Here is a 72,089-nt window from a genome sequence, read left to right on the forward strand (position 1 = left end):
TGATGCTTAGGGACTGTTTTGTGTATCATAAAATAAGGGGGTCTGGCTGGACATGTGCAGAGAAGTCATGGGAACTGGTTAGAGGACCACTTAATTGAATGTTACATGAGATTACTTCCTGTCATTCCTTTAATATTGTTTTCTAGACGTGATGAAGCCCGAGGAATTTCGGAGGACCTTATAAGAAGGTTGTATAGTATATTAATTTTTTTTAGAGGAGAATGGACGGGAAGAACACTCTTGATGGGATGAATTATAGATATACTGTCAATTACTGTTTCGGTCTTATGAAGTAGCCCAAACTTGTTGATCAACTACTAATGCTAGTTTTATTATTTACTCCATTGTAGATAAATAATCTGAAAGGAAGACGATTAACTCATTGTAATATCCAATGTTGTGCAGCAGGTATGCAAGGCTATTCGATTTCTTATTTCTTTGGCATGAATCCAAGATTTGTATTACAAAGTAAGCTTTCTAAGTGCCCTTGGTTGTGATTGATCCATTGTTGCAGTTCCTACTCCCTAGAGAATTAAAGTGAGTACTCTAATGTGAGTTTATTACTAAATGTATGTGCTTACTCTACCAAGTATTAGCATGCAAGGTTTAAACTTATTTCATCATCAAAGTACGCTTGACACGTATTTCCCTTATATAAGTCAAAATGATCCTAGATTACACATGATAAATATGTTTATATGTTGGATATACAATCTGCCCATATCTTGCCAACTTGCTTCAATTGTCTATTCCATCATACATGTCATTTTTTCACATGTTCATATGTTTCCTTTATTGGTTATTACTCCCATTGTGTTAAACTATAATGTTACCTCACAAGATCCCTACTTGCTCTATTGCACATTTTATATGTAATTACTTGGAATATGTATTCGTCCTTAAGTTGAATCTGTCCACATTCTCCCTTGAATCTACGTTCATGTATACCTTGTATTTGATATTAGTTAGTGAGTTGTGCTTCAATTTGAGATGTCAAAATGCTCACTGAGTCATATAAGCTCCTAAGTATTACGTTGGTGTCAGAGTTGCTTCCCACGTCATTGTCATTATCGTAAGTCCATATTCGTATGTCTTCTACTACTGGTCCATAGTTCCAAATCTCAACAACGATTATGACCACCAAAATAACAATCTCAAAAGAGTTATGATCATCAAAAGAACAATATCTAAAGAGTTATGAACATCAAAACAACAACCTCAAAGATTAAATAATTTAAGTGAAGCAATCTATATAATTGTGAGTGGCAGCCCAGGGGCAAATGCCTAGCATGGGTCGATCCCAATTGGTATAGAAGGGTGGCAGCTCAGGGGCGAAAGCCTAGCATGGGCCGATCCCAATTGGTATAGAAGGGTGGCAGCTTAGGGGCGGAAGCCTAGCATGGGTCGATCCCAATTTGTGGAATTATGAGAACAACATCCCAGGGGTTAAAATGCCTAGCATGGATCATCTTCTTCTACCACTGATCAGCTGGTCATTTGTATCATATGCCTTATCAAGATTTTAACGTACAGTAAAGTAAAGAAAAGAATGTAACATACACGATTCCACAAGTATAAGCAAAGGTGGTCTCTAATCCTTATCTATTGGTATTTGGTTTCACTTGAGCTTTCATTTTACATATGGTTGTATTATGCCGTACATATTCAGTACATTCTTTCGTACTGACGTCCCTTATGGGGATATTGCATTTCATGTTGCAGGTACAAGTACTCAACTAATAGATCTCCCAATAGAAACACATGAAACTCAACGGTTGCTGGTGAGCTCTAGGTTGATTCGGGGTTTTGCCGAGTCTTTACTATGCGTATTTTCCTAGTTGTACAATCATGGATTCCAATAGAGGCTTTGTAGACATTGTAAAACTATCATATGTATTCATAGTTTCACTTGTCACATGTATCGGTTCAGCTAGTCGACATGTATTGTATACGAAACTTCTCATTAGTAAATCTATTTGCAAAGTAGTTTACTTCATCATAAGTCACTTGTAAAGCATGTGTTCATATGGTACTTGTCCGCCTCACCTAGAGTTGGGGTGTGACAGGTTCTTATAAGTATAAATTTTTTTGTTCACAATCTAGGATGGAAATTGGACATGTCATCGGTACGATTGTAGCACAAGATTATAAGTAATTTATCTTGATTATTGGAACGGTATAGTTCCAACTTCTTGTGCTAGTGCATTTTGTATGTATTGAACGAGACCAAGTAGAGATAGTTGTTTTAGACTGACTAACAAAAACATATTCTCTAAACTATTAAATATACTTATATTCTCAATCCTGATATAACTATTATGATCTGTATATATTAATTATCGTTTTGATTTATTAAAATGTGAGATTCTAAGATGGGTCAATATGCCTGGTAGATTGGATGATAATAATATATATTGAAGAAATAATAAGTTAGTTGATGGAATCCATGTCTCGTTATAGAGATTGATTGATATGCCTTTTTGAGAAACTTATAAGTTTTCATGATCGTGTCAAACCTTGCAAGTGGATTTATGAATCCGACACATGAAATAAGTTAAGTAGTGCTCTAAAGGAAGTTAATCATTGAATTAAATTCGACAGTAATTTAGTTTATTGATTAGTATATGTGATCTTAAATGGGGAATTACATAAGTGTTTAATGGGGAATTATGAAATATAAATAGAGGAGTGCAATTACGAATTTCTAGTGGAATGATTTGTAATTTATTATGGTAAGAATAATTCAAATTAATTATTTGGAATTATTTCCATAATAGGAAGATTTTGTGGTCTCTACAGTGCTCATATTTAACTAGAACTCAGAATCTTATTTCTAAGGAAAAGAAAGAAGAAAGTGTTAATTTTTGGTTCAATAAAACCAACGTGTGGTTTTTCTTGTTTTAAAGGAAAATCGGGTTTTCTTCTCCTTTTTGGACTGGAAAGAAATCTCTATAAGTTGGATTCTCCTAACCTAGAAAGTGATTAGTTTCTTATTCAATACTTGCCCACCCAAGTATTGAGAGAGTTCAGATGTGAACTTGGGATCACTGTAGAAAATCATAGTTGTTGTCTATCTTATGGATTTGCTTGAATAAGATCTGTCTAAGTTGGAGATTCGCTTGAATGTATCGTATTTATCAAATTATATTTCAGCAAATTTATGTGTTCTAGCATAAAAAGTATTTGTTATATTATTCATGTAAGCAATAAAATTCTGATATGCTTTCACTGCACATATAATTTTCCAACCGTTGGCATCAAGACCCAAGCTTTCGTCTAAATAGATAACTCATATGATATGTATAAGGTTAAATTATACATATGCTTCGTTGAAAAATCATGTGAAAAGTTGGTTTTTGTTGACGTGGATGTTTGGCGGCTATGAATAATATGTATTTTGTGATTTATGAAATATAAGGTTAACAAAATAGGTTTTGCTTATAAGCACGTCAAAAAGTTTTTTTTTTTTTTAGGTTCACATGTAAGTGGCAGCAAAGACATTGTCTTGAAGGTGCTAATTATATATATTTTTTATGATTGGTCATACATGCATCATTTTATTTTTAAAAAGTGATTCATGAATCATACTAAATATTTTAGCAATTAAGGAGCAATATTTGTTGATTGGCCGGTGACTGTTTGTTTTATTGCATGTGTCGGCGGCTACAATGGTACCGTAGGGCATAACCTGTTTTCGTAGTAATATCTTTTGGCAAAGTGAATGTTTAATTTAATTTAATTTTTTTTGCCAAATAATTGATACTACAATTAAATGCATGTTTTGATGGTTGGTTTAATTATCAGTGGATTGTTTGAAAAAAATAATTTAGTCAAACTTGTTTCACGTGATTAAAGGGTGGTGACAACCACTATTAATTACTTAGGAAATATTGGTTTCTTCTGTTTTGCCAAATAATTATGTGAGCTGAACATTATAATTCATGAATGGTTACCATTAAGTGGTTTGTTTATTTGGAATTATTAGAAATTCTTAGTATTATATATATTTGAGATTATAATATGTGAATTGAGAATTATGATAAATAAATAGGATCTACGAAAATGATCTATTTATTTGAGTCGTTAGAATATCCTCAATGTAACATGTATGAATTGTTCTTCATAAATGTATACTAGTAAAGGTTTGTTTACTCGGAAGGAGATTTACCTTTAGATACTAGTAATACTTAATTCATGAGAAGAGATATTAAAGATTTTCACCGGTTTAAAGAGAGAAATATAATGTCTTGAATTCTCAAGTGTATTAATTGAGAGAACAATATGTTGTAAAGAGGTTAGTGTGTCTTAGCCGAAAGACAGGACACAAGTATATTTTGTGCTCATGAGATAATTATTAAAAAGAGAATAAAAATGTGAATCAAGTTATTTGAATCTTAAACTATGCTTGAAACGATTATTTTTTAAAATTTGGTCATAACTAAGGTGGTCATGAATTTTATGATATCTGATTGACTTGAAATTTGATGGTTCCAACGAAAATCGTTTAGATGGATTTAGGTAGTTTGTCGGATTAAAATTTGATTTGAATATGATAATATTATTCTTTATGTTAATTATGTTTATGTTAAATTTGGAACATGATTACACATGGTTATTTAACATGAATTGATATGTGATAAGAAGATATGTCATATTGTTTTAATTCCTAAAGATACTTAAATTACTTAAATTTGAATTTGGTCATAGCTTTGGAAATAAAGATTCTTTATATGCTCCAATTGACCTGAAATTTGGTAAGTTCATTGATAATGGCCTAGTAAGAAGTACTCATTGTTATGTGGTTATGATTCTTTGAGATCGTTAAAATGATTTTAAAGTAGTTCTTTGGAATTAAAATGTGATTTAGTATGAATGACATCCTTTATATCGATTTTATTTATGTTATATGTGGTACATGATTACATGTGATGAGTTAACATGAATTGCTATATGATAAAGATGTAGATCTGATTATTTTTTCTTAAATCATTTGAATCTGAATTTGATCATAGCTTTGGAGATAAATATTATTTTTGAACTCTGATTGATCTGAAATTCGGTAGGTTCATCAGAAACAATCAAATTAAAAATACTCATTGTTATGAAGTGATTTGACAATTTGAGGTCGTTTAGATAATGTTTTTAGATATTTCATCTTGAAAATTAATTTTAATGAAAATTACTCGACTATAATATACTGGTGATAAAGATTGTTCTCTATGGCATTCATGACTAAATTTTAGTGAAGTATTAAGTTCATGTGTTGGCTTAGACCTTCCTCCATATATGGATGAAATTAATACAAGTCATTAAAGTTTAATCTCTAGTTTTGATTATCTGTATTGACTCTCTTAAACTGAGTAATATTTGATTGGATCAATGGATCTAGGGATAATGATATTCACTTGACTCAAATTAACATATACTCTCCATCTGAGTTAGCTTTTGTTCTAAATTTGTTGAAGTGAATATCCGACACCACATGCATATGTATGTTGCATGAGTAGTCATTTTTTTCAATATAAGTATAAAGTTTTTTGTTCACAATCTAGGATGGAAATTGGACATGTCATCGGTACAATTGTAGCACAAGATTATAAGTAATTTATCTTGATTATTGGAACGGTATAGTTCCAACTTCTTGTGCTAGTGCATTTTGTATGTATTGAACGGACCGAATAGAGAGAGTTGTTTTAGACTGACTGACAAAAACATATTCTCTAAACTATTAAATAAACTTATATTCTCAATTCTGATATAACTATTATGATCTGTATATATTAATTATCGTTTTGATTTATTAAAAGGTGAGATTCTGAGATGGGTCAATATGTCTGATAGATTGGATGATAATAATATATATTGGTGAAATAATAAGTTAGTTGATGGAATCCATATTTCGTTATAGAGATTGATTGATATGCCTTTTTGAGAAACTTATAAGTTTTCATGATCGTGTCAAACCTTGCAAGTGGATTTATGAATCCGACACATGAAATAAGTTAAGTAGTGCTCTAAAGGAAGTTAATCATTGAATTAAATTCGTCAGTAATTTAATTTATTGATTAGTATCTGTAATCTTAATATGGGGAATTACACAAGTGTTTAATGGGGAATTATGAAATATAACTAGAGGAGTGCAATTACGAATTTCTAGTGGAATGATTTGTAATTTATTATGGTAAGAATAATTCAAATCAATTATTTGGAATTATTTCCATAATAGAAAGATTATGTGATCTCTACAGTGTCCATATTTAACTAGAACTCAGAATCCTATTTCTAAGAAAAAGGAAGAAGAAAGCGTTAGTTTTTGGTTCAATAAAACCAACGTGTGGTTTTTCTTGTTTTAAAGGAAAATCGGGTTTTCTTCTCCTTTTTGGACTGGGAAGAAATCTCTATAAGTTGGATTCTCCTAACCTAGAAAGTGATTAGTTTTCTATTCGATACTTGTCCATCCAAGTATTGAGAGAGTTCGGATGTGAACTTGGGATCACTGTAGAAGATCATAGTTGTTGTTTATCTTATGGATTTGCTTGAATAAGATCTGTCTAACTTGGAGATTCGCTTGAAGGTATCTGCTCACGCTTCAAGAGGTATTTATCGAATTAAATTTCAGCAGGTTTATGTGTTCTAGCATAATTATGTGTTCTAGCATAAACGGTGTTGGTTATCTATTATTCATGTAAACAGTAAAATTCTAGTATGCTTCCATTGTATATATGGTTTTCCAATATTTATAACCATATATAACTGCCACTTTTGCCGAAAGGTTTTTATTCCTTTATTTTTTTTTCCTGTTAAATGAAGCACTTTCTCCTCGTTTGGGCTTTAATGGGCAAAAATTGCAACAAGATAAACCAAATCATTGTGTATCCCATAGTTTATGATTGCCCTCCTGAAGTGTTTGGTTCTAGTTCAAGGAGGTAACACACTATTACCGTTTAATTCATGTCACGAACTAAACATTGTTTGGTCACGAGTTCTAAACATTATTAGATCACGAATTTTGTGAAGCACCGAATCTAGATTAAGATTTCCGTTACACTTTACATATATCAAAAATATTGTCATTCTGCTATTCCCATTAACAAGAAATTAATCACTACTATTAAATTCTACTATAATCCAACAATGTACACTTTGCTGAGTGTAAATAAGCTGTCTTGATTAAAATTCAGAACCTATTGTATTGTATTAAATGTGGTAACCAATGTTATGTACAATAAAAATTTGACTATAGCCTAAGTACCTAGTCACTAAAATAATAAACCAGAGACCCCTAAAAGACATCCTCAAAAATCTGGAAAATCTGCTTTTGGCTCTGGTTGTTGAAATCACCTAACAGTAACCCAGTCATCATCAGAACACCATTCAGATTCTGTACTAAATTCACTCACTAGCCCCATGAGCCTCTCCGCAGGCGAAGTAGACCAACACCCACAGCTCGAATTCAGATTTTCCGGCGAGGGTAGAAAAGTAATTGAACATGTTACCGATGATTGAGCACATTCATCAGATACCCAATCTGGGAAATCAAATGGACATTTAGGAGATATTGATGGAACACCATTCTTGATTTCTTCATTTAATAATGTAACAGTATCATGATCAGCCACAAAAGGATGTTTTAGAAGCATCTCAGCAGTCCATCTCTTTCTTGGATCTTGAACAAAGCATTTGCTTAGAAAATCCTCTCCTTCTTCTGATAGTTCTTCAGGGATTTGAGGCAACTGATTTTTAACCCCAATTGCCATTAACAATTCTGTAACATTGGAGAATCTATAAGCTGGAACTCCGGCAACCATTTCAGCTACCACACACCCAAGTGCCCATATATCCGCCGGAGTACCCTGTTCGCCGCCGGTGACCATCTCCGGCGACATATACAATGGGGTACCTCTCAATTCACATCGCAATTCATCATCTTTCTTGATTCCAATTCTCTTTGCCAATCCAAAATCAGCAATTTTCACTTTACCATCTTCACCAAGAAGAATATTTTGAAGCTTAATATCACAATGAGCATACCCAACTTCATGTACATACTGAAGCCCTTTGAGTATACCTTTTGCGTATCCACTAACTTCAAATTCCGACAACTTATAATTCTCCGATTTCTTGAGCTTTTCCGCTAACGAACCTCCAGTAGCATACTCCAGCAACAAATTATACAAACTGTCACCATTTTCAAACGAATAACTCTCACCAAAACATCGTATGATTTCTGAACACCCATTGAGTTCGTCCAAGATTTTTTTCTCGTTCACGAGCGAAACAGAGTGAGAAACCCCAGATGATTTCATTACCATTAATGGAAGAAATTGAGTACTCTGTTTTCTGGGTATTGCAAGATTAACTTTTCCAAAGCTTCCATGACCAACAGCTTCACCACGAACCCAATCCATGAAGAATCTTTACAAAATTTCGTCAATTTTAGGGATTTTTTTTAGGTAAAGAATGAGAGAGAAAACAGAGTCTGTAAGTCACAACGAACTCTGTTTTACACACGCTAAATATATATATAGGTTTTTTTCTTTGGACAGTTTTCCTTTTTGTGTGAAGTGGTTATATGATTTTATTTTTTTTACCATAATATTAATATGGGAGAAATAAAGTATGATAAAAAAGAAAAAGAAAAAAAAATAGCACGTGTTTTTGGAAATATATTTCTTCCTAATTTGGTTGAAACAGAGACAGCGTACCGAAAAGTTAATTTAAAAAACGTGGTTTGTTAAGGTGGGAAAGCATTAAATAAAACGAAAAACATGAAATATTAAAGATCCTTCAAGGATCACGCGGACAACTTCATTAACGACATTACGATACCATGAATTATAGTACCTAAACAACATGTTTAGTGTTGTCTAATCTTAAAATAATTTTTAAAAACACGGTATTTGATTTTTTTACTTTTACTTGAAGAAAGGGCAAATACACTTACCATAATTGATATATTTCCTTTTCTGGAAGAAAAAAGAGATATTTAGCTAATTCTTTTCTTGAAGGAAAAAGTTTTAATTTTTTAAAAATTGAGATTTGGTATTACAATGTACTTTTTAAAAAGTAAATGTTACTTACTAAAATAATAAATGTACTTTAAATATGATTTTAGCTTATATATATATACTAATGATATAAGTTATAATTTAATGTGTTATAGCTTGTAGGTTGTATGCCATATTTTTTCAAGTGTAATTAGTTTACTTATGACTTGTATTAATATAATATTATCTTTTAAATATTCCCATACTGTAAAGTTTATTTAAAATTTTCAAATATATAAAATTAAACTATTAATAAACGGGGTATGCGTTTCATGTGGCTAATAGGGTTAAGCCAAATGTCGTAGCATTTGTTGCTCTTCCAATTTGGTATTTTGAAACTTTCTTCCTCTTTACTTTTTACTCCACATCAACTTCACTTGTAAAATTTGGGTTGGATTAATGCACCTCATTTATTTTTATTAAAATAAGGACATCTAATTCTGAATGTTAAAGATGTATATAAAATTTTAGATGTCTGAATCTGAATTCATGTCTGAATATATAGAAGATCTGAATACTACATGATTAGGTTGAATATATTGACAAATACTTAATTTTTAATCAAAAATATTTAATAGAAATATTTTATCACATGTTCATATACTCAATCTGAATATGTCATAGTTCAAATATCTGAATAAAATTTACTTATAAATTTAAGGAATATATCGATAGATTTGGCTAAACAATTAGTATAAGTTTGTGTTTTCAACATGATCGAGATACATAAATTTTGTCTTTATTTAAAAATTAATCGTAAATTTAAAATCTAAAAAAAATACTAAATTAATACCATAGAAATAGAATATTTTTACAAATCATATGACAGTTGGGATTGATGATAACTAATAGGTGTGGTTGTAGGTCTCGATTTTGGATTTGAATTGTGTGGGTGATGATGGTAATTATAGCTAACAGTAATGATTAACAATGGCAGTTGATGGTAACAATTAATAATTGTGATGAGCGATAATGATAGTCAATGGTTACGGTAAATGATAAAGGTGGTTGACGAGATATCGTGGTGGCTGATGACGATAATTGTTGTTAGCGATCGTTGGTTGTGATGATGATAATGATTGTAAATTTTGGCTAATGGTGGTGTCGGCTAGCTGTGTTAATTAACTAGTGGTTCTATATGATTGATGGTGATTGTGAACACCTAATTTTTGACCAAAACATAAAAATTTTACGCCCAATTTTAATACTTAAATATTATTATTTCAGTAGGGTTATATTTAAAATAAATTGAAAATTACAACAAATTATAAGCTCACTTTATGTTTAAAGTTTAATAAAGAAAGCTTTTGAATTTAACGTATTTTGTTTTAATCTTTCAAATTTTATCTAGTCTAAAAAATAATAATAGTCGTATATATCATGGAAAAGTAGAAGAAAAAATAATAATAATAATAATAAAGAATAAAAAGAAGAGTCCTAAAAAGTTCAAATTACCTTACCTTTATCCTAATTACCCCCAACTTCCTTAACTTATTTACTAAAAATCCTCCTCCCATTTAGTTTTTTTTATTTTATTTTTATTTTTATTTTTTTCTTTCTTTTCTTCCCCTCTTGCACGATCTTTTCTCTTTTTATTTTTTTTATTTTTTTATTTTTACACGTTTTTTTTTTCTTTTCTTTCTTTTTCTGTTCGTTCTTTCTTTATTTTATTTTATTCTTTTTTCTTCCTTTATCTCAATCCTAAAAATTCTCAACTAAATTTTAAATTAAATCATAATCCCACTCCATCACGTTCCTTTTAATTAGCACCAGACTCACACCCCAAACTATTATAAAAACATACGCTCAGTAAAGAAAAAAGGATACACATACACAGAGAAAAAAAATCATAGAGAGAAAAAGATAACAAAAAGTGAGTTTTATTTTGAAAATTAAGTCAGCGTTCAAGGTTTCACTCAAGGTTTCGGATTCGTGGCTCTTTAAAGTTAATATTAGCTATTAACTTTGGAAATCAGTAGATAGTAGCAGTTGTTTTTGTGGTATCGATTTTCGCAGCGAGGTAACTCTAAATTCTCGCATAATGTAGTTGGAATGCTCGTACGAAATTTGATTCCAATAATATGAAGTTTTCTGAGTCGCATGTTATTATTATCTACCATTGTTTGTGATGAATTTATGAATGCTTAGAAAAACGTAACCGTTTAAGTTTCTTGCTTTAGAATAATATAAAAATAAAAATAAAAGATGTATCATACATTTTTTTTTAATTATTGTTTTATGCTCTTTAGATGTAATTAATATTGAAATTGGTTTCATGATATTTAATTTTGAATAGCTAATGTTTCTTGGACCTTAGTTTTCACTTAAGAATTTTTTTTTTGTTGAAATTATTTGTAGACTTGTTAGATTAGGATATAAATTAGTGCTTTAGAAAACCTATGAGGAATGTGTTTTAGTCTTTTTTTTTTTTTTTAATATATTATTTTTGATAAAAAAAATAGTTTGCCTTTAGAATAAGTGTTAAGATGATTATCGCTTTAATTCGAATTATTAAGATATATAATTAAGAGGATATATGAATATTTGTTTAGAGATTTATGGTTAAAAAAAATAAATAATGAATAATTAAGAAAACTAATTTTTTTTAAAAAATGAGAAAGCATAAAAAATAAAATAATATATATATATATATAAACAGAACATACGTAAACTGAAAAGAATAATAATAAAAAATAGAGCGTAACAGAAACAAAAAAAAGTTAAACCAAAAAGTAAGAAGAATAAAAAGAATAATAATAAAGAAAAAAATGAAACAGAAAACGTAAGATGATTAAAACAATAAAATAAAATAAACAACAAAAAAAAAAAAAAAGAAGAAGAAGACGAGAAACAGAATGTCCAAAAAGAATAAAAAATATTAAAAATAAATAAATAAAGGATAAAGTAAAAAAAAAAAAAACGTAAAAAATAATAATAATACAAAGAGACAAAACAAAAAAAAAAATAAAAAATAATTAATAAAACCAAAACGTCAAAAAAGGGATAAAAAGTAAGGAAAAAAAATTAAAAATTAAGAAGGAAAAATCTTTCTAAAAATAGTCCTAATCTATTTAGAATTTCTTGCTAAAACTAATTCCAAATCACATAAAAATTTTATTTCTATTTCTAATCTAACTAAGAAAATACAATCCTAAAATACTCAAACTCAAAAAAATTTCAATCCCACACAAATTCTAATTCCTAGCAATTAGATACCCATATATTTTCTATCCACAATAAAAAATAAATAAATACAAATACATGAAAAAGAAAAGGAGAAGAAAAGAAATTACAAGACAAATCAAGATTTGTAAATATCCATCTATTAACTTTACTTTATTATGTTTGAATAAATTTATGTGATATACATTCTTTTTAATTAACGAAAATATATTAATAGGTTTAAAATAAACCAAATAATGAGGTAAATAACTTTTATTATTAAGTTAATAATACAATATCTGAAAATTAATTTAAGTCATATATAGTCAATGAAGCGACCGTGCTAGAACCACGGGACTCGAGGGGTGCCTAATACCTTCCCCTTGGTCAACAGAATTCCTTACCCGATCTTTGTTCTCGCAGACCAATAAAAATAAAGAGTCAAATTTCCTTTTGATTAGGGGTTTAAATAATAAGGTGACTTGGAACACCAAAACTCAATTCCAAGTGGCGACTCTGAAGAATAAAATAATCCCTTTTCAAAAATGTCACTTTAATTGGAGAAACTCTTTTTCTTTCAAAACATACTTAAATTAAATATTGAGAAAAAAAGGGGTGTGACAGTGATAATTGTAAATGATGGCTAATAATGATGTTGATTGACTGTAGTGATGGTTATAAATGGTAGATAGCAGAAATTAATAATGATGGACTCAACTATATTTATAGGTGAAAGTAATATGGAATAGTAATGAGATGTCATCTTTATATAAATTCTAGAATCTTAATAATATTACTACTTCATTATAAATCATATTTTTTTAAAGCAATCCAGAGTCGATTCCTATTTATAATGGTTATCTATATAACCTATAGTTATTTTTATATACTTTTCCCAGCTTAATTAATGCTGGTCATTATACAACGTAACCACTGGCTGCGTTTACCATAAAATTGTTTTAGATATCTCAATATATTTTTTTTGAAAAGAAAAATAACAAAAAAACCTCATCAAGAAGAGATTCCATGGTTTTAAAATACTAAAACGTGCCAACAAATTCCTAAAACTTATCGTTTTAAAAATGAGAAACATGGTGCACGATATTGCAAAATTATTTAAATAACTCGATTTATTAGTCCATAATCTATAGTTGTATTCAAAAATCGATACTTGTCCAGAGAGGGATGTTAGATGTATTATTGGATTTGATTCACACCTACAGCTTATTATATAAGATTAGCTTCATTAATAATTTGGGTAAATGTATACTACTTACTGTCAGAATTATATATAATAAAATATGCTAGCCTTTTATCTTTAAGAAATAGTCAAAAAATTCCACTGGAATATGTTTAACGTGCAATAGTTTTACTATGAATAATGACAGATATAATCCTTTTTTTTTTATTATTGTTATGATAGTGCTAGTTGTAATATTGTATTCTCAGATCTCTAGCAATATTATTGAAGGGTTGAAGCTATATATTAAAAAAACAAAAAGAAAAGGATCAGAAAAATTAATTAAAGGGCTTCTAGGCTGGATGAGCTAAGTTTAACCAAATTATGAAGAAAGGATAACTTAAATATTACTTGACTTGAATCTATTGTAATCTGAAAAAAAAATAAAGAATCCTAATTCCCATGACTCATAATGTAATAGAAAAAATTGTCAATATTATTCCTTTCTTCATAAGCTGATTTATAGAGATAGCGATCCTAATTTTAAAATAAAGAAGAGAATATGTAATTGTTTATTTTAAAGAAAGAAACAATCATAATTTAATTATCACTAGGGAATAAATTACAATTTTATTATTCCCCTTTACTTGTTCAGTTTACATTTTGCATTCTCCTTAATAATGTGTTTATTTTTAATAGACTGATAAAGCAATAGGGAGTACTATTTAAGTATGATATAGAAAAGAATTTGCATTTTAATTATGACTAATTTGTATGGCAAGATCATGGAGAAGGAAAACAATAAAAGGAAGAAAGATTGAATTGTGTGAGAGAAAAGTAATATGTTGTGATATATATGTTGAATGAAAATAAAAGCAAGGAACCCCACACAACTGGAGAAGAGAGGACACAGCTATATTTGAATCATAATTCATATGGATTTACTTATCACTATCTACCAACAATTAAGGACCCCATACTATTTTTTTAGCTCCGATCCTCACATGCAAATTAATCCACCCTTTCCCTCCCTTAGGAGCCACTAATTTTTTCTTTTCTTTCCAAATGTAACTGTAATTTTTCTGTTTCAATTTATGTGGTAAAAGGTGAAAATTTTTAGAAGGGGTAAAAAAAAATACAAGGAGGATTGTAACTTAAAATTTTAAATCGATTAAATTCAATTTAGCTTCAAATATTAGTTAATTACTCTTCTTGTTAATAATAATATTTTCTTAAAGCGCTTACAAAAAATTATGTAGAGAAATAAATGAAAACAAAAAAATAGTAAGTTAATTTATTAAAGGTATATATGATATGACCAGAAAAATAGGAAAGGGTACTCTGTGAGATTCCTCGCTTTGCGGCGCAACTGCAGAAGCAGCGATACTGTTTGTTTGATGCTTTCACCAAAACTCCTTTCTTCTGTTAACGTGTTCTACTATTTACTAATATTTTATTTTAATCTGTGTTATTCATGACCTCTTATATAAGATCATGTCTTTGATAGGCTGTAATCAGTGGCAAATTTATGTGTAAAAATTGGGTCATTCGAACCCATGGTCCTTCGACTAAACTCGATATATTACTTGTATAATTATTAAAGAACATATTAAATAAACACTTGTTGAACCCGTTCTTAAAGTTGCTGAATGGTTCACTGGTTTGACAGTCAGATTTTAACACCAAGGTCTTGAGTTCAATCCCAGCCAGCCACAATTCACTTCTATTTTTTTTAGTAACTAATAACACTCGTTTTTTCAAAAAAAAAAATGAAATTCTAAAGCAATGGTGCACCCGTTTTCTTGAAATCCTGGATTCGCCTCTGGCTGTAATTGTTACTTGACTAACTCCTTTTCTCTTCTATTTATTCGGTCTATCTCTACCTCTTATTGAAATCATCTATAGCAAACCTCTGTCACTACGTTATCCGTGCATCTCATTTTCTCATGCATAATCGATCCATCTAAACCTCGTTTCTTGCATTTTGTCCTCTATCAAAGCTGCTCTTACCTTATCTCGAATATCTCCATTTCTAATTATATCTCTTCTAGTGTATCTTGAGTTGTTGGTCAAAATCATCCTTAAACTATACTTCAAATTTAGATTACATCTTTAAAATATCATTCGTACTAGAAAATATTTTTCAAGTACTTAAAACCTAATAATTTTCATCCTTCTACTTGTATTGTATTTGTCAAAAAACTAACATGGCCCCACAAGAATCAAATCACCCCCTTCTTATTTATTACTCTGAAATACGCCAAAATATTATCTGAACTTTTTCGGCAATTGAATTTAGCATTATGCAAAATCTTTTAATTTGATAGTTTTTGTTCTTTATTTTTAATGTGATTTAATATTAAAAAATCATGATGGAAATTATGATAAAAATTGACAATATCTAAGAATGTAGTTTCTTAGTTTTTTTGACAATATCAATTAATTTGGAGGATGTTTTTTTCGACACAAAACGAAAATGACCTTGTATTTTATCGTTTTGTTCTCAAATACAGGGAATAGATTTAGTCCATCCCATGTGTGATTAAAGACCTTTGTCCAACTTACAAATACTCAAGGGCGGACCTAGTTTAGAAATTAAAAGTTCAAGCTAATTTGATAATTTTTGTCCAAACTATGTTCCTAGCTATATGTATATGCATTAAATATCAGTACATGTTATATGCATGTATCTATAAAAAATTGAGTAACAAATTCATTTAGTTGTGTATATCAACTTGAGTTCATTATAAGTTAACACAAATCTATCAACTTTAAACAATCACGAGTTAATCGATCTTTAGAGTTACGTACTCCTTTCAATTTAAATTTCACAAAATCGTTTTTCAATTTTAATGAAATATTATTATCCAAACGTAGTGGACTTAGATTTTTCCATTTCCATGCAAATTAATTAAATACTAGATGGGCATGAAATAAGAGTAGGGCCACCAATAGTCATGGACAAGGATCATGCAAGTAAGATACATGCTACTAGCTAGTTCCTGACCCAAAAATTTGGTAGTATAAATATTACACTATATATTATATGGTCAATGCAATGCACCTGGGGCAATTACATGTGCACATGTTCTTAATTCCCAAAATTTGCATGAGGGCAACAAATAGAACTTGTTTGTAGGTATGGGATTGCTCATCAACTTGCATTAAGAACTTTGCAATTTGCATTTCTGAAGATTTTCTCATGATCCATCGCTTTCTCTTTTTTTTTTTTCTTTTTTTCAGTTCTAATTTGGTCGATGGAGAACCTTTTGTTCCATCACAATAAATACATACACATATATATACAAATAATAGTTAAAATTATTTTATCAAAATAATCTACATATATACACATGCATGGAATAGTTAAATAGACTATTAGTCTATTACAACTAAAATCATCTTGTAAATTACACTATAGCCTTGCTAAGACTAGCTAAAATACCATATTCTATTTAGTCAATTATAGTAGACTAGAAACCCAGCAAACTTCAAATAAAGAGGTCATACTCTGCCAACTACGCTACTTGGTTAAAGCTTTATTCCAGTTTGTTTTATTACCTTTCAAGTCTAGTGACTAGTGGAATCACTATGATAGTTTTCCCAGCCGGGATTACAAAATACTATTCTATTCGGTTACAAACTTGTGCCTCATTCTCTCCAATCGATGTGCTAGATCTTCTATCGATTCGATTGACCCTAAAGTTAAGAAGACTACCTACATTCGACTGAAAGTGTCTTCGCTTATAAACTCTTCTTTGCGTCCCATACATTTTTATATAAAAGAAATTGGGCGTAGGGGAAATGGGGAGGGTATTACAATGCGGGGAATCAAAGTACCCTCACCAACAAGGTGGAAGTTCATATAGCCAACCAACTGAGCTACTAAGATTCCCCATTGCGTCCCATACTTGTGTTGTGTCATTACAAGAAAAAAGAGATATTCAATTGTTTTCTCTGTCTGTAGGCAAACTGGACAACTCTTGTCTTCAATCATGCCCCACCTAACCAATATGTCCCTTGTATACAATTTTCCTTGTGCTACTAATGTCTCCAAGAAGATCCATCTAGAGGTGTGCCTGTCTGCTTACCTCAACGTTGAAGTGTGTCAATTTTAAGATGAACGTGCCCATATAATCCCAACTTTTTATGCCCCTTTTTAGTTTATGACTTCTTTCTCCTCATCCCACGCATTATATAAATTAGAGATAAGACCTGAAAATACATCTAAATCGTAGTAAATTGTCAATTACATATATAATCTATGTGGAGGTTCTACCAGTCTATAAATTTATTTCATTTTATATTATTTACTCCCTTCACTAATTATCTGAAAAGAAAACAAGTTAAAACGCAAACGCGCCTATATTTTACAAAAAGGGAGGCATTTTAATGTCTTATTTTATTTGATTCTTTTATGCTCAAACTGATCGGATTTCATCGTCTCTCAAGTCTCAATCTTCTACCGTGGTACGTTGAAATTTCAGTTTATTATATATATATATACATACACTTTAATGGAGCATGAATTATTTTTTTTATCATATTGTTGGTGTAAATACACCAACACATTGTTTATAGCTGAAGATGTTCTATACATTTAATATACACGAGAGATGTGAAATATTACTCAAATTTTTAACGCATTTATTTCAATTATTGTTCTTGTTGAGTCAAGGGACCTGATCCGTTAATGTACAGCGGACGCATACATTTTAACAATTTCCTAATACAAATACAAAATTACTGAATTCGTCCGAACACTTAACTAATACCCTCCCTTTTAGTGGAATTTTTACGTGATAAACATCTGAAGAAGTCCCTGCATGACATGGTTAAAAATGAAAAATCAAATAACCACCCATGCATTGGGAAAAAAATTACTTCCGAGTCTGATAAAATTTGGGTTGGTGCTGGTCAAAACTAAAATAGTAGAGGCAACATGTGAATCCTTTGTATTCGATTCAATGTAGACAAAGTAAAGATACATGCCTCCTTCCAAGTGAAATTTCACATGTCCAACTGTTTAAATAGGGACATGTAGCTAGGTAGGTCATACATAAGAAGATATTATATATATATATATATATATATATATATATATATATAACGATGGTGTAAAAATATGTATACAATTAAAATTATATTTGAGATAAATTAACTATAGGTATATAATAGGGAAAATTGTATGAAATAGCAAATTATTAATTCAAATTAAATGCTATAGTCATAGTTTATTTTATTTGTAAATCGCAGCAAACATTCCATTTTTTTGTCATCTGGTTCAGTATACAATTGGTCATTTTCGGTATACAATTACCCATTCGATATACAAATGTATAAAATGCGTTTATGTTTGTATAAAGCGAGAGAAAAGTGTATATACAAATACAAATACATATATTTTTGTCATATACACTTTATAGTTATACAAATACAGATCTTATTATACAAATTACAATGAATAAATGAATTTATACAAAACTGAACAATTTGTATAAAATTGGATGTATCTAGCGAATTATACAAATTAAAAGTTCCATAGCAAACATAAAATTTGCTATAGAGCGCAATTATGCACACTATAACTATAACATACAACTATGATTTTTATGTTTGCTATATGTGAAAGTTGCTCTTTTTTATATATAATAAATATTGATTTACAACTTGATAAATATTATAACTGATCAGTTATTACAATTTAATTAAACTGCAATGTTAGTGTAAAAATCTTACTAATATTTTTCTGCACTAAAAATGCTAAAAGTAAAAACATATAATTCCTACGGGTAAATTGGAAGAAATAATAGTGCCTACTAAATTGTTAGGGCACTGTGACACACTTTAAAAATGATATTTAAAGACATTAATAAAAGAGTAATTTATGAATATTATTCTTTTGATTCTTTTCAAACCCTCCTTATAAAAGTAGAGATAGTTATTATCTGAAATATTTAAGTAGTTAAAAATCTCATTAAAAAGAAGGATAATTCTAATAAAAAACACAATACTTAACACATTTCTTGAACTTTGAAAATCACATATTTAGACTATAAAAAGAGTATCAATGATTTCTTTATATTGAACTAGACATGAAGTATATATTATCAGTTTATCACCCCGTTTAATATTCTACGGGTGAAACTTCGTTATTTGTCCTACTCCTAGACGGATGGAATTTAAAGGTACATGAGGACAAGTATATTTGAATGAGTTATAAAGAGTGAAAAAATGTTACTCCCTCCGTCCCTTTTTAGTTGTCCACTTTAGAAATGGCACACAGATTAAGGCAACAATGATTAGCACAGTAAAGTTACAATTTTACCCTTATGACAACTTTTCACTTCAAAATTATAACCACTTATTTGAATTAAAGTGAAATAAATTGGAGGGAAACAACATACACTTTTACAATTTTCAAGAAGTGTAAATAAGGGTATAATAGGAAAAAATTTGTTGTCCTTTCTTGATTTGTCAAAATGGACAACTAAATAGGGACAACTAAAAAAGGAAATATGGACAAGTAAATAGGGACGGAGGGAGTATTTATGAATAATAATTGTGCACATAAAAGTGGTGTAGGAAAAGAAAGTGCGTGGAAAGCCCTGAATTTGGAAATTAGTTACATCAACAGACCTAACTCTCAATTAAGGACCCATCATGAACTTTCCAAATAGCTAGCTAGCGTACTGTGCATGCTCATATAATCAAATTAGGACAAAAATTATTCAAAACAAAATATCCACCAAACATTACTCCAGTTGAAGCTTTTAGTAGGTCTATCTTGAACACGTTTTTACTGAAAGAATTGACAAATCGTTTCTATCATTTATTTATCTCACATTATATTAGTATAAGATAATATATCCATGAGTGGGTATAGTATTTTGGTTGGTTTGCCCTTTGTCTCATATCTCTACAGTATTTTACAATTATAGATTTGTATTTGGTCTAGAGCATATATTTGATTCCACGCACCTAAATCTGATGAGATTGTATTTTGACTAAAGTTTATTGTATTGGAGTGCTCCATAATGAGACTTCATGGTCCAACTTGGTATTGGGCTGTTTAAAGAAAGGAGGAACTTTCACAAATAATCATTATAATAAACTTAATTATGCTCTATAACTATAGTTTGCATATTTACGAACTGTAGCTAAAGTTTAAGCTGTCTCGTTTGTATAATTCGCAGGTACATTTATATAATTCAGTTATTTTTGTATAAACTCGAAATAGCAAATTTATACAAATACAAACATCAGAAGTATAAACAGTTATACAAATTATATTATACAAATTTCGAATACAAATTATATTATACAAATTTCGAATTATACAAACATGCGAATTATACAAACCAAAAGGCTGAGCCGCATAATTATAGCTAAAAGTAGGTCGCAAATTGTAATTAAGACAAACTATAGTTATGTTAAGTAATTAACTAATATATATTTGCTTATACGCGTAATTTGGGGAATGTTCTGCTTAGGCATTCAAGCGACCTTGGGTTCTTTGTTTAGGGCCCTAATGTATATGGGCCGACGATGCCTTTTCTAGCTTGATCAGTCTAACCAAATGCAAAAGAAAAAAACAACACGCCCAGTGGGACTCGAACCCACAATCGCTTGATTAGAAGTCAAGCGCCTTATCCATTAGGCCATGGGCGCTATTAATATTTATCCTCTATTCATTAAATTATAATTGATGTTTGGGAGGCTATGCAATCCTATTCTGTTATATGCTTGCAACCAAATGTTTCATATAGACCGTAAATAACATTACAATGTAAAGCTTTTCTATAATTTCTTCATAATACTGCGGTTTAAGTTTATCCAATTATTCTGGTTTATTATATTGCTAATACTATAATTTGTTATTAGTCGTGCTATACATAATAAACTCCTCAGCGGGCACCAGTTGCTACTGCCTCTTCGGCATTATTTGAAACATAGTCCAGACACATTTCTTTTTTCGAGAGTCATATCGTTTAATTTTGACAGAGAATTTGCATATCTAATCTTCAGTTTTCCTAAAATGAAATTTATATATTTGTAAATTACGTAAAAAATATTATAAGTCACAATAATTGACAATCCAAAATAGTTAAAAGATATATGAAAAATCTACAGTACTAGTTTAAATCTTGAAATCTGAAATGTGTCACATAAATTGGGACAAAGAGAGTACCTTTTTTTTTAGTTTCTAATCCTCTCCCTCGCATAATTAGCTATTGTCTCTTTAAATGTTTTTATGTTGTTCTTTAGCTTACTTATTGCTTGAATAGAGCTAGACCCCAGGAGTTGGTGTGCTATGTAGGTATTAGCTATTTCAAATTCTACTCCAGCATAAGATAATACATAAAAAAAAATTTATATGAATAACTTACTTCCTAATTAGCTATCGAACTTTGTATAACTTATGTAGAAATAAATATATGAATAAGTTGTTTCTTTACTATCTACCAAACTACCCTTATAAATATTCAGATGTGCATCTCAATTTATCAATATAGTTGCTAAATTGGTACAATACCTCAACTGTGACCTTTTTTGGGTATGTACTCATAGAATTTGGTTCCTCACTGCTACCTCTTCTATAACCATATACAAAAACAGTTTTACAAAAGAGTTTTCACAGAGATGGTGTTACTGTTTTGAATATTTAGCAACACCATGGACAAAACTGAATTTAATCAGTCTTCTATGACATCCTTTGATCACCAAGAATGAAATATACTCCAAACTATGACGAGAATCATATACTGATCCGACCTCGTTGCATTTTCAAGAAAGGTATCGCCAACTATTCGACACCACAGTAAAAACAACTGCTGAATGAAGTGATCTTGAAGTACTTCTGAAAAGGGAAGAGTGTTTTTGAAGTTGTTGGATGACCTTCTGAGAGTGAACCTCTCAGCTTTTGAGCCTTCAACTGAGAAAGTTTAAGCTTGTTCAGAATCTTATCCATAGATGCTGACCTCTTCTTTGATAGTTTCACCTGATATCCAAAAAAGACAAGTTTGAATCAGTTTTGTACTATTTCAAAACAAGTACTCCCTTTGTTTCAATGATATGTTTGTCTGATTTTGATTTGACACGGATGTTAGAAAGCAAAAAAAACACTTTTGAATCTTGAGGTGATATGCAGAATGTACCAAAATGTACTTGCAATCTTGTGTCCTAAACATGTCACGTGGAAAGTTGAAATTAAAGAGTTGCTAAAAAAGAAAGAAACATTCTTTTTGAAACGGACTAAAAAGGAAAGTAAGACAAACAAATTAAAACGGAGGAGTAGAAAGTAATCTGTGGAAAATTTATGCGACCTCGAGCTTCTGGATTGCTGCTTCAGCTTTAGCTTTCTGCAAGTTCTCCCAAGCATTAATCCTGGCTTCCTCTCTTTGCAGCCTACAATAAAATGGAAGGAAATATCAGTGCTTTACTTCTGGAGGCAGATCCATGATTTAAATTTTACTTGTTTCAATGTTTGGATTCTTTGAAATATGGATCTATGCGGGAATCCAGAGAGTTCCCATTTCTACTGGTGAAGTCAAGGTTAAATAGGCCAACTCTCTAAGTTGTTCAATCGATTAACTTGCAGAACAGAAAAGGTAAACATTAAGGATGTGCTGGTTGTCTTTACTGAAGGACAGCATAGGTACTTTTTACACTATTATAAGTATCAAAAGCATGAAATGAAGACGTACTTTGGCAAGCTCCTTTCTGCATCTGCAACATCCCAGCATACATTTGAGTCACTTGCATTTTGCAAGTCTTTCCTTGTTTTCCTTACCCCTTTTCTCTGTAATTCTCCGGATATGGGAGGTCCTCTGTCTACCTGTACATCTCTAATCTCAACTTTAGCTGAATGCTTATCATTCGGCTCCTCTATAGATCGGATTGAAGGGGACCTTCCTTTGGGAGAGGAATGTGTACTGTCGTCAGGGCTCATCTGTGTTGCCATATCTCTACATGAAACTACAGGGGAAATAGAATCTGGTTCCTTGGTGCCATCAGCCTTATCATCTGTTCATTGTGTGCAAGAGATTAATGCAATAATATACTTTGCCATGAAAACATTTTTCTTCTTATACTTTAGTCTAGCTAGGTGATTGCACAACACATTTTGAAAAGAATAATGAAAGCTTACTCGTCAAAAGAAGAATGCTTAAAATGTCTAATTCAAGAAATCAGGAGGGTTGTGTGTGCGATGTTAAGATTAAGAAGAATGATTAACTACTGTAAGGTCATATTTCGATAAAAGGTTGACAACTACTATAGACATATTATTGTGCCTAAATGGCAAATTGTGTCTAAATGTCTTGGGAGATAAGAGTTCGACATGGCCTGTAGGTTGACTGCTCACATAAGTGGTTTAGCAATATTAATCCTTCTGTGATTTCATACAATTTTTAACACACGTCTTACAAATTCTCATGCATATACTTTTCTTTCAAATGAGACGTTATCTCTTGCTAGCGCACTGACATGAGTTCCTTCTTTGAGCAACCTGGTGCATATCAGTTACATTTTATATCAAAGCAAGGGAGGTTTCAAGATCCACAGGTCACTGATTAGTTAGTCCAGAGATGACTAATTCCTCCGGTCAAGATTTGATCTAATGACCAGATGCAAGGTTCACTAACAACCTTCAAATGATTAGTATTTAAATAAGGTAGATACCATAGGACTGTTGAGGTTTCTATGCTAATAATACTAAAAGAAGACATTGATTATTGATAGTGCAATTGAAGATCAAAGAGTGTAAATGGTAAAATTATGAGAAAACAACCAATGATTAACATATAATTGACGATGAATCCAATTGCATAGGTTTAGTATGCAATAACTAGTCTGTCAAACCGGAAGAAACCAAAACAGAATTTCTTCAAAGAGGAAGAAGATTATACCTTGGGAGCTTGGTAATGAAGATTCAGCGAAAAAATCTGACAGACCAGGAGCAGTGCTTGCTCGAACCATGTTATTCTCAGCATACAAAACACTAGAGGTTGAGCCGGAACCAACACCATAATGAATGGATAATCCTTCCGGCACCAGTACACCTGTTGTAAATGGCGAATTTGCTACAAAATTACTTCTATTTCCACCTTCATGGACTAGTACAGAGGGTGAATAGTTTGGCATGAACATAAGTCCAGGATTCTCAAGTGGTCCACTTTTAGACTTAGGCTGTTTTTGCAATTGCACATTTGAAGAAGCCTTGGGAGTGGCATAACCTGATACTGGACTTGTAATCCACCTTTCCGCATCGTCCCATTTAGAAGGCAATGCCCTTCCACTATTAAACGGCATCAATGCAGTAGCAGTAATGTGTCTCCTACTACTATTAGTTGGCAAGGGAACTCGCTCGGAACTCCATCCTTTCTGAAATCCTTCAAAATGATCATCTCCATATTCTGGTGTCGACGGGCTAGTATATGTACCTGAATTCCTCAATGAAGTATTGTGTTTCCTCATGATGTTTAATTATGGCCACATTAGAGCTCTCCTGCCAAATGGATGAGATACTTTCAAATATGAGAAACTAAACATCACCTAAAACTATTTTGAAAAAGTCTTACAACGTTCTAGACTCCCATAAAATATTCAGATAATAAACTACTAAACCTAACTAGTTTGAAAAAATTCAAATGTTGTAGCTTCCCAACATTAAGGCATAGCCATAGAGTAATTCATAGTGTTACACCTATATACCCAAAATTTAATACTACTACTATATTTTTTAACCTACTATTAGACCATAGGCATAGATAGCCCCTTTTTAATAATTGCAAAAACTAAAGCAATGATATGAAAATGAAGATACTAATTAAGCCAAACTCATGTAATCTTGAAGTTGTGGTCATTTTTTCTGTAGTCCATGTTCAGGACCACTCAAAGGGTAATGAAGACCAATAATTGCAAATAGTACCGGATCAAAATTTATCATTGCATTCCCCTGAAATACACAAAACTTTATTCAAATTCATCCCCACTTAAACCCAACCCCCTCATCCGAACAACATACCCAGTGTAATTTTTCAAATCGAAGTTTGTTTCTAATATACCCTCGGCTCAAAAGCACAAGTGCAAGGAATATATTGGTGAACCAATCAAATTAAAATCGAGAGGAAAAATTAATGGGGCCAAAGCAGTAAAAGGACAAAAAGCGTAATACTTTTAGCAAAAGCGAAACTCACCCTTGGGACTTTGGTCAATGGAGAGAGTTGATCTATTGTTTATGCCAACTTCTAGTCTCTGAATTGGAAAAAAGCAAATTAGGAAATGAAGTTGTAACTAATGAATACAAAACTAATTGTTGAATTTCCCAGAAAGGGAAAGAAGAAGAAGAAAATAAATAAAAGAAAGATTCTCCAGGTGTGAAAGAAATCAAGAAATGTAAATGTAAGGGGCAGGCGGGTTCAATGATGATAGCCGACGTTTTGACTAGAAAAAGTCACTGTATTTCTCCTTGACAGTGAAGAAGAGTAACTGTTCAGACATTTTTGTGAGTCAGTTTAGAAACGTAAGAAAGTTACTGCTAAGCTTTTAATTGGATTTTGTTTTTGACCTGTCAGATTACTGCTCCTTTTGTCCTAAGGTCTCATTTCACACTTACTACCACAACAACATAGCCGTGAATCGTAATATCTCGGATCTAGAAAGTACAGTATACGCAAATCATATTATTATTTTGTAAAGATATTTTGATAAATTTTTTATTCAAGTACATTAAATTTATTTTACACTTATTGAGGAAAATAAAAAATATAATCTATTAAATATTTTTTGATAATTAAAAAAATTATATTAATTCAAATGACATTTATTTTGAGACGGAGGGAATAGAAAAACAAAGAGGCAAGAAAGGGGTGAAGTTTGTCCGAAACGAATGGGCAAACCCATGTGATTTATGCGACCTCAAACTACGGCGTACACTTCTTTTTTGGACCATTGCTCCTAATTCCATGTATTTTTCCCCCTCCTTAGCTACCCCTTGCCCCTTCTCTTTTTTTTTAATTGGTAATATAGATTGTATCATAAATACTTATTTTACATTTATATTTTGTATTAACTAAATAATTTAATTTTTAAGAACTAAAAAATAGTATAATATATGCTTATCCTAAATTGGTCATTCAGAATAACAATTAAATTTGTATTAGGAAATGACTCATGAATTTATTATATATAAATATTATTTCTTTCATTTCAAAATGAGTGAATTATTGAAATATTGCACACTTTTTAAGAAAAGAATATTAAGACATTACTCTTTTTTTAGATGTAATTACTATTTTTATCTTTTTTTAATTATTGTCAAATTATTCTTTAGAATGAATAAACATTAATTATAACAACTACTCTCAATACTTCAAAGCAAGTCTTGAATTCATAACATAGAAAATTCAAATGAAGGGAACGTAGTACAAAATTCTAAAAATAATCTTGAAGATTGAACAATTAAGTTAATTTAAACTATGAAAAATGTCTTAAAAATTTATATAATTTGAAATGGAGAAAGTATATTCTTGTTGTTGTATAGCCTACTAAAGAGAATGATAAAATTTATATATAAGGACGATAATTTAAAGTACAAAGGAAAAAAGTAATTCGTATTGAGTATTTTATGGCATAATTGTCGGATAACGTTGTCGAAAAAGTAAGAATTTGCGAGTTTGAGAGTATGAGTTATTACAACTATGAGAATAATACATCCATTATGATGAAAATTATGTTTTACAAGTGAGGGGAAGATGTAAATTTATAGTATAAACCTTAAATAACATTTTCCGTCTTCATAGTCCTTCATAATCTCCACATGATATGTTTAAGATTATAATATGAAAAGACAATTTGATACATTCTACATATATTTAAAATAAGATCACAAGACTAATAAAACTATTTAGTTAAATTTCGTATCAAATCAAAATCAGTCAAACAAATTAAAATGGAGGGAATTTCGAATAGGGTTATTCACAATTATTCTCTATGTACAACAATAGTTGTCCACTATTGACTTGGCTGCACACCTTAAGCAATAAGGGTAATAGACATTACCCTTTGAATATATCAAATTAATGTTAGGGTTTTGCCCTGATTTTCTTACCTTATATGAAGTTTATATTTTCCTTAAAGAAAAGTCAAAGTATTACCATAAATGTTTGAACTTTTTCTGAAGGAAAATATAATTTTCTTATATTTGGTTTATTCTTTCCTTAGAGGAATAGTTTGGAAATCTATAAATTGAAGATCTCTATTCTCATAGCATAACACAATAGTATCCACAATGTAGACATTTAAAGAGTTTTGTTTATGGGGAGATTTTCTCTCTACAATTTTTATGCTTTTTATTAGTTTTTAATTATGTAGGCCAATTGGTCATATCATATAATAATATTATGTCTTTTTAGTATAGTTTTATGTGTCGTCTAATTTATCCTCATATGATTTGCAATTGTAAGCTTTCGCATGACGCCCTAATCACCCTTTCGAACCCAACAATTAATGCTTTGAGAAATGTATTGCATATTGAATAGTATTTAATTAATAGCAAGGATAAAATAGTCATAAAATATCTCTTATTTTCTAAATTGGACAAGTAATGTTGAACAACTATTTTTAATATAGTGGACAAATAAAGATGGATGAATGACATATCTTTTAAATAGCCAATTCGTGAAGTAAACATCTTTTAATTTATAGATCAATACATATACGGTCAAACCTTTTTATAGTAAACATGTAGCTTTCTTTATGTTAACACTGATTCATGCATTAATCTCTTGATCAATGTAAGCTTCAAGGATGAAAATAGTATGAGGGTAAAAAAGCAAATATTGGTAGTGTTTCTTCGTAAAGTTATAAGCATAACTTATGGTGATGTGCATCATTTGAATATATTTTTTACTTATTTTTAATTTTTTTACATCACATTAATAATGATTATTATAAATATTTTAATATTTTATTTTACATTCGATATATTTCTTATAAAATATTGTGTAATGACTGTTCTAGAAGGGTAATTTTATAAAGAGTCTAATATTATAATGAATGTCATTGTTGTTAGCTGCAATTAATTAACGACAATGACTTAATTGACGCTAAAAACATATTTTTAACAACATTTAGCACTCTTTATAAATGTTGATAAAACCAAAACGATACTGAATTCAATGACAATTAACTAATGCCGGTAAAAGTCTTATCATTCTTTGTTAATTTGTATATTTATTGCCGCTAAAAGATATTTTTATTGTAGCGGTAGAATGTTGTTATAAAAAAAACTAAAATATAATATGAAAAATCAGATCACTATAGTGAAATGTCGTTATAACAAATGTACATTAAACCAAAAAATTGATTGTAAATAAAATCGTGAATGAAATAGCAAACATTTAATTTGTCCAGAAGAAAAAAGAAAATGAAAAAAAAAGGTTCCTTAATAGCCCACTAAATAGTAATACTCTCTCTGTCCCTAATTACTTGTTCACTTCGCTTTTTTTAGTTGTCCTAATTATTGTCCATTTTGATAAATCAAGAAATGACAATTTTTTAACCTATTATACCCTCAATTAATTACTTTGAAAAAGATAGTACTTCTTGAAAATCTAAGTTTTTAATTTATCCACTTCATAATTAATAGACATAAAATGGACAATTGACTATGTCAATAATTGTTTTCTTAACAGACGTGTCAATTAAAAAATGGACAAGTAATTAGGGATAGTGAGTACCTGAACATTTTTTTTTATCTTTTTAAGTTTTTCAAAATAGGCACTTTCATTCTTTGTCAAAATTTATTAAATATTTGATGGAATCTAGACATTCTTAATTTTTTTATAAATATAAATGATAAAAGAAAAAAAAATGCTTTGGACAATATTTCATAAACTATTTAAACCCTACCTTCAAACATTAATAACCAATTTTTTCCCCAGAAATATAATTTTGATATTAGATTAAAGTTGGAGATAATGTTTCGCTCCTGATTTGGTGGCCTCAAAAAAGGATTAGACTTATTAGTTATCATGTATATTTAGGTTAACAGCTGGAATAGCTCAGTTGGTTAGAGCGTGTGGCTGTTAACCACAAGGTCGGAGGTTCAAGCCCTCCTTCTAGCGTGCTATTTTTACCCTTTTTGTTTCGACCAATTTCTTTAAAAAAAAAAAAACTATTTTATCTTTAATATTTATTTTAATTTTAATTCTCAAAGCACTCTTTCCAAAAACAAAATAAAAAATTATATCCATCGTTCCTCCTTTATTTCAAAATAATATTTTTGGATAAATTTTTTTTAAAAGATATTGTTAGTCATTTTAACAAAAGAACATTTATCAACACTTTTGATTAAATACATTTTCTACTTATTTTTTCGTTTTAGCTTTTTATCTAAACACATAACTGTTTATTTATAAAATCAATTTTAGCACTTAAAAATGATTTCCAACACTTAAAACGTAGCAACCATATATAAGATTGTAGGTTCCATAACATACATGTGGCTAAAATGAAAGTGAGACTTGATACACACGACATCCAAAAGGAAGAAAGTTTCAAGTAACTTGGATCTATGAGAGATTGAAGGGGATGTCACCTATCTCAATGGTGTAACCACATGTGGTGGTCAGGGTGTCCAATTGGACACCCTTTGTCGGGAAAAAATATTGTATATACAAGTAAAATGATACACGAAACGATTAAGTAACATATTTTAGACACCCTTAACATAACAAGCTATTATAGCCCAGTGGTTTCACCTCCTTAGAATGAGGAAGTGCCTGTGTGTTTGAATCTCACTAGTTCTACTTTTTGAAAATAGTTTTTGTTATGCTATTTCTGGACACTCTTTGTGAAATTTCTGGCTCCGCAACTGACCTATCTTATTGGTGCAATTAGGTTGATGAAATAGAAGCTCGCATCCGGAGTCTTATGTGATAGAAAGGTGCCACCATAAATTAAAGGAAAGTTCTATAGAGTGATGGTTAGCCCAGTTCTTTGTAATTATATGAGGCGGAGTGTTGGCTAATCAAAAACTCTCACTTTCAAAAGATGAAAGTTGCAGAAATGAGGATGTCGCGGTGAATGTGTGAGCATATTAGCTAGGAAAGACAATAGTTGGAATCTGAGAATATCTGAGATAATGTGGGAGTAACTTTAGTGGAGCACAAGATATGGAAATCGAGGTTAAGATACTTCAGATATGTAAAGAGGACAGGCATGGATACCGCAATACATGGATGGTTTTAGGAGAGGTAGAAGTAAATCGAAAAAGTATTTAAGAAAATTGATTAGACAGGACATGACATAGCTCCAACTTTACGGGGGGACATGTCCTTATATCAATTACGCCTTAATTCAGAAATGCATCTTTTGCCTGTGAAATACTTTATGGCCGGCTGATAAAAAGGATAATTTGGAAATTGGAAGTTTAGTTGATATTGGCATCAAGGAAAGGAGTGGTGTTATCTTTTTATTCTTTAAATGCCCAGTAGTAAAATTGAAGTTTGCTAGTAGTAGAATTTATGCCCAAGCTATATAGTACACTAGTACTATATATTCACTTTTAGTAGTTGTCTTATATTTTTCAGATTACTAATCTCACTTTTTATGAACAGTTACGTGTTGTTTCTTAATGAAAAGAGGATTTTGGTCATATTGTATGGTGAATTGGGAATAAATTAAAGAACATCAAAAGCTTTCTGGCCCATAGATATATCTGAGTGCGCTCTTGTATTGCACAAAGAAAGTTAATGTATCTAATTTTTAGAGCTATATATATTCACAGTTAGTCTTACAAATTTTAACATCAACATTAATTCACCATATAACATGTCGAATAGTACTACTTCAAGTTTTCTCTATTTTCGTTACGAAAGTTTTAGAAAGTCGATGTCGAAATCTAAGCGATCACTTCACCTCTCAAAGTTAAAGCAAACGCCAAGCACAACGTCTTTGGTTCATTTCAGTCCAAAATTGGAGGAAATGAAAAGAGTGTTTGACAAATTTGACACAAACAAAGATGGAAAAATCTCTAAAGAGGAACATAAATCAGCGATGAAGATGATGAGCAGCGGTGGGGGAAATACAAAATCTTATGAAGTTGATGATGCATTTCAGGCTGCAGATACTAATGGGGACGGATTCATTAACTTTGAGGAGTTCATGAGAGTGCAGAGTCTCGAAGGTGGTGTGAATTCGACTGATATTAAAAGCGCTTTCAAGGCGTTTGATTTGGATGGCAATGGGAAAATTAGTGCAGAGGAATTGTTGCAAGTTCAGCGAATGTTGGGAGAAAAATGTAGCTTAGCGAGTTGCAAGAAAATGGTTAGAAGTGTTGATGCTAATGGGGATGGACTTATAGACATGGATGAATTTGTGACCATGATGACGCGTACCATGAAGCTTGTATGAAAGTTGTCCAAGTACACGAAAACAATGTCATACAATAGCTGCAGATATATATAGTCTCGATCCGTTTTCTTACTGCAATAAAGTATCCTATTTTCTATATTTGAGTTTGTTATGCTGATTAAATTTTTTAAAAAAAAACTTCCAAGAAATATATAGTGTTACAATTGTAGCACTAGATATAATAACTTATGTAATATTTCGATTTTGTTCTGACACAGAACTGTGATAACTCATTTTCCAGTATATTAGGCTTGTGAGCAACCAAAAACACAGTGATTCTGGTTGAAGGTGTACCAAATTAAAGTATATGAATTACTAGGACTCATAGTCCGTGTACTTGTAGGACTTAATTTGTGTTGTACTAGGTTACCTATTCCCCTTACCAATATTCCCTTTGTATTCATTATATATATATATGAAACAGATATGCAACCATGCATGGTTTATTGAGCCTCTGTACATGAATGTGATGCCAGCGAGAAGAGCCATGATCTAACCTTTAGGGTTGAAGTTCATTTCTTCACATGACCAATCTGTGTATTCTCAATTTACCCAATGACGGACCCCCATGTATTATGCTGCTACACTCGAAATGTCCACGCTTGGCGTTCATTGGATGCTAGAGTCCCACGTTAGTCGAGGAAATGAATTGATCAATAATCTTTCCGCTTCATTCAATTAAAGCTGGCCAATTTAATTTGTTAATAGACTCATCTTGAAAGGATGGATAAGCAGGACTTGATTCTAAGATGCTGCACTAATTGTGGTAAAATGGGATTCTATTCAAGAATCTTTGTGTCATTTTCATTTTTATTTTACTTCTTACTATTAGAAATGGAATAAAATTGCTAGAATCAGCATCATTTCAAATCCACAAATGAAAAAAACAATTCATATATATTATTAGTGTGAATTAATGAATCAATTCGTTTTGAACAAAAGTCCAAAAGTAAAAGATGCCCATCAAATTTTATAATGCTAGAAAGATTCTCTAGCACTTGTAAAGTTAGTGCAAATTTAACAGCCTAACATACACATTCTCTACAAGTTCAATTTTCTCTTTGTTAACTAACTAAACAAATGGCTATAATGAGTTGTTTCGAGCTTCCAGTGCAGCAGCCCGATAGGGATATGTCAGTACAAGAATTCAAGGTGTGGATTAAGCAATTCGACATGAATCATGACAAGCGTATTAGCCCTGAAGAATTAACAGAAGCACTTGAGAGTCTACACATGTGGTTCAGCTCATGGAAGGCTCGTCGAGTCATGAAGGATGCTGATGCTGATCATACAGGATTCATTGATAACAAGAAAGAAGTAGAGAAACTGGTCAAGTATGCCCAACAACGCTTGCACATGAAAATCCATCAAAGTTAAAGTACGTACGGGTGGCTCCCTTGCTGATTTGAACCCACAATCTGAGGGCCCTGAGGGGACTTTGGTTGTCATGTTGTTGCCTTTTTCTTTATGTATGGAAATCCACTTGTTAATCAATCAAACCTCTTTTGAGTCTTTGCCGTGTAGACTTATCAAAGGTAAAGTTTTTCCTAACCAAGAACTCCTTTATTTTCGTTATTTACATCAATAAAGTGTGGCTAATAATAATTCATTAACTGATAATTATTGCAATTACCAATTAACCATGAGAGCTTGGACGGTTGATATTGTCGCATAATAGTAAGTGTAATAGTATAATGATTTTACTATTAGGGCTCGTTTGGTGTGAGGTATAGTAACAAATAGTCCCGGGATTAAATTATAGTACCGCTTATTTTGTTGTTTGGTTGGCAAGTTCGGGATAACTTATCCCGGGATTAATAATTAGTACCGGGATAAGTTATCCCTCTCCTTGGGTGGTATAGTAATCCCGGGATAACTTATCCCGGGATAAAATAGGTAAATGACAAAAATGTCTCTTTCAACCCTTTTGTTATATCACTTTTTACATTAATGAAGGGCATTTTTGTAAACAAATAAATTGTTCTTAAAATTTATTATTTTGAATACAACAAACCAAACACTCAATAAAAAATAATCCCAACACAACTTATCCCATCATAACTAATCCCAACATAACTTATCCCAACATAACTTATCCCATCATAACTCATTTTCAAACCAAACGACCCCTTACAGTATTACTTTAGTAAAAGTCATAGTAAGTGTATAATAGATGTCACGCTTAAAAATAGTACTAATATAAGTAGATGAATTTAAACTTTAAAATCACCACTACACACACCCAAACTCACTTATAAATTAAGGACGAATCATATGGGTTTATATACAAATCCTAGTAATTTGTTAGTACTCATGATAAAACAAGTTGCTCATCAATTTGAATTCCATCAAAATTTATGATCAAAATAACCAAGTGTCGTATAGAAATCCTTACGATTTTTATAGCAAAACAAGTTTTGGCCACCAATTTGAAATCCATTCTTAAGGATTTCGCTACTTAATGTTGGTCGCTAATGTATTTTTCACAAACTTTTCTTAATGATTACAAAACTTAAATAGTGACATCGAAAGTGCCTATTTCTGTAAATCTTCCAAAGTGGGCCTAGATATTGGGGTTGCACATCTCCACTAAATGAAACGAAATGATCAGCCCGAGTGATTTTTGCTTCATCCGTTCATATTTGACTTGACATATACTTTTAAAAAAGGGAAAATTGTACATAATGGCAAATTATTAATTCAAATTAAATGGTATAACCACACTTTGATTTAATTGTGTCCTGTAGCAAACTGTTTGTCAGTCGCCTCTCTCCCTCAAACTCTCGCTCGCCACTCTCCCTCTGTCGCTCGCCTCTCTCGCTTTATACAAACAGAAATGTATAAATTGTGTTTCTGTTTGTATAAAGCGAGAGAAAATTGTATGTACACATGCAAATACATATATCTTCGTCCTATACACTTATAATTATACAATACAAATATTTCCCTATCCAGTTCTCTTTTGCCTTTCTCGCTTTATACAAACACAAATTATACAAAATACAATGTATAATTTATGTTTTTATAAAGCGAGAGAGAGAACAATATTTGATATTCAAATGTTTTATTTCGATTCAATTGTATACAAATTCAAATTTTATACAGATATACAAACACATAAAATTAAATTGAGATACTCTCAACGATTTATACAAACGAGAGGCTGACGACAATTTATACAAATGGTCTGTCAGCGAAATTATACAAATTTGAAGAGGAGCTAGCGACTTATACAATTGCTTCTTTTGTATATATGTATAGCGAAATAGCCTAGTCATAGCATGTTTGCTATGAAGCGCAATTATGCAAACTTTGCTATAACATACAAATATGAATTTTGTGTTTGCTATATGTGCAAGTTGTTAATTGTATTTTATGATATTATTTAGGGAAAATTATATATAATAGCAAAATATTAATTCAAATTAAATACTATAAATATACTTTGATTTAATTGTACCCTATAGCAAACTATTGCTATTTTTGCCACTCTCCCTGGTGGAATCTCGCTCGCCACTCTCGTTTGGTGGCAGTCTCGCTCGCCTCTCTCTCTTTTATACAAACACAAATGTATAAAATGTGTTTGTGTTTGTATAAAGCGAGAGAAAATTGTATATATACATATATTTTCGTTCCCCTCTCTCCCCTCTCCCAGATCTCGCTCGCCACCCTCGCCTCTCTCACTTATACATTCAGAAATGAAATGTATAAATTGTGCTTCTGTTTGTATAAAGCGAGAGAAAATTGTATATACACATGCAAATACATATATCTTCGTCCTATACACTTATAATTATACAATATAATTATTTCTCTGCCCAGTTTTCTTTTGGCTTTCTCTCTTTCTCGTTTTATACATGCACAGATTATACAATTGATCTTTTGTATACAACTGCTTTCTTTTGTATATGTATAGCGAATTATACAACTGCTTTCTTTGTATATGTATAGCGAATTATACAACGATTTTTTTTGTAAATGTATAGCGAATTATACATATATATGTTTGCTATGGAGCACAATTATGCAAACTTTGCTATAGCATAAAAATATGAATTTTGTGTTTGCTATATGTGAAAGTTGCTCTATTATTTATAGTTATTATAAGTGCCCGAGTAAATTCTGCTTCATCCGTCCAACCACTATTATATATTCTTACTATTGATTTTGTAGAGCCCTCATTCACATACATCATTTACAAGGTTTTCTCCATTTACAAAAATAAAATATCTTATAAATTCTATCGAAAGAACAAAATTTAAGGGTTGGCCGCAGGCAAATTTGGGTTAATATTGTATTGGCCCTTCAATATGAAAGGCCAGATCGTTAAGCTCTCCAACCCGATGAGATTGGGTTGGGCTATGTCGGTCTATTTTGACGCTCCTAGTAAACATTAAGTGGAAGTAAAATTTTGAAAAAACTATCTAATTACATAAAATATTGCTATCATATTTACTAATTCTACATATAGTTTGAAATAATAACATATATTATCTTACTAATTAATAATTTCATATCAGATTTCAAGTCAGACACACATAGATACATGTATTTTTGCTACCTGATACACTAAAATAAGGAAAGAGGCAAGCTAGAGAAAGAGAAAGGCGAGTGAGATCCTCATATGCATGTGAATCCCCTCAGATACATGCTAATCACATTAGATACATGTATCTAGTAACTAAATATATGTATCTGGGATATCACATACAGGGAGAGAGGCGAGCGAGAGAGGAGAGTGACAAGCGAGATGGGAGAGAGGTGAGTGAGGGAGTCATATACATATGAATTCACTATATTATAGTGTATTTAAAACAAATTACACTTAATTTTGACCCATGTATCTGAGATACATTTGTCTAAACGTATTTGGACGCGTCAAATACATAGTATCCGAAATCCAAAATCTAGTAAGATTTATAATATGTAAACAACACGAATCTAAATAATTAGCTCCTAAACTAGTGAGATTTCTCTAAGTTACCCAAAAAAAATTCCACTAAGCAAATATAGAAGCTAGGATCAACAATTCAACCAAAAAAAAAAGTTCCCCAATTAACTCTTTTTCCTTTCGTAAAAGGGTCCATATATGCCTTTAAAATCGAGCAAATATATCTTTATTAATTATTTAGTTCTTATATGTTCTTAGGTTCAATAATTGATCCAAATATATTCTTAATTTAACAAGAACCCTCAATTAATCTAATTATCTCATTAAAAATGGTCAAATATTCCCTTACTAAAGTATGCTAAATTGAGCAATATTTCTTTAGCTCCTATCTACCTCGCACACAAACCAAAATTTTTCCATCGAAACTTTATTGCAATAGAGAATGGAATAAATGGTGAATAGCTCGAGGAACTCTGAAGTTGCATGAGTTGTAAATCCATCGTGTACTTTTGTAGCTTTTTAGTGATCTTATATAAATATATGGAAGCGTAGTCGTATTAGCTTTAGGTGTTAGTCAATCCACTTTACTTTTGACTCATCATGTCTAAGTTCAAAAAGCTACATAGTATCTCTGCAAAAGCTGTTACTTAATCTTATTAGTATTATAAACACCCTGTGGATTTCGAAGAATATGTTTGTCTACGTTTTTGGGCGCACTTTTTACTTGTTAGAAGGTTGGGGGTTCGAAAAAAGGCGGAGGTAAAATTTGAACTATATGAATTTGAGATTCGAGTTTTTTAAAGTTGTTATGTTTTAATTAAAGAGAAGAGTATTAGAAACACTCCTAAATTCGGCGTAAATTATTAGTTTCATTTTTGAATTATTGATAGTCTTAAAATATCTATGAACTTGACTAATTGAATTTAAATACAACCTAATCTTTCAACTTGAGTAAAATACACCTCAAAATTCTCCAAAGTTTAGGAGTGTTTTCAACACTTCTCTCGCCTTTTATTAAGAGCCTCATGTTCCTACAAAGAGCTTGAGATCCCACTTATCGAGGGTGTATCTAAGTTTAGTTAGTCAAGTAAAATTGTGTTTTGAAGTTGTCAATAGTTCAGAGACGAAATTAATAATTTATGTCAAGTTCAACAATGTTTTCAATAATTGTCTGATGAGTCCGAGATTTAGACTCATTTAGGGATTTGTTTATATAGATTTAGTGTCCTCAAATGCTTATTTTGTGCCGATAGGTGATGTTAGATCCTTGATTTCAGGAATATGGATTGAGGAACAAAGCAAGGACACTAATAGGCAAAAAGGAACAAAACAAGCTGAAGAAATGAAGATGGGCGAGCCAGAGGATTGCCAAGAGCACTCAGCGTGTCGCCGAGTGGCTCATCTGACCACCTAAAGTTCCAGTGTGCCAAGCCTTGAAGGAAAGAACCAAGTTGGCGACGAAAAGGAGCAGTCGGTGAATCATCGAGTGGTTCTACGAAGCCAAGATAAATAGCCCATAGTTACATACCTTGAGGATGCTGAATGTCAAGGCGAAAGGGCGATGGAAGAGACCAAAGGGCGGCTCGCCGAGTGGATCGGCGAGCCCAACTTACTTCGCCAAAAGGGCTTTTGTAGCTTATTTTTGGCGACTATAAATACGTTTTTGAACATTTAGTTTAGAAATCTTTTTTGACATTTGAGATCATTTTTATTAAGTTCTATCATCTGGAGACAGTTTTCTCTAGAGTTTTCTTTAGCTTTGAAGGATTGAAGAAATTCACTCTTGAAAAATTGAAAGTGGGTCTTTGAGATTCATCAAATTGGAGCATTGTAAAGACGAAATCACTCTTACCAATTGATGGATAATCAATTTGGTAATTGTTTTACCTTTTTATAATGTCTAGCTAAAACCCCAATTCTTGGGGTGTGATCATGTGATTATGGGCTGATTTAACTTATGGATATTGCTAATTATTAGTTTAAATGCTATTTAAAAGTGAGTTTAATCATTAATTGTGGTTTAATTTAAGAATTGTAGTTGCAAATGCAGTTCTATGTTTGTGTTCTTGGCTTGCTCGAGAGAGAGGTTTTAGAACGAAGATTTTTGATTGATGGTTTGTGGGTATTGGGTTGATCTGGGTTTAGCTCGAGAGAGTAAATCATAAACCCAATTCCACACATTTATCTCGAAAGAGTGAATGGATTAAGGTGTGGGTTGCTCTTAATTTGCATGCTTGTTGATGTTCGAGAGAAATCACTTGATTCGGGGTAATTGTTCAAGAGAAAATTACCTCCCTTATAGTCCAGTCTACTCACTAATATCTAACTATTTATTAATAGTTGCAATTACCCATATGTCTATATTTGCCTATAATCGATCACATCCCAAGAATCTGTCTCATTATTGTTAATTCCTATTGTTTCTTGACTGCTTTTAGTTGTTAACTAAAACCAAAAACCCCCCATCTGACATTCGTGTCACCCCTTTACTTGATTATGTTTTTAATCAATAATTTCTATTCCTAATGTGCTTGACCACATTCATACTTCCTAATTGAATTTGAAACACATATCGCTCCCTGTGAGATTCGACCCCAACTCATTTAGTTGGGTTTTATATTGATTTACGATCGTTGAACACCTAGAATTGGATGAGGTGTGCTTGAAATGTCAAATCAGTCTCTTAATAATTTGTATATAATCGATGGAACTTTAATATAAATACTCCACCCGTTTCAATTTGTTTGACATATTTTAAATTTTTTTTTAGTCAATTTTAAAAAATGAATTTTTCCTTTTTTTAGGGATTCTTTAATTTCAAATTTTCAGATGACATGTTTAAAGCTATATCATTAAATGACATTTCAAAATTTCTTTTACTTTCTTAAACTATGTATCAAGCTAAAATAGGTCAATCAAACTAAAAGAAAGAAAGTAAAATATTTGGACCAAAACTACCAGCTTTGATCAAATTCGTAATTGAAGAAAGTAAAATATTTGGACCAAAACTACTAACTTTGATCAAATTCGTAATTGAAGCGTTAACTGTGCATGCCCTAGGTTCGAATCTACTTTGTTAAAAGAAAAAGGTTGCATGGAAGAATCAAAATTCAAACCTATGACACATCTTAGAAAAATAAGGATCAACTAAAACCAACACATAAAAGAACTTTCCATGACCAAAAATAATTAAATGTACAACCTTTCTAACATATACAATGCACCGATTCCTCCTATTGTAACTTTTGGGAGTGCACTGCATCTTATTCTTACTCTATCTACTGAACCTCCTATTACCTATCGTCATATTCAAGTCCCGTGGATCATCAATTCTGGAATTCAAATTTTTAATATATATTGTCATAATGATTTGTCTATGAGTTCACTTCTTTAAATATTTTTTTAAAAAAAGTTATATTTTTATGTCAATTCAAACAATATCACGTTAAGTAGGACAAAGTGAATACTACTCAACACCGTTTATATTAAAAAAGAATCTTTGTTATGCCGCCTCTGTTATATAGGGGAGCTAGTTTAATAGGTCAAATGAGTTGCACTTAGAGATTGTAGATAACGTGGTCCCTCTTGAGTATTATCATTATTATCCACCAACATGGGTTTTGGTGCACTAGTAGGAGCACTTTACCCTTAACTATAGTTATTGGATTCGAACTTGAATATGAAGAAAATTTTGTTGGAAGCGTCATATCCGAATGAGCCCTGCAATGTGCGATTCAGATTAAATTTGAGCTCTAATGTGAACGCCGAACACAAAGTGGAAAAAGAAAATCATTATTAGCCAGCTCATTCAGTGTTAATACATACAAATCCAAGTCAAATACAAGTTCAGTAGTACTTACTGCACCTTCTCTGCTTCGACGTGGCTGCATTCACTGCACTTTGAATGTAACCCCCTCTCTCTTTTATTTCTCTTAGCTTAAAGCATTTAAAACATTACAAACTAATGGCCCATCCCCTTTAATATAATGACTCACTATTGTTTTGGTTTCTTCATTGCCAACCAAATGCAAACTGACAATTTACCCCTGCTTCTACCTTTCTTCCATTTTTCAATCTTTGGTTTTCCTGACCCCACATTTTAACTTTTTATATAATCCATTACAAATTGATTTTGGTTACCATGTGAATTTTCTGTAGTCATTGCATTCTGTTCATGTCTATCATCATATACCCGCATAATGTTGCGTTCTGATTAGTTTACACGTATCTTGATTAATTTAATGAGAGATCTATCATTTACCACAAAAGCAATTGATTTTACGTAACTCTGTCCATAAAAGCTATAACAAATACAAAGGAATCACCTAGTAATATTTTGGTTAAAACCTAGAAACTAATCACTTCCTAATACTTCATTCTTCTAGCTGACTAAATAGCTTAACTTAACCTTCTAACTGCTTTTAAAATGTACAACTCAACTAATTCTAACACTCTCCTCACGTTGGGAATGGAAAAAAGTTTTTCATTAGGAACTATTAATACCATGTTGCTGGTTAAAAACTGTCATTTCTATTGGAGAGAGGATTCAAAACACCTCTGAACTTGATGCAGATTATTAGTTTTATCTCTGAATTATTTACAGTCTTAATTAAAAACACCCCTCTACTTGACTAACTAATCTTAGATATACCCCTGATACACCTTGATCTGTCACATCATGACATAACAAGTGGTCTCAAACTCTTGTAGGAACATGAGGTTTTTATTATTAAAAAAAACGAGAGAAGTGTTGAAAACACTCCTAAACTCGGTGAGAATTTAGATGTGTATTTCACTCATGTTACAAGATTGGGGTGTATTTAAGTTCAATTAATCAAGTAAAGAAGTGTTTTTAAGGCGGTCAATAGTTCAAAAATAAAACTAATAATTTACGCTTAATTTTTAAATTCATGTATTTTGTCGAGATCTAACTAGACAATAATTTGACTGAGCAAATTCCAAGAAAATGTGACTGATTTTCTACATATTATGCAATTATTTCCTTGTCCCATGAAGCTCTAGTATATACTACACACTGGATGGGCGTTTTAAAAAATAAAAAATAAAAAATGGGAGCACCATAGGCCAAAAAGAAGGAATTTAGGTGTGGAATGCACGAAACACAAAATATAACGATATTGTCCATCTGATAATAAAACTCGAAGAGGGGTATCAAAAGGACAAGAAAATGAAAGCGTCCAACAAATGGGACTATGATTAATTTAATATATTATGAATTGACAAATAGGCTTCCAGATTCTATCAAAGATTTATTCGTCAGACTATTATATGTCACGCCAAAATAGAATAGTAAAAAAGGTTATTATATGAAACCCAAACATATAGTCAAAAGACGTAGCCTTGAATATTATTTGAACCAAAAATGAAAAAGACCCTCTCCCCGCTCCCCCTGACAATATAAATACAAACATATACAGTTGTTTCGACCAGAGGTACGTAGAGAGGAGGGGTCCCTTTACGAATTTATTGGACGAATAAGGAGTAGCTAACACTTAAGGGGTCGTTCGTTTTGATAAAGTGTATTAGAAAAAATAATACGTATCTTATTTTATACATTGGATTCATCTGAATAAAGTATCAAATTATAATTTAATTATTTTACTAGTACAATGATTTTAGTATTAAGAACCTTTAGAGAAAAAAACAATTAAATTTTGAATAGGTCTGATATAGTAAAAAAAAAGTGTTTACAATATGAGTGTATTTTAATATGTTATCAATAAGTTACTTCATTTTTTCAAGTTATTGCCCCGTCATGGGTTGTTTCATGGAATTTTCGGGTTAAAGCTAAACCATATTTTTATTTATAAGAGGGCAAGCTTAGCTTATTTTATAATATTCGTATGCTAATGAGGGAAAAGAAACTTATCTCTGATTTTTGGATCAATCAAATAAGATAAAGAATGATAGAGGTTGGTCAGGATGAGATAAATAAGGATATTTTATGAGATTATTTTATTTCATCCTCTATATGAGATAGTAATCTCATTATTTTAGTATAACTAATGAAATAAAATAATCTTGAGATTAGCTGATTTCTCAAATTAAATATGGATAAAATTAATATCAAATTTTTTTTTGGAATTATTATCTTAATCTCACATATGATCCTGAAATCATTATCTTAATCTCAAGTACATATTGGATGGCGAATAGTGTTAGCTCGGAACTACCTACTAGATGAAATAAAGTAGTGGTACTAAGTTGAATGGAATAAGGTGAAATATTCAGAAATGAATTTGAGATTAAATTTATACTCTATTTGATTGAAGATATAAGTTTAACCTTAGGATATCTCACATTGCCTATGTACTAATCGAGTATTTTGAAAAACTAAGTCGAGATTTAAATGTTGAATTACAAGAAAAATATATGAAAAGTACATGGTATAGATGATGATATCAGAATTGTAGAGGGAAATAAATTAACGATGGAAAGTAATTAATCATAATTTATGAACTTATACAACCTCAACTAACTGAAAGAAAAATGCATAAAATTTGAACCTTTTAACTTTTGGGTCGAAGGCAATGATTTTAGTGGTCGTGCCTTTAAGCCTCCCATCAGTCGAAATCTCAAGTTTGCCGCTTCTAACTTATGATTGTTTTTTACCTCTCCGTAGAAGTATTCACTTTGTTGATTTCTTAATAATTTAAATTCATAATTTTAAAGTTGATTTTACCTCTTCATAAAAGCGCTCACTTTATTGATTTCTTAGTAATTTGAGTTCATAATCTTAAAATTGAAAATAAAATGCTTACCAAACAACTTTCTCTTATCCTCTAGTACCTTTTATAATCTCTAAAACATAATTTTTAATTATTTTATCTATTCTATTCTGAAAAAATACTTTTCATTTTATATTTTCATTATAAATAACATAATAGCCATTTTATCATAAAGTGTTCATTAAGACTTTTTTACCAAACAAATAGGGAGCCCTTTATTCTCAACATGAATCCGAATTTAATCAGACTTTAATGCGAGTATTGAATATCAAATACCAGATGAAAAATAAAAAAACGAGTTCAAAACCTAAGTTGACATGATATTAGAGCAAGTCCAATTGATTTTATCTCCGAACCGATTGAATATCACCGTCCAAGACCCACATAAAAGGGGCAGAGAAATTGCTCCAATGAAAAAGTCCCACATCAGTGTGGATCGAGATCTTTGGACTTGTTATAAACCTTCGTGTGAGCTAGTTTTGGGTGTGAGATATTTACTAGGATAAAAAAAAAAAACTAATTTAACATTTAGTTGGAAATGCAGTCAGCAGAAGTACCTTATGTAGGTGTAGAAGAGCACTCACTCTCGATGTCATGGTTTAGACATTATGTACAACCAAAACTCAGCGGACCACAAAGGTTTTGGGACTCCTATGAGTCCTCGAATCTCCTTCTCTAATGATTTTGTCGATTCATCTCAAATAATGAGGAACTATAGGGATGCCCCTGTTTCCTCTGACTTTGAATTCAATGTCACTAATTATTCCATGATCACTGCTGACCAACTTTTTTCCAAAGGTAGATTGTTGCCCTTCAAAGAAACTTCATCTCAAAAAACTACTCTAAGAGATGAACTTCTTCATGAAGATAAAGATGATGATGTGTTTTCCTCTAGGCCCCCTAAAAGTTCTACTAGGTGGAAAGGACTTTTAGGCCTTAAGAAATCTCACAAAAAAGTTGATAACAACAATCAAGGCTCCTTAGGAAAGAGGTCAAACGTAGCTCATCAAGATATGGTTCATCGAACCAACAATTCACAGGTACCTACTATTCATTCCAAATTAGGAGAAATACTACTCACTTTTTTCTTTCTTTTTTTTTGTTAATATACATCATCCTATGTTTGATGTTCATTTCATTCCAAATTATTTTCCTATGGTACTCATTGTTTATTTGCAGGAACCATATAATGGGGCTGGTGGAGGATCTAGTAGTAGAGATGTGGAGTTTCGTTTTAATTAACGTTAGTATCGAGTGGCAGTATTAGATACTTGCTTCTAATTTTAGTTATTAATGTGTTTAGTGTACAAGTAATTGAGAAGTTTTTTGCTGTATTTTGTCATGAGAGATTGTTTATGTTTTTTCAATAGAGATAGTATTCCGTTCAACATCTGAGAGCTTCAGCATTGTATAGGGCCCTGGCCCCCATTATATATATATTGTCCTTCCCTTCGACGCCACAATTTTTGATGCTTTCTCTTACTCAAAGTTGTCTTCACACAACTCTATACATTTTTATTTGTTCAACTTGAACTTTGCACCTCATTTAGAAAAGAGAGAAGTATAGAAAATACTTTTAAACTTAGTGTAAATTATTAGTCATAAAAATGGTTTCGTTTTCAAATTATTGACAAACTTAAAAAAATCTTTTATTTGAGTAACTGATCAACTTAAATACACTTACGATCATGTAAAATGAGTGAAATGCATCCTTAACTTTTCGCAAAGTTTAGGGATATTTTTAACATTTTTCTCAGTTTTTTATTAAGAATTTCATACTCCTACAAGAATAATATCTGGTCAGAGGAGGGTTGTTCTTGTAAAGAGGTCAAATTGTCCATTTAAGTAGTAGTATAATTTCAAATTTAAGCGTGGAGACATTAACTGATAAAGTTTGTGAAAAGCTTAGGTGAAGAATGAATTGAATATCTTAGTTACTATTCATTTATTTATGAGTAGATAGAGATAAGAGAGTAGTTAGTGCATTGGGGAACCAAAAACATAAACTCCGTTGGTAGATTGAATTGTACACTGACAGACACACATTTATTAATTGGGAGAAGCAAATTCATAACGACCACGAAAGCGAACCAAATTTATTGCACTACTTTTAATGCAAAAAAGGAACTAGCTACGAAACTGATACTTTGGATCAAAGCATCTCTTCATCTCAAATTCTCCAACATTCCTCTCCCCCATCCCTCTCAACAAACAAGGGTTAAGTTTGTTTGGATCAAAATAATTAGGTATCATGTGGAAACTAATAAAGTAAATCTCAAAAGAGTATAAGTAAGAAGTCACATGAGAAATATATTAAAAGACACAAATATTTAATGTGGTTTGGTCAATCGATCTATGTCCACAAGAGGAGATGAATAATTTATTTACTATATATAAAAGAGAGTACACATTATCGAGAGAAATAATCTCACACAATTCACTCGAAATAAAAAGAGGTTTACACAATTGTTAGTCTCACAAATTCTTTACTTGCACAAAACTCTCAAAGTCTATAGGACTACATTGTGAATGCTACCAAGTTAGAAGGAATAAATCTCTATTTATAAAGTCATAAACATTTTCTTACAAGATACTCCCTCCGTCCCATTTTATATGTCACATTTTTACTTTGCACTTGCATTAAGAAATGATGTAACTTTACTCTTCTACCCTTATTTAATGTTTTCTTAAGTCAACTTTATTAATAAAGGATTCGGCTCCCCTCCATTACCCCTTCCCTCCATTTCATCAAGTGCATGTCTAGATGAGAGACATGTGTCTTATTTAAAGTTTAAATGTTAAGATTATATTATATTAACTAATATCACAACCATAGTTAAATCAACTAATTTTAGAAAACTACTCTCCAAATTTGGTAAGAACTACACTATATTCCATACAAAATTTGATATTTATTAATATCATCAATTTCATCTTATATTTTTATATTTAAAATTAAAATTGTAGAACATGAAACATTTATATTTAATGTGATAAATAATAATCTTCAAAAATATTTGCATTAAACACTTTTAAAAAAAAAAAGATAAAAGAATATTTTTTTAAAAAACATATATTTTTCCCCTTCAAACACAATAGTCACATTTTCTCCTTAGAATAATTTTGGTATTTCACGTTTATTTCTAAAAATCTTTCTGTCTATTTTTTTTAAAAAAAATTTCATGTTCTTTTATTTTATGATTTTTTTTCAATATTGATAATTCTTCACTTTTTTTTTTCTCAACATAGTATAATATTTCAAGAACAAAGCTTACTAGTTTAGAAAATTGTTTAGTTGATTCTCACCTTAAATATCATTCAATTTAATATTTAAATGTAAAATATAAGATGAAATCAATGATATTAATAAATATCAAATTTTGAATGGAATATATAGTAATTCTTATCAAATTTGAGAGTAGTTTTCTAAAATTAGTTGACTTAACTATGGTTATGACTTATGATATTTGCTAATATAATATAATTTTAACCTTTAAACTTTGAATAAGACGCATGTCTCTCATCTAGACATGCACTTGACAAAATGGAAGGAATGGGTAATGGAGGGGAGCCAGATCCATTAATAAATGACAAGATTAATTAACTATTCTAGCAAGGGTATAGTAGGCAAAATATGGTAATTTATGCATAAATTTTATAAAATGACAAATATTGTGGTCCAGCTGTTTATAGAAAGGGATGACATATAAAATGAGATGAACCGAGTAAAAGATTAGCCAAATATGGAAACTTTGTGATTTCCATTTAAGAAAAGAATAATCTAATTATGATAAGAAATTAGGGCAAATACCCAACAAAGCTAGCGTTTGAACATAAATTTTGAAATTTTTTTCTCTAAGTATTTATTTGATCAGGAACAAATTTGATATGATTTCGAAAAATGGATTTTCAATGAGTCAATTTTACAGAGAAATTTCTCTTTCACTCACAAATTTTTATTTTTATTTTTAAAAAAAACTAAAGTTATAAAATGAGTGCCCAAATACAATTTCCAAAATTCACAATTTTAATATTCAACTTTAAAATCTATAGTCAAACTGGACCTAATAAATGTTCATAATTTTAATGGTTTCTTGTACTCACTAGATTTCCACAACTATATTGCCTCGTGTTCAAAACTACATAACTAAAGTATTAGTAGTTGTAAAATTTAAATTTCTATAACATAATAAATAGAGTTCATTTAATAAATATTTATTTTAAATAAATATGTGAAGTCGTAAAATTAAAATGAAAAGAGGGAGTTAAGTGTTTACCAATCTGAACTATTTTGGACAAAAGTGAAATTAATGGTATTTAATATTAGAGTAACACCTATATCCATGGCGTGGAGCGGCTGGTCAAACCCCTCCCACTGCTTTTGTCTTTGTACATTGACTCCTTTTATTAGGTGGTTAACTGCATATCCTCTTGCAATAAACAAATTTACTTTAATTTCATCACACTAGTATTTTATGTTTCTCCATTGCCATTGTCTATTCTTTTCATTTTCATCACGGACCATATATATTTTAGTCATCTTGTTTGAACATCTCAAAATCCAACCTGATTCATCTGTCCCTCTATTTTGTTAAGTATATCTTTTAATTGTGGTATTCGGGACAACACATGTATCGGATAACTCTATCCATCCAGATTTAGAAAGATGGAACGAAATCAACTCTAAGCCACACTCTTGGATGCTAATTCATTAGATTGTACGGACGGAGGGAGAGTGTTGCTACAAGTTTGATTGTATTCAATTGTTTTGGTTAACTTAATATTTGTCTTCAATTTTTATTTTATTTTTTGTATATTTACAAATTATCAATTTGGAACTCAATAACTTAAAATGATAAGAATTCAGAACCTATAAGCTTCAAATCGTGACTCCACATTTTTTTTTTTAATTCTAAAATAAAAAATTGGGCTTCGCAAGCCAAACAAACACATGTGTGTGGAATTGATTTTAAAGCAACTAAATTTGTAATTTTTGACTATATCTTAAAGGAGTTTCCTAAAATTGGCTATACGTGTGCACATACCATGTGTACAAGAGAATTGGATTTCCCAATACAAAAGGTGATAAGTTGTGCTCAAGTTTGAGCCCATTAAGGCAAAATACGCCTAGCCCAATTTCATCTTCATGGACAATGGTGAAATGTTTTCCTTACAAAAACAACATATTCAGAAGTAGCCTCAATGCTATTTGACAAATACCATATATCACATAAGTAGACGTTTGGATTCGTGTTAAATCGTGTGAGATTTATCGTGAAAAATATGTGTGTCTGCTTATTAAACTTTAGAGCAGTAGTTTAAGTGTCGAATCGTGCATCCAGACACTAAGTAGACGTTTGGCCATTCGATACCATATCACAATATGGTATCGTGAGATGAAATCAACGTTTGGACATGTGATTTTACACTGATTCCATCTCATGATTCCATATCATGAGATGTGATTCCATATTCTCCAAAAACATGTTCCATATCATGATTTGAGGTATTTTTAATACAAAAATTGACCCACAAGTTTATATTTTGTTAAAACAATCCCACATTTATATCTACTAACTATTTATTTCATATGTAAATAAAATTTATAATCATATCATTATTTTTTAAAATTTATTATTCTCACCGACATAAAATTTATTATTCTCACCAACATATAGTCACTTTAACTCATACCAACCGATTGTTAAAGTGATGAAATTTTTATGGTCTATGAGCATGAAAATATAGTTGCGGATGATATTGACCAACAAATGGCTCAAAGTAACAATGTTGGTTCGTCTTCTCGGTCACATGATCGAGAAATGCAATTTCAACATAAAAAAATTATTTGTATTATGTGGGAGGATTATATTAAAGACTAGTACACTATAATTTATGTTCAATTTTTTTTTTAATTAAATTAAAGTTAGATGAAACAATTACTTAAGTGGAGAACAAATAACTTTGTAATAATTTTTATAATTTTTTATTTATTTGATAAGATTGAATAAACAATTGAGACTATTTTAATAGTTTTACAACTTATGAGATTTTTATGTTTATAAGAAAATATACAACACAAAAATTTCATATAACATGTCCAAATAAAACTTTAATTTCACCTCATGATATCATATCATGATTCCGTATCATGATACCATATCGAATGGTCAAAGGGACCCTAACTATTTGCTTTTTAATTGGTATCACGACTGAGTCAGCTTCTTCAAAAACTCCATGAAAATTTTCCTCTCTATATATTAGGAATTCAGTAGCTGTTCGAGGTCTGTTTTGCAAATATAGATGAAAGTATGGAGCTTCTACAAGAATTTTTCGTCTGTGCCAGCATTCACCGGAACACCATTCTTGACATTCGAAATAAACAATTTGCTTCAACTCTGCAGCAATTCCAAATCAGTAGACCAAGGCAAACAAACCCATCAACAAATCATCGTACATGGTCAAAGCCACAATCCATTCATCATCACCAAATTGATACAAGTATATACAGAACGCGACGATATTAAATCTGCCCAGAACCTGTTTGTCAAATTGTCTCAAAGAAATGTGTATGCCTGGACCGCCATGATATCGTATTTTTCACGTAACCGCCTAATTAAAGAATGTGTAAATACTTATAAGGAGATGAAACTGGACAACATTTTACCCGATGGGTATGTGTTTCCTCTAGTACTGAGGGTTTGTGCTAAGTTTTTGAGCTCGGGTATTGGGTTACAAGTGCACAGAGATATAATTGTGTGTGGTGTAGAATGGAATCTCCAAGTTTGTCATTCTTTAATTGATATGTACTCTAAATGTTGTGATATTCATAGTGCTAAACGGGTATTTGATTTGATGCAAGAAAAAGATTTGCTTTCATGGAATTTGATTATTTCGGGATATGTATGTAATGAGTTACTTGATTTGGCTGTTGAGATGTTGAGGCATATGAGTAAGGAAGGTTGTCTGCCAGATACAGTCACTTTGAACACGGTAATGGATGCTTATTGTCGGATGGGTCAATGTGATGAGGCAAGGAAAATATTTGCGCTAATCAAAGAACCAAGTATAATATCGTGGACGACTTTGATATCAGGCTATTCAAGAATTGGAAATCATGGTATTGCATTGAATATTTTTAGGGAAATGATATATAGAAGAGAAGTTTGGCCTGACCTAGATTGTCTCTCTAGTGTACTTGCGTCGTGCCAGCTTATTGGGGATTTAAGGAGTGCCCAGGAGATTCATGCACACGGGATTAAACTAGAATCACCTTTTGCTTTTCACAGATCTTCTGGACCTGCATTACTGACTTTGTATGCTAAATGTGGGAGGATTCAAGATGCAAGACATGTTTTTGAGTTGATGGATAGAACGGACGTTGTTTCTTGGAATTCCATGATTCATGGTTTTGCTGAACTAGGGATTAAAGACTTGGCGGTGGAGTATTTCAAGGAAATGCTGATTATAGGAATCAAGATTAACGACACCACACTTTCAATTGTTTTGCCTGTTTGTGACGTCAAATATGGGAAACAAATTCATGCTTATATATTACGAAGTAGTTTTTGGGATGTCACGCCCATTTGGAATGCACTTATTCACATGTATTCAAAATGTGGGTGCATTGGAAACGCTTTATGTATATTTTCTCATGTGGCTCATAAAGATATAGTGTCATGGAATACAATAATTGGTGGGTTGGGAATGCATGGTTTGGGCCAAGATGCCCTGCATCTCCTGGAAAAAATGAGCCATTCTGGCGTTCAACCAAACGCTTTGACATTCACTTCAGTGCTTTCAGCATGCAGTCATTCAGGACTTGTTGATGAGGGGTTAGATATTTTCCACAGAATGGTGGAGGAATTTGGACTGAACCCCAGAATGGAACACTTTACTTGTGTTGTTGATTTACTAACACGAGCTGGTCGGCTTGAAGATGCCACAGATTTTATAGGAAAAATGTCTGTTCAGCCGAACAAACATATATGGGGTTCTGTACTTGCTGCTGCCTTAGCACACCAAAAAGTGAGCATTGGAGTTCTTGCTTCGGAGAATTTAGTTGAATTGGAGCCTGAAAATACAGGACACTATGTAACACTTTCAAATTTGTATACTAAAGCTGGAAGAATAAGTGATGCCCTTGCCGTGCGAAAACTAATGGAAACCAAGGGGTTGGTAAAGGGTTCTGGTTGTAGCTGGGTAGTGGATGGAAATTGAGAAGAGAAAAAGAGATCTAAATCTTTTACCTTAATCATCACCAGATTCAAAATTTCTAATTTTAGGTTTTAGCATTTTGAGTTAAATTTAAGATTTTGATATCATACTAGTTGAAATTGCTTCAGGTCCTTGATATTTTAAAGGTTCAGGTAAGTTATATATGCTAAAATTTTGCCTATCCTTGGAAAGTGTTTACTATATTTACCATGAACACTTGACTAAGCTTAGCTTGCTGCCTTCTGCATTGTGCATAAATAGTTGCACTATGTCATCTTCTTCTTTACGGAAAAAACGTGAGATTGAACAAAATATCTTCGGTTAATAGTTTGTGGTATATATATATATATAGTTTAAACCCAAGAAAACGTTATATTTTTAGGGAAACTAGTTCTACAATAGATTCTAACTTCCAATCATAAAACACTCACACATCTTCAAAAAAAAAGTGCAATTATGTGGGGCGGGGGTTGAAGTCTTCACAGGAATTCGCCCCATAATCGCTCCGTCCCATTTGCCAGAGTGCAGGATTTTTACTAACAAGGTTTGAAAATAAAAATTAATGTAGTGATTGAAATTTGAACTTGGAACCATAGAATCTATGAATTTTGAACCCACTGAACTAACTTTTAATATTGTGTTCAATAGATTCAAAATCAATAAATAAAATAAATTCCCTTATATATAAAAAGTACTATAATTTTTTGTTGAGAGGGTTCAAGTACCTTGTGCTCCTAGATCCACCCTCGTTTGCATGGAAGTGACATGAAAGTAGAGCTAAGAGTGCACAATCAAGCTAAGATGACATTATTTTACTGAAAATATATTTGTTGTATTCTGAAACCGTGCTGAAAAGTTTTGCAGATGGATTAAGTTTGATCGGCATGTTATATGTAACTATGATTTATGTACTAATCTCTCCATTTCAGTTTAAATATTGTATTTTTCTATTTAGCCTGTTTTAAAAATATAGTATTTCTTCTTATAATAGGTAATTGATCTCTAATTCCAACATTAAACATAACTTGTTAAAAACCACAAAATTCATGTTGGATTGTATTGCCATTTCATCTAAGAAACTTGAAATAATTAGTAAAAAACCAAACTTTTATTAACATAATTATGTCTTCCATGTACAAGCTCGTCACACCTCGGGACAAACTGAAAACTACTCCTTTGAACATTTTTTGTTGTCTAATAAGGTCCTGAACATAAACAATTTACATTAATACATGCATAACTTACATTTATATGTACATACACAAAATATAATGCGTCTTCAAGGCCGGACATCCAATAAAGTTGGAATAATACAGAACATTAGCATGATTCCTGCACAAAGATAATATTTACAATAATAAAATAATAGCTAGTGACCGATCCCCGGACTATGACCATCTACATGTCCAGGAGATGGTGAGGCAGGTGGATACTCATTGTTTTGAACGGTGAATTCTGTCAGCTTTCTACTCTCTCTTTTTGATTTCATAATTGTATGAACATTAGGTTTCATCAAATAATTTTTGTCCTCGAATTTGATGTTTCTCCCCTCAATAGACACAATAATGTTAGAGAAGATCATTGCAAGAACAGAGATAGCAAGGAAAGTCTTTGTTTGAGACATATTGAATGATGAATTAAATGAGAGAAATAGGAGTAATGAAATTGATGGGATGCTCTTAACCTCTTTTTTTATAGAGTATTTATAGAAGAAAAAGAAAAAGAAAAAAAAAGGCAAAACAAGAGTTATTGGATCCTCACTAGTTGGAGATTCTCACATGTATAAGAAAAAAGCTGCACTGACTTTTCCATTTATTTACAAAACGTGAATGCAAAAAGTGGTAAAAGCCAGGGTGGAGCTGGCCCTCGTTTACGGGTTGAACCGAATTCACAACTTTCAATTTAAATTTTATGTATATATATTATTCCCTTTTTCGTTTCAATTTTATGGCATAGTTGAAATTTTGAGAGTCAAATTATTATTTTTTGCTAATTTTTTTTAGGGGAAATTACAGGGATAAGCAAACAATAATTTATTTAATATATATAGAGACGTCGTCCGTCGCTTTTTATTAAAAATAATTATTTATAAATTAAACAATAATCACGCTGTCCGTCGTTTTAATTTATTTTATTTTATTAATTAGTTTTTAAAAAAAGCAACGGACGGCATCTCTTAGTCCGTCTCTTTTTGGTCAAAATATCTAGTCAAACATTTTTAAAAAGCGACGGACAGCGTCTCTTAGTCCGTCGCTTTTTAATTAAAATATTATTTTTTAAATTTTTTTTTAAACAGCGACGGACGGCATCACTTAGTCCGTCGCTTTTTTTTGCGTATTTTTGCTAATTAATTATTTTATATAGATAGTGACGCAATCCGTCGCTTTTTATTTAAAAATAATTATTTATTAATTTTAAAAAAGTCACGCCGTCCGTCGCTTTTTATTAATTTTAATTGTTTAATTATTTTTTAAATTAGCGACAGACAACATCTTTATGTCCGTCGCTTCTTGGTCAAAATATCTGGTCAAATATTTTAAGAAAGCGACGGACAATGTCTCTTAGTTTGTCGCTTTTTGGTCAAAATGTTGGTCAAACATTTTTAAAAAAAAGCGACGGACATAAAGACATTGTCCGTCGCTTTTTAAAAAATATATGCACTAGCAGACGCGATTTTCCCCATTTCTCCATATAAAAAACAAAATTGAGAAATATTTTGATTTAATTTTATTTAAATCGTCTTCCGGAGAATGGTTTTGTGTAAAATAAAACACAAAAAAAATTATAATACCGACTTTCAGATGTCGGTAAAATTAAATAGTATGTAATAAATTAATATTTTCAATTAACTTTAAATAAATCGTGCTCCGAATGACGGTTTTATATAAGTTAAAAAATAATTTAATATAAAATACCGACCTCCCGATGTCAATATTATTTAATTAACATGATTACTTTTTATTTATCTTAAAATTTAATGTGATACCGACCTCATGAGGTCGGTATTTTTTATTATATCTAATTACTTCTAATAAAAGCGACATCCGGAGGTCGGTATGTTTAAAATATTCCTATTAATCATAATTTTGCTATTGTGAATAATATTAAAATTTCATTTTACACCTACGATTAATTGTTCAAAAAGTGTAACAATTTTGTATACTTTTACAAATAAAATATTAGAATTCGTGAAATAAATAAAAAAATATCTATAATCCATATTTAAAGTATGAAACTACATTGATATGAATTAGGAGATAATTATACTTATATTTATAGAGTAATGTACAAATCCTATCAGTCCGTCGTCTAATCATAAACTTAATATCTCATGTCATGATGTAGTAGAGGTGAAGAGCTAACATATAATCCATTCCAGTATGAAATGCGAGATAGTTTTATTATATACGTTCGATCTTGAATGGATGTCAAGTGTAGTGATCACCTCCTAATTATGATGACATGTAAAGGATACTTCATCGGAGTATGAAATACGTTGATTAATTATATATATATTCCTCGAGTAGTTTAACAAATCAAGTCTTATATACTAGTGGTTTAGATATGAAATACATTATCAATTAAAGAAATACCGATGATCAATTCAAGGAGATTTATATATTAAATTTGATATTGATAAACTTTTGTTGATCAATAAAATTAAATTTATATAATTAGAAGGTATATAATTTAAATTTATAAAATTAACTTGATCGATAAATTAAATTTGTTAAATTAAACTTTTGTTGATGTGTAGTTAGATTATATATATATGGCCAAACACATATACAACCCCTCTAACTTGTCCACATTTTTCATTTTGACACTTTATCTTAGCCTTGTTCCATTTTAGCCCTTGAACTCCATTTTTTATGTTCCATTTTAACACGAAATACTAAGTGAATCCTAGATCAAATCCTAGCCGCTCATCTTAACTAATCCAATGACTCAAATTAAATCTACCTAACCTTCCTATTTTTGACCTAAAAAAAGACCAAACCCTCTAATTTTGAAAACTCATTCTTTTCTTCTCTCTCAAGCAGCCCAGCGTCCTCCTCCCGTCGCCCTCCTCCCACCGCCCTCCTCTTCTCATCTCTTCTCTCCTTGCTCCCTCCCGTCTTTTCTCACCGGCGAGACAAATTGCCGCCTCTCTCTCGTCTCTCCAATCAGCGAAAGTTCGCTGCTCTGTCTCTCCCTCAACTGCTCTGGCTAGCAAGCTCCAAGCAATCAACATCAGCAGCCGGCGAGGAGAGCAACAACATCTCCGGCCAACTGACCCCGACCTCGATCCACTGCCCTTCTCCTTTAATTGAAAGTTAAGGTTTCATAATATTATTTTTAATTTCTTTCAATTTGAGTATTGAATTTGTTAATTAGTGTATTGAATTAGTTTTTTTTATTGATTGTTAGTTTGATTGATTGTTAGTTAGTAGGTGAATGATTTAGGGGTTTTTGATGGTTAGTTTGAATTAGGGATTATTTGATTGTTAGTTTGTGTTTGTTGATTGTGAAATGAAAATTTTAATGTTGGGGTTTGTTTGAATTAGGGTATCTTAGGATTTGTTTGAAATTTGGTATTTCTTGAGTTAATTAGTTTGATTTTGGAATAGTAAGATTAGATTGAATTAGGATATTTAAGGAGTTGTTTGAATTTAGGATTTTAGCACTAGTTAGATTTTAAGATTTTAGGACTAGTTTGAATTTGTGATTTCAAGACTAGTTTGAATTTTGAATTTAGGACTAGTTTGAATTATTATTGAAGTTGAACTTAGAATTTGAACATGAACTTGAACTTGAACTTGAACTTGAACTAAGAATTTAAAGTTAAATTTAGAACTTGAACTTGAAATTAGAACTTGAACTTGAACTTAGAATTTGAACTTGAAATTAGAACTTGAACTTGAACTTAGAATTAAAACTTGAACTTGAAATTAGAACTTGAACTTGAAATTAGGATTTGAACTTGAACTTAGAACTTGAACTTGAAATTAGGATTTGAACTTGAACTTAGAACTTGAACTTGAAATTAGAACTTGAACTTGAACTTGAAATTAGAAATTGAACTTGAACTTAGAACTTGAAATTAGAACTTGAACTTAGAATTAGAACTTGAACTTAGAATTAGAACTTGAACTTGAAATTAGAAATTGAACTTGAACTTAGAACTTGAAATTAGAACCTGAACTTAGAACCTGAACATGAAATTAGAATTTGAACTTGAACTTAGAACTTGAACTTAGAATTAGAACTTGAACTTGAAATTAGAAATTGAACTTGAACTTAGAACTTGAAATTAGAACTTGAACTTAGAATTAGAACTTGAACTTGAAATTAGAAATTGAACTTGAACTTAGAACTTGAAATTAGAACTTGAACTTGAACTTAGAACTTGAACTTGAAATTAAAAATTGAACTTGAACTTGAAATTAAAAATTGAACTTGAACTTAGAACTTGAAATTAGAACTTGAACTTAGAACTTGAACTTGAAATTAGAATTTGAACTTGAACTTAGTACTTGAAATTAGAACTTGAACTTAGAATTAGAACTTGAACTTGAAATTAGAAATTGAACTTGAACTTGAAATTAGAAATTGAACTTGAACTTAGAACTTGAAATTAGAATTTGCACTTGAACTTAGAATTAGAACTTGAACTTGAAATTAGAAATTGAACTTGAACTTAGAACTTGAAATTAGAACTTGAACTTAGAATTAGAACTTGAACTTGAAATTAGAACTTGAACTTGAATTTAGAATTAAAACTTGAACTTGAAATTAGAACTTGAACTTAGAACTTGAACTTGAAATTAGAATTTGAACTTGAACTTAGAAATTGAACTTAGAATTCGAACTTGAACTTTGAACTTGAACTTGAAATTAAAACTTGAACTTGAACTTGAACTTAGAATTAGAACTTGAACTTGTAATTAGAAATTGAACTTGAACTTAGAACTTGAAATTAGAACTTGAACTTAGAATTAGAACTTGAACTTGAAATTAGAAATTGAACTTGAACTTAGAACTTGAAATTAGAACTTGAACTTAGAACTTGAACTTGAAATTAGTATTTGAACTTGAACTTAGAACTTGAACTTAGAATTTGAACTTGAACTTAGAACTTGAAATTAGAACTTGAAATTAGAACTTGAACTTGAACTTAGAATTAGAACTTGAACTTGAAATTAGAAATTGAACTTGAACTTAGAATTAGAACTTGAACTTGAAATTAGAAATTGAACTTTAACTTGAACTTAGAACTTGAACTTAGAATTAGAACTTGAACTTGAAATTAGAAATTGAACTTGAACTTGAACTTAGAACTTGAAATTAGAACTTGAACTTAGAATTAGAACTTGAACTTGAAATTAGAAATTGAACTTGAACTTAGAATTAGAACTTAGAATTAGAACTTGAACTTAGAACTTGAAATTAGAATTTGAACTTGAACTTAGAATTAGAACTTGAACTTGAAATTAGAAATTGAACTTGAACTTAGAATTAGAACTTGAACTTGAAATTAGAAATTGAACTTGAAATTAGAAATTTAACTTGAACTTAGAACTTGAAATTAGAACTTGAACTTGAAATTAGAAATTGAACTTGAGCTTAGAACATGAAATTAGAACTTGAACTTGAAATTAGAATTTGAAATTGAACTTAGAATTAGAACTTGAACTTGAAATTAGAACTTGAACTTGAACTTGAAATTTAACTAATTTTAGAATTTTTCGTGCTAGGCAACTGAGGAAGCTCAACATCTAAAAAAGTTGATACAAGACTATATTGCTTCTTTAATCAAAGTAGGAGATAAGGTTGGTGCTTCTAAATTTCTAAAGTTCAAGTACAATTGTTTTCAATAATGTGTTTGTGTCCATCTAGTATTGATATTTAACTTTAATTTTATGATAATATTTTTGTATCCATCGATTGTTTGTTAAGCATAAGTACCAACACTAGTTGATCCTATTGATGACAAAATTGATTTTCTTGCAAGATCGATTTGTGTCCATCTAGTGTTGACACTTAGCTTTAAATGAAGAAATAATATATTTGTTAAGCATGAGTACCAACACTAGTTGATCCTATTGATGACAAAATTGATTTTCTTGCAAGATCGATTTGTGTCCATCTAGTGTGGACACTTAGCTTTAAATTTAGAAATAATATATTTGTTAAGCATGAGTACCAACACTAGTTGATCCTATTGATGACAAAATTGATTTTCTTACAAGATCGATTTGTGTCCATCTAGTGTTGACACTTAGCTTTAAATTTAGAAATAATATATTTGTTAAGCATGAGTACCAACACTAGTTGATCCTATTGATGACAAAATTGGTTTTCTTGCAAGATCGATTTGTGTTCATCTAGTGTTGACACTTAACTTTAAATTTAGAAATAATATATTTGTTAAGCATGAGTACCAACACTAGTTGATCCTATTGATGACAAAATTGTTTTTCTTGCAAGATCGATTTGTGTTCATCTAGTGTTGACACTTAACTTTAAATTTAGAAATAATATATTTGTTAAGCATGAGTACCAACACTAGTTGATCCTATTGATGACAAAATTGATTTTCTTGCAAGATCGATTTGTGTCCATCTAGTGTTGTCACTTAGCTTTAAATTTAAATAAGTTGAATTTAAAAATGTGGTTTTGTTGATGGATTTAGTTGTTGGAATTAAGTCAAAACTAAACTAGTTAAAGTTGTTAAGTTATTTAAATAAGTTAAATTAAATAATGTGGTTTTGTTGATGGATTTAGTTGTTGGAATTAAGTCAAAACTAAACTAGTTCAAGTTAAAAAGTTGTTAAGTTGTTTAAATAAGTTAAATTAATTAATGTGGTTTAGTTGGTGAATTTAGTGTTGTATTAAGTCAAAACTAAACTAGTTAAAGTTGTTAAGTTGTTTAAATAAGTTAAATTAAATAATGTGGTTTTGCTGATGGATTTAGTTGTTGGAATTAAGTCAAAACTAAACTAGTTCAAGTTATAAAGTTGTTAAGTTGTTTAAATAAGTTAAATTAAATAATGTGGTTTTGTTGATGGATTTAGTTGTTGGAATTAAGTCAAAACTAAACTAGTTCAAGTTATAAAGTTGTTAAGTTGTTTAAATAATGTGGTTTTGTTGATGGATTTAGTTGTTGGAATTAAGTCAAAACTAAACTAGTTCAAGTTGTTAAGTTGTTTAAATAAGTTAAATTAAATAATGTGATTTTGTTGATGTATTTAGTTGTTGGAATTAAGTCAAAACTAAACTAGTTCAACTTAAAAAGTTGTTAAGTTGTTTAAATAAGTTAAATTAAATAATTTGGTTTTGTCAATACTAAACTAGTTTTAGGACTACTACTAGTAAAATTATTATTAAATTTTATTTATAATATAATTGAATATCTATATTTTTGTAGATGGATCATCGTTTGTGGATGTATAATATGCATTATGAAACTGGTGTTGGTTTAAAACCTAAGTTTACGAACTTTTGTAAGTTATTTAATATGAATAATATATATCAATAGTGAATATATTTATGATATGTATATATATTGATGTCAATATTTATATTTAATATGCAGAATGACTTTCATAAGTACGTCGCTGAGAATCTAGATAGTTCGGTTCAATTGACCCTGAACTGTCCACTCAAATTTGGAAAGAAAAAGTGGTAGGGGGGACACACAAGGGTATATGCTATGGTCTAGGCTCTCGCAACGATGTTAGACGCCTTCAGTCAGGCCTAGAAGGTATTGGATCGTCACGTCAAGCTGAGGCACTTGACGGTGTTCAGATTGTTGTTATGTCGGATCAAATAGCTAAACTTACAGCGGCACTAGCAGAGTCGGAGCGGAAAAGAGTAGCTGAACAACAAGGCATGAGTGAGACCATTCAGCAAATCAAAGAACAAGTGATGAACCTTGCTCGTCGACCTACTACTTCGGCTCCCGATGACACCGACGACGAGAGTGATGAGGATGATTATGTAGATCTCACTCCCTAGTTTAGATCTCTGGACATTTATGAACTTTTTGATATTTTAAAACGAATTTTAAAAGACTTTAATTTATGATTTAGATACTTTTAAATGTTATTTTAAGTTTGTTGTATTATGTTTTGTTTATATTGTTTATAATTGTGTGTGTTATATTGAGCTGAATAGTGTATACTTGAATTGAATTGCCTTTGCAGGTTGGCAGCAGAAGCTGCGAGCTGCTACTGTCAAAAATATTACAGAAAAAGCGACGGACAGCGTGGTTTAGTTCGTCGCTTTTTTGAGTTTTAATTTTTTTAAAAATCCAGAAAAGCGACGGACAACGTTGTTTTGTACGTCATTTTTTTGGGTTTTTAAAAATAAAATTTCCAGAAAAGCGACGGACAGTGTCCTTTTATCCGTCGCTTTTCTGGGATTTTCAAAAAATAAATTTCCAGAAAAGCGACGGACTGCGTCGCCCTTTAGAAATTTAAAAAAATGAAAATTTAAATAAAGCGACACAGTCCGTCGCTTTTTAAAAAAAAATTCAAACAAAAAAGTCAAAAAGCGACTCAGTCCGTCGCTAAAAGAGACGCAGTCCGTCGCTTTTTGAAAAGCGTAGAGCTAAAAAGCGACGGAAGTGACTGCATCGCTTTTACGTCGATTTTGACCAAAAAAGCGACGCAGTCTGTCGCTTTTGGCCGTCGTTTTTTGACAATTTTTTAAATTGTTAATTATTGTGATTAATCCTACTTTTTACGTAGTTTTCAAATATATAATTTTTATTTCAAAGACTTAAAACTTCTTTGTTTGAATTCATGGTCAAAGTTTAGAAGTTTGAATCTCGAAATTAAAATTATACCACATAAATTTGTAAAAGGACATCAATTTTTTTTCGTTTTATGAATATGTGAAAATTCTAAATTTAGACCTTGATAATTTCAAAGAACTAGAATTATAAGCCGATAAATTTCAAATTATAATTTTGTGTCTAAAAATATGGAAATTACATTATTGAATCATTCAAGAGTAAAATCTTATAATCAATAACTTAACTTAATGGTATAAAATTCTACGTACTCCCTAATTATATAGTGTTTCTGCACAAAAGTTAAATTCAAGCGTTGCTCAACATTGTTTGATTTACTCCCTCATTTTCATTTTACTTGTATCATAAATTCATAATAAATGTTCAATTTTATTTGTCCATTTTAGTAAATTAAGAAAATTATATTACTTTTATTCACCTTTAGTATTTATTGAAATATCAGATAGTTAGTTAATACTGTAGCTTATTCACTGTTTGAGTTAGTTAGAATAATGAACTTAATTAAACAATTGTGTACAGATTCAGTTCAGTTAGTTAGACAGTCTTGAAGCTTCTACTTAATTTATATACGTGTATATATACAGACACCATTACTTGGAATAAGATACTTTTCTTTTAACCCAAATAATCTCTTCAATTTCATTCCTCTGTTCAAGTCTGTTTCTCACCAAGTTCATGTGTCCATCTGATAAGCTCAATTCTTCTTCTTTTAACATGGTATCAGAGCCTAGTGTGCTCATCGCTCAATCGTAGTTCACATAGTTTTCTATTTCTTTTTCCAAAATTCATTCGATTCTCATCTAATCATTTCCTCCTGAATTTCTCTACTCTCATCTATGACAGAAACCAGTCAAACTGAGGGAACCAATCCACTTCACATTGGAGCAAATCCACTCTATATTCACCCAGCGGAAAGTGTTGGATCTACACTCGTGCCATCTATTTTTGACGGCACTGGATACAGATCATGGAGAAGAAGCATCCTCCTAGGCATTTCAATCAAGAACAAAATGGGTTTCATCACTGGAAAATGTGTGAAGCCACCTTTAACAGATCCTATATGCAGCTTGTGGGAAAAATGTGACGATATGGTCGTTTCGTGGATTCTGAACTCACTCTCCACAGACATCGCAGATAGTCTTCAATACGTCAACAATGCAAAGGAATTATGGCAGGAGTTGGAAGACATGTATGATCAACCAAATGGAGCAAAATGCTATCAGATCTAACAAGAAATCAATGATCTAACCCAATATGTTCTCGACATTACTGGATACTACACAAAGTTGAGGAAACTATGGGCTCAATGTTTTATATGCCAGTGCTTTGTGTAATTGTGCGTGTATGTGTGGAGCAAAGGCTAACTCACACAAGGCTGAACATGACAAACAATTAATCCAATATCTTATGGCGTTGAATGATGTTTACACTGTGGTTAGAGGGAGTATTCTGATGATGAATCCATTACCAACTATGGCACAAGGATTTTCCATTCTCATTCATGAGGAGAAGCAACGTGAGGTTAGGCCACCAAATAAATCCATCAATGAATCTACTTCTCTAAATGCTGGAGTTCAAAATGCAGGTAAAAACCAGTTCAGAACAAACTATACTCAACACACAAATATCAACAACTCAAGAGGCTATTACAATTAGCACCAAAATGTTGGTGTGAGTGGAAACCAACCTTACAGAACAAATAAATCACAGACAAACAAACTTTCTCAGCTATTTTGTGACTATTGCAAAAAGCAGGGGCATATTAAGGAGAAATGTTATCGATTACATGGATTCCCAGCAGACTTCAAATTCACCAAGGGAAGAAATGCAGGAACAACAACACATGTTCATAGGACTGGGTCTGAGCTTGAAAACAACCATCAGAATCAAGGCCAACGCCTCACAAATGATCACTATAACCAGCTTATGCAACTCCTAGATAATTTCCAAGTAGGAACTGCTGCTGAGGCCTCTCATAATGATGTTGGTGCTGCAAACTTCGCAGGTATATTGGCTTGCTCTTCTCATAAAGAGTTAATGAGTAATCTATCATGCAAATGTTTCAAATCTTCTATTGAATATTGGATCCTAGATTCTGATGCCTCGAATCACATGTCCTCAGATAGGAAATTACTGACCAACACCAGATCTCTACCCTACCCTTTTTCTAATTACCTTAGCTAATGGTTACAAAGTGAAAGTCACAGAAATAGGTGATGTTGTCTTGAGTCCAAAACTGACCTTAAATAAAGTGTTTCTTGTTCTTAGTTTCAAATATAACCTGATTTCCATTCATTCTCTAACAATGCAACTTAATTCCATTGTTAATTTTTCTGCTCATACATGCATGTTGCAGGCCCCTTCAATGAAGAGGCCTTTGGAGCTTGGTAAAGCAAGGAATGGTTTATACTACATATGCTCACAATGTCAGTTCACCAGCTCAGTTGAAATAATGTTCAACCTCTTACTGCCTGCAGTTCAGTTTCAAGTTCTATTCAGTCTTATGATTTTTGTACTGATTATTCTATGTCAAACTGTAGAAACTCCGGCTACTCTATGTCTGTCTGTAATCATTCTGTTAATAAAACTACTAAGTCTTGTACTATGCCTTCTGTTTGTTCTTCTTTTCCTAATACTTGCATTGATTATGTATGGCATAATAGATTGGGACATGTCCTATTTGTGAAAATGAGAAGTATATCTAGCATTCCAATAAGGTTTGCCCTTAAACAACCTTTCATTTGCACTATCTGCCCTATAGCCAGTGTTGTAAAAAGCGCAGAATAGCGCTTAAAGCGCAAGGCGAGGCGAGGCGAGGCGAGGCTCATGCGGTTTTAGTTCCTGAAGTGAGGCGACATTGAAAAGGCGCTCGCTTCTACTGTAGAAGCGAGAAGTGCAAGAAAAGCGAAAGCGCGATAAAGCGTGCTTTTTATGAAAAAACGCCAATTAGGGTTTTTTTTTTAAAATGTAAGGTTTTTTTTTTTTAATTTCTGAAAGATACTTACGCGACTAAGAAGCTGTGACTTTTTCTCTTCTTCTTTGCGACTGCTGTAGCCTGTAAGTTCTCTTTTTCTTCTCTTCTTCTCTGCGAAGCTGCTGCGATCTGCTACTGTTTTTTTTTTGGTTGCTGCTGGGTGTTTTTCTATATTTTTATTGCTGCATTTTTTTTTTCAATTCTGTTTGCTGCACTGTTTTTACTCTCTATTACTGACCTGTTTTTTTTTTCAATTAATATTACTGCTCTGTTTTTTTCAATTCTTTTGCTGCTCTTGTTGAAGAATAGGAGTTTGATTCTTTGTGATTTAATTATGTTTTTGATTTTTTGCTTTATATGCTATGACTTATGAGTATTATTGACTATCTATTTACTTTTAATCTAAGAATATATTTCCTCTATTTAGTTATTTAAAATTTTTTTATTTTTATACTAAATATCGCTTTATTCAAAAAGGCGTGCGCTTCGCTTCTCGCTTCTCGCTTCTCGCTTTTGTGAAGCGAGCCCTTGTCATTTTTTTCCGCTTCTCGCTTCCCAAAACACTGCCCATAGCTAAACAAGAAAGATTACCCTTCCCTATCAGCACTATATTTTCATCCAAACCTTTTGACCTTTTACATTTGGATTTATGGGGACCCTACCATATGCCTACACATGATCACTATAAGTACTTCTTGACTATCGTTGATGACCACAGTAGATCAACTTGGGTACACCTTCTGAGCTGCAAGAGCAATACTTTGCAGGTCATCAAATCCTTTGTCATATTAGTAGAAACTCAGTTTCATGTAACCATAAAGTCCATTAGGTCTGACAATGGGATGCAATTCACTAATAAGGAAGCATCTCTTTTTTATGAATCCAAAGGCATTATTCATCAAAAATCATGTCCATACACACCCCCAACAAAATGGAGTAGTAGAAAGAAAACACAAGTATTTACTTGAAGTGGCTAGATCCCTCATGTTTCAATCTAAAATACCTCTCAGATACTGGGGAGAATGCATTCTCACAACCACCTACTTAATCAATAGAATACCCTCTGCTATTTTGAAGAACAAATGCCCTTATGAAATCTTGCACCAAAAGAAACCTACATATTCCCACCTCAAAACCTTTGGTTGTTTATGCTACCCCACAGTCACCAAACCTCACAAAGACAAATTTGAAGCCAGGGCAACTCCTCATATGTTTGTGGGATATACTTCTCACACAAAAGGGTACAAAGTTCTCAATCTAGCTACCAAAACTATACATGTCTCTAGAGATGTCAATTTTCTTGAACATATATTTCCTTTTGTTGTATCTTCTATTCCTTCTACTTGTGTATGAACTGATATTTTACCTTTTCACTGGGACAGTGGTCATAATGACACTCAAGAAATGCATACACCTTTCTCTAGTGCTGACACTTATGAGCCAACAGAACAAGTGCATGACTCCCATGTACCAGCACCACCTCTTGTACCTACACCACCTTCACACAACCCTTCCATTCAGGTCTCATCACATCCTCGTAAACCTGTAACTCAACCTGCCACAACTGAACCTAGAAGATCCACTAGGCATCATATCCGACCATTTTACCTCCAAGAATATGTTTTTCCCTTGCTTTCCTCAAAGGACCAAGTTCTTAACCAATCTACCGGCACTTTTTATTCCTTAAATGCACTCTTTACCAACAAACACCACTTCCATTTTACTGCTCTTAGTTGTGAAAATCAGTAGATTATAAGGAACTTATCACATGATAGTGAACCCAACTCTTTTGATGAGGCTGTCATGAACCCTTCTTGGCAATCAGCCATGACTCAAGAGTTTGAGGCTCTCCATACTAATCACACTTGGAGTTAGTTCCTCTACCTGTAGGTAAAAAGACCATAGGATGCAAATGGGTATATAAGGTGAAACACAGGCTGATGGCAGTGTTGAGAGATTCAAAGCTAGGCTGGTGGTGAAAGGTTATACCCAGCAAGCAGGCATTGACTACACAGAGACTTTTTTGCCTGTGGTTAAAATGACCACAGTAAAGACCTTGCTCAGTGTTGTTGTCAAGAAGGGATGGGGTATCTACCAATTAGATGTTAACAATATTTTCCTACATGGTGACTTGCATGAAGAAGTTTTTATGGAAATTCCTCAAGATTGGAAGTTGATTCTCCTGGCCTAGTTTGTAAACTAAAGAAGTCTCTATATGGCTTGAAACAAGCCAACAGACAATGGTATGATAAGCTTATTGAAGCTCTTTGTACAAATGACTTTATTCATTCAACCAGTGACTACTCTCTTTTCTACAAAGTAACACCATCCTCAACTGTATTTGTGGCTGTGTATGTGGATGATATCATTCTCACTGGTACTGATTTCCAATAAATTCAAGACCTTAAATTCTTCTTTCATCTCCAGTACAAAATCAAGGACTTGGGAAGGCTGCATTATTTTCTTGGGTTGGAAGTTATTTACTAGGATGCTGGTCTTATTATATCTCATAGGAAATTCACAATGGATTTACTTAAGGAGTTTGACTGTCTTGGGTACTCTTTTGTCTCTTCTCCACTTGATAGTTCTGTTAAGCTACATGCCAGAGGGGGCATTACTGCCTGACCCTTCTTATTAGAGGAAGGTAGTTGGGAAGCTAAATTTTCTCAGCAATATAAGGCTAGCTATTGCCTATAGTGTACAACATTTAAGTCAGTTTATGCAGGCTCCAAGAGTGCCCCATCTTAAGGCAGCTATACATGTCCTCAGGTACTTAAAGAGTGATCCTATCTTGGGACTTTTTCTGTCAAATACTCCTAACTATGATCTCAAAGCATATTGTGACTCAGATTGGGCTATATGCCTAGATTCAAGGAGGTCATTCAGTGGATATCTTGTGTTACTTGGGGATTGTCCTATTAGCTGGAAGTCAAAGAAGCAAGAGATTGTCTCATTGTCATCTGCAGAAGCAGAATACAGATCTATCAGGAAGGTCATTGGTGAATTAGTGTGGCTTAGAAGGCTCCTACATGAACTAACCATTCCATGTTCTGACCCTACTCCAGTATTCTGTGACAGCCAAGCTGCTGTTCATATAGCTTGAAATCCTGTGTTCCATGAATGCACCAAACATATCGAAGTAGATTGCCATTTTGTTCGAGACAAGTTACAAGATAGGCTTATATCTCTGCATCACATTTCCACAGTGGATCAACTGGTAGACATTTTGACAAAATCCCTCACTAGTATCAAACATATGCATCTTTTGGGCAAGTTGGTTATGACATCTCCACCTCCAACTTGAGAGGGGGTATTGAAATATTAGATAGTTAGTTAATACTGTAGCTTATTCACTGTTTGAGTTAGTTAGAATAATGAACTTAATTAAACAATTGTGTACAGATTCAGTTCAGTTAGTTAGACAATCTAGAAGCTTCTACTTAATTCATATACATGTATATATACAGACACCATTAATTGGAATAAGATACTTGTAACATCCGGCAATTTGAAATAGCTATGAAGAAGCTTAGAATTGGAAATAGTCATTTTTGGAAAGAATTAAAAATCTGGAAATTTATTCATGGAAAAAAAGTGAGTTTTTGGTCAACTTCAAATGGTCATACTCCTAGCTCAGGATGAGTTAGGTGTATTTCCAGTTATGTTTGGAAATCTCTTGGAGTTATCTTTCCAACGCCGCTGAGTTTACGCGATTCTGAATTCGTATGAGTGAGTTATCCCCTTTGGAAGTTAGGTTGTTGGCACATGATAGTTTAGTTCGAATTTGTAAGGGTATTTTGGTCTTTTCCCTAACTATTTATTTTGGTTATATTAAGGTTTTAGACTGATTTTAAATCAGTGAGGGTTAGGGCTTTGAGAGAGAAGAGGAGAAGCAGATGAGAATGAGAAGGAGAAGGAGAAGAAAAAGCAAGGTTCGTAGAGATCGTCGTGGATTTCGTCGGGGGCGATCCCTATTAAGGTATGTGAGATCATAGTGTTGGGTTGGTTCATTCCCCCACACGCCAAACTCGTTTTAATTCCGAGAAAAAATTGGTTGTGTTTGTTGAAGTTTGTGGTTGTGTTTGTTGAAGTTTGTGGTTGTGTTGTTGAAGCTTCTTGTTGGGTTGGTGCATGTTTCCGGATGGAATTCCGAGTTGAATCTATTGTATATTGAGGGTTTTAATGATTATGAGTGTTTGGGGGAAGAACCTTTCAAGTTAAGAAGGTTTAGAGTTGGAGAAACAAAGGAGAAAAGTCAGATTTTTAGGGGAAAAGGCCGGGGCGTCGCGCCAGCCAGCACGCCCCAACAGGGGTTCTGAAGTTTCCCCCTTGGGACGGCGCGCCTTGCAGAGCGCCCAGCAGGCCCCTTTGAAGTCTGAAGGCTGGCGCCCCCGCCTCTCAGAGCGCCAATGACGACAATCCTTCCCATTCCTTCCCCACTTTTTCATACATGTTCCTTGGTAATATACCTATGTTTTATAGTTGTTTTCAACACTCTAAGGTACATCTAGACATCCCGAACTCATCCATAAACATGAGACCATTACCCTTGAATCTATAATACAATTCGAGGAAAGTTATGATCAAAGTCAAGTGAAGTTAGAGTCAAGCTTAGAAGTTAAGAAGTAAGTCAAATCAAGTCTTTAAAGTTTTTCAAGAGTCTTTATTGAACATTTTAACTTCATTTTTTTAGGCTCAAGTTTCAAGTCAAGTAAAGAGTATAGAGTCAAGTTCATTTTTCAAAAGTTATTAGGGAACTAAGTATTTCCGAAGAAGTTTATAAATGTTTTCACATTTAAAATGAGAGGAAACTGAGATTTCCAAAAGAGTTTTGAGTAGTTTGAGTACTATCCCTTTTAAGAAAAAGATGAGTTTTGTGAAAGAGTTTCTAAAACATGATTAGTATGACAATCGAGTATGTCATCAATGTTTAAACAATATGGTCTTTAGATATACCATCAATGTTTATGCAGTATGACTTCCCGAGTCATCAATGATCATATTAAAATATGGTTTTGATATGTTCTTTTTAGAAAGAGTTTTCAAGAGCAATTACCTCTTTTAAGAGGGTAGTTTGAGCAATTAATTCAAACTAGAGAAAGAAGTTTGTTTTTAAAACATATGAGCTAAAGTATATTTTTGGGAGTAGTCTTGAGCACCGAATTGGGAACACGAGTTCATATTAACTCAACTCTCCATAGGAACCATGTAGCCAACATGGGATTTAACGGGTCATACTTTTTAGATGATCACGTAAAGTTAAGCTAGTGGATCCACTAAGTTAAAGCGTTCTAAGTATAGGACAGTTCTGGCAACGTGGGCAAGACGATGTAGCCTCACTTAGGCTTATAGTGGTGACTGTCGATTAGAGAAACTCCCACAGTATAAATTGCATGGTTCCTCGAGGGGTTCTGCTTAGTATGGACGGGGGTATGGGACTTCATTCATGCATTGCACAAGTAGATTTTGAGAGGGAGCATGGTATTTTTATGATATTATAAATATGATTTTTGACGTCATGTTTTAAATAGTTTTACAAGCTTTATATATTGCATGTGTCTTATTGCTTTATATTGAGTTCAGTTACTCATGAATTGAATAGAGCCAAGGTAAGTTCTCTTTTGTATCCCTTTCAAGCTTAAGTTGTTGTTTAACTGTCCAGCTCGCATACTCGTACATTTCACGTACTGATACCATTTGGCCTGCATCTTATTATGATGCAGACACAGGTACTCAGGATCATCATCCAGCACGTCGTTGATCCAGTTGAGCACTCCAGAGTCAGTGGTGAGCCTCCTTGCATTCCGGAGGACTCTGTTATTTCATTTTTCCTAGTTTTGTTTTATTAGGATGTTGCGGGGTCAATCCCAACATTCATCTCAGTATTATAGAGACTTCATAGACAGTCGGTCAGTTAGTATTGAGTCTCTCATCTATGTATATATATAAATATTCTATTTTGAGACTCGAGTTGCCTTTTTGGCCAGATTTTATCAGTTAGGTTGTTTTATGACCTTTCATTGCATGACGTTATTCTGTTGAGTTAAGGTTTTCGCTGAGTTAAGTAAGCCAGGCCAAGGGTTCGCTTGGGGGCCAGCAATGGTCTTCGAGTGCCGGCCACGTCCAGGGTGTAGGCTCGGGGCGTGACAATACTTTTCTTTTTCCCCAAATAATCTCTTCAATTTCGTTCCTCTGTTCAAGTCTGTTTCTCACCAAGTTCATGTGACCTCCATTAATGGAGGTCTGATAAGCTCAATTCCTCTTCTTTTAACAGTATTAACTAACTATTACACATCATTAATGTGTTTTGTTTAATAAAATGCACTACTAATTAAAAATTTCTTAAGGACTGTGTCCGTGTCAGTCAAGTCAAGGGCCATCTAGTCGAATAATATGAAATGAATGAAGTACTTAGCAAGCCATTAGCCATGCAAGATCATATCACTTAATTGCAACAATTTTAACTTCAATAATTTATAAATTTCTTTCAAATGTTAGCCCACAAGTTGGGAAATCAAGGTAGCAGCATTTAATAATGAAGATCTTTGTTGTGGTACGTACAATTGAAACGAAAATGGTATGAAAAAATTTAACAACTTTATATTTGTATGGTATGCTTTTCACCAATTATATGTACGTTCCTCCTTTGGTTTGGTGTTTTAACTTTAATAAGTTGAGCATGCGCATTAAAATTCCAACTAGCCAGGGGAATCTGACAATATTCCAACTACTTTGCGGCTTAACTATAAAATGCTAAGCAACACTTGAATATCCTGCTCCTACTTTTATGTCCATCTACACAACACAATCACCAATATTTCGTCTTTTCTGCTAGTTGAGAAAGATAATAAATATAAGATATAATTTATATAGTTATTTTTATTTAATAAATGTTTCGGGAATATTTAAAATAACTTGTTTCTTTAATGTTAAGGGTGTAATTGAATATTTTCCAATTTAAGTCTTGAATTTTTTTTAAATGACAGTTATTTTGAGATGTTTTTTTTTTTTATCGAAAGCAATTGTTACATTAATTCCCATAAATTTCTCGGTGCACCCAATGTCTTTTTCATATTACTTGACTTAAAAAAGGCATTATACATTAACATTATAATATGAAATGACAACAATTAAGAAAACCATCGACAATGATAGTAGATTAATAGTGGAATAGTAAGTATTTCTTAATCTTTAATTAGAAGTTTGTGGTTCGAATTTTCTTGAGAACGAAGTCTTTTTTGTTTGTGAGCGTTTTATCCCCTAATGTGAGACTTAATGACACAAATTTGAATTAAGTTAGGTTCCAATGTTGATATAAAAAATCGAGTAGGAAACCAAAATATATATTTCATCTGTCTCAGTTTATATAACTCATTTTTCTTTTTAATTAGTCCCAAAAAGAATGACATATTTTTATATCAATTAACAATTTAACTTTAAAATATGTTTATTTTACTCTTAATGAAATGATTTATAGCCATATAATAATAAACATCTATAATTTATTTTAGACCACAAATTTCAAAAATAAAAGTCTTAAACTCTAAGTAAGTCAAACTAACTGATATAAAATGAGACGGAGGAAGTATATATTAAGAAAACCCATATGTAAGTCACACTCGTCCTGCTTTTATCTTTGATTACTTTAAA

At 31.7% G+C, this 72,089-nt stretch overlaps 5 protein-coding genes and 3 non-coding genes across 8 annotated transcripts; 5 read left to right on the top strand and 3 right to left on the bottom strand.

Annotated features, from left to right (window-relative positions):
• Positions 1-7,137: 7,137 nt before the first annotated feature.
• Positions 7,138-8,476, bottom strand: LOC125840246 (mitogen-activated protein kinase kinase kinase 20-like). Its single transcript, XM_049519219.1, has one exon. The coding sequence runs from the start codon at positions 8,406-8,408 to the stop codon at positions 7,338-7,340; it is 1,071 nt and encodes a 356-aa protein (XP_049375176.1). The 5' UTR covers positions 8,409-8,476; the 3' UTR covers positions 7,138-7,337.
• A 12,511-nt stretch (positions 8,477-20,987) lies between these two features.
• On the bottom strand, positions 20,988-21,060 carry TRNAR-UCU (transfer RNA arginine (anticodon UCU)). The gene has a single exon. It is a non-coding gene; the product is annotated as a tRNA-Arg (tRNA).
• Positions 21,061-21,962: 902 nt separating this feature from the next.
• Positions 21,963-25,674, bottom strand: LOC125840245 (uncharacterized). The gene is made up of 5 exons (XM_049519218.1): positions 25,590-25,674; positions 24,300-24,898; positions 23,097-23,415; positions 22,716-22,797; positions 21,963-22,390 (listed from the first exon to the last, which is right to left on the bottom strand). The coding sequence occupies exons 2-5, from the start codon at positions 24,865-24,867 to the stop codon at positions 22,196-22,198; spliced, it is 1,164 nt and encodes a 387-aa protein (XP_049375175.1). The 5' UTR covers positions 24,868-24,898; positions 25,590-25,674; the 3' UTR covers positions 21,963-22,195.
• Positions 25,675-29,445: 3,771 nt separating this feature from the next.
• Positions 29,446-29,519, top strand: TRNAN-GUU (transfer RNA asparagine (anticodon GUU)). Its single transcript has one exon. It is a non-coding gene; the product is annotated as a tRNA-Asn (tRNA).
• A 1,686-nt stretch (positions 29,520-31,205) lies between these two features.
• On the top strand, positions 31,206-31,906 carry LOC125840264 (calmodulin-like protein 30). The gene has a single exon (XM_049519240.1). The coding sequence runs from the start codon at positions 31,228-31,230 to the stop codon at positions 31,807-31,809; it is 582 nt and encodes a 193-aa protein (XP_049375197.1). The 5' UTR covers positions 31,206-31,227; the 3' UTR covers positions 31,810-31,906.
• Positions 31,907-32,889: 983 nt separating this feature from the next.
• LOC125840118 (uncharacterized) lies at positions 32,890-44,691 on the top strand. The gene is made up of 3 exons (XM_049519091.1): positions 32,890-33,181; positions 44,053-44,489; positions 44,629-44,691. Exons 1-3 carry the CDS (start codon positions 32,890-32,892, stop codon positions 44,689-44,691), a joined length of 792 nt encoding a protein of 263 aa, XP_049375048.1.
• Positions 44,692-49,639: 4,948 nt separating this feature from the next.
• LOC125840232 (pentatricopeptide repeat-containing protein DOT4, chloroplastic-like) lies at positions 49,640-51,767 on the top strand. Its single transcript, XM_049519206.1, has one exon. It carries the CDS (start codon positions 49,753-49,755, stop codon positions 51,667-51,669), a length of 1,917 nt encoding a protein of 638 aa, XP_049375163.1. The 5' UTR covers positions 49,640-49,752; the 3' UTR covers positions 51,670-51,767.
• A 1,174-nt stretch (positions 51,768-52,941) lies between these two features.
• Positions 52,942-53,043, top strand: LOC125840279 (U6 spliceosomal RNA). The gene has a single exon (XR_007443727.1). It is a non-coding gene; the product is annotated as a U6 spliceosomal RNA (small nuclear RNA).
• Positions 53,044-72,089: the final 19,046 nt, after the last annotated feature.

Source organism: Solanum verrucosum, unplaced genomic scaffold, assembly GCF_900185275.1.
Source record: "Solanum verrucosum unplaced genomic scaffold, falcon-dt-bn FXZP01000180.1, whole genome shotgun sequence".
Taxonomy (NCBI): Eukaryota; Viridiplantae; Streptophyta; class Magnoliopsida; order Solanales; family Solanaceae; genus Solanum; species Solanum verrucosum.

Coding starts and splice junctions, on each gene's coding strand:
- LOC125840246 (XM_049519219.1), bottom strand. CDS start 8,408: ATGGATTGGGTTCGTGGTGAAGCTGTTGGTCATGGAAGCTTTGGAAAA.
- LOC125840245 (XM_049519218.1), bottom strand. CDS start 24,867: ATGAGGAAACACAATACTTCATTGAGGAATTCAGGTACATATACTAGC. Junction 23,416..24,299: donor TTCATTACCAAGCTCCCAAG/GTATAATCTTCT, acceptor CACAATGAACAG/ATGATAAGGCTGATGGCACC. Junction 22,391..22,715: donor CAGCAATCCAGAAGCTCGAG/GTCGCATAAATT, acceptor TTTGGATATCAG/GTGAAACTATCAAAGAAGAG.
- LOC125840264 (XM_049519240.1), top strand. CDS start 31,228: ATGTCGAATAGTACTACTTCAAGTTTTCTCTATTTTCGTTACGAAAGT.
- LOC125840118 (XM_049519091.1), top strand. CDS start 32,890: ATGGCTATAATGAGTTGTTTCGAGCTTCCAGTGCAGCAGCCCGATAGG. Junction 33,182..44,052: donor GCACATGAAAATCCATCAAA/GTTAAAGTACGT, acceptor GTCATGGTTTAG/ACATTATGTACAACCAAAAC. Junction 44,490..44,628: donor ATCGAACCAACAATTCACAG/GTACCTACTATT, acceptor GTTTATTTGCAG/GAACCATATAATGGGGCTGG.
- LOC125840232 (XM_049519206.1), top strand. CDS start 49,753: ATGAAAGTATGGAGCTTCTACAAGAATTTTTCGTCTGTGCCAGCATTC.